The 61,895-nt window shown below is 38.0% G+C and overlaps 5 protein-coding genes across 6 annotated transcripts; 2 read left to right on the forward strand and 3 right to left on the reverse strand.

Moving 5' to 3' along the window:
• Window positions 1-2,267: 2,267 nt before the first annotated feature.
• mfsd4ab (major facilitator superfamily domain containing 4Ab) lies at window positions 2,268-10,948 on the reverse strand. Its single transcript, XM_053643629.1, is given in 10 exon segments — window positions 2,268-2,966; window positions 3,062-3,182; window positions 3,264-3,334; window positions 4,032-4,179; window positions 4,437-4,610; window positions 5,060-5,202; window positions 5,258-5,408; window positions 5,975-6,211; window positions 7,085-7,283; window positions 10,172-10,948. Coding segments are annotated over 10 exon segments (1,635 nt in total). The 5' UTR covers window positions 10,402-10,948; the 3' UTR covers window positions 2,268-2,805.
• A 2,905-nt stretch (window positions 10,949-13,853) lies between these two features.
• nucks1b (nuclear casein kinase and cyclin-dependent kinase substrate 1b) lies at window positions 13,854-20,425 on the reverse strand. Its single transcript, XM_053643631.1, has 8 exons — window positions 20,031-20,425; window positions 18,594-18,643; window positions 17,428-17,479; window positions 17,155-17,183; window positions 16,933-17,061; window positions 16,587-16,757; window positions 15,902-16,042; window positions 13,854-15,717 (listed from the first exon to the last, which is right to left on the reverse strand). The coding sequence occupies exons 1-8, from the start codon at window positions 20,045-20,047 to the stop codon at window positions 15,380-15,382; spliced, it is 927 nt and encodes a 308-aa protein (XP_053499606.1). The 5' UTR covers window positions 20,048-20,425; the 3' UTR covers window positions 13,854-15,379.
• A 787-nt stretch (window positions 20,426-21,212) lies between these two features.
• On the reverse strand, window positions 21,213-24,597 carry LOC128619448 (acidic mammalian chitinase). The gene is made up of 11 exons (XM_053643630.1): window positions 24,357-24,597; window positions 24,212-24,241; window positions 23,905-24,109; window positions 23,721-23,777; window positions 23,471-23,636; window positions 23,145-23,269; window positions 22,933-23,056; window positions 22,416-22,601; window positions 22,165-22,284; window positions 21,901-22,042; window positions 21,213-21,776 (listed from the first exon to the last, which is right to left on the reverse strand). Exons 1-11 carry the CDS (start codon window positions 24,379-24,381, stop codon window positions 21,448-21,450), a joined length of 1,509 nt encoding a protein of 502 aa, XP_053499605.1. The 5' UTR covers window positions 24,382-24,597; the 3' UTR covers window positions 21,213-21,447.
• Window positions 24,598-28,867: 4,270 nt separating this feature from the next.
• On the forward strand, window positions 28,868-44,202 carry uba3 (ubiquitin-like modifier activating enzyme 3). 2 transcript variants are annotated; one of them, XM_053643425.1, is made up of 18 exons: window positions 28,868-29,330; window positions 29,442-29,480; window positions 31,189-31,303; window positions 31,395-31,475; window positions 31,634-31,716; window positions 31,815-31,895; window positions 32,011-32,054; window positions 32,169-32,233; window positions 32,508-32,663; window positions 35,086-35,188; window positions 36,559-36,672; window positions 36,817-36,870; window positions 39,573-39,609; window positions 39,704-39,785; window positions 41,030-41,130; window positions 41,222-41,285; window positions 41,423-41,477; window positions 42,834-44,202. In XM_053643425.1, the coding sequence occupies exons 1-18, from the start codon at window positions 29,311-29,313 to the stop codon at window positions 42,920-42,922; spliced, it is 1,383 nt and encodes a 460-aa protein (XP_053499400.1). In that variant the 5' UTR covers window positions 28,868-29,310; the 3' UTR covers window positions 42,923-44,202. The 2 variants fall into 2 exon arrangements, with proteins under 2 accessions (XP_053499400.1, XP_053499401.1); XM_053643426.1 differs by having other exon boundaries at window positions 29,290-29,330; window positions 29,442-29,512.
• A 3,761-nt stretch (window positions 44,203-47,963) lies between these two features.
• On the forward strand, window positions 47,964-51,768 carry LOC128619318 (chemokine-like protein TAFA-4). Its single transcript, XM_053643427.1, has 2 exons — window positions 47,964-48,241; window positions 51,075-51,768. Exons 1-2 carry the CDS (start codon window positions 48,136-48,138, stop codon window positions 51,281-51,283), a joined length of 315 nt encoding a protein of 104 aa, XP_053499402.1. The 5' UTR covers window positions 47,964-48,135; the 3' UTR covers window positions 51,284-51,768.
• Window positions 51,769-61,895: the final 10,127 nt, after the last annotated feature.

Raw genomic sequence — 61,895 nt, forward strand, 5'->3', positions numbered from 1 at the left:
TATCAGTGTCTCTTTATGTTCAATCATAATTATGGAATACTCTTCTTGTTAGTGTTCAGGGCTCAGTCTAGGTGAAGGTTTGGTTGAAAGCCTATTTGTTTAGTCAGACATTTTGTTAAATAGCTTATCTCTGGTGTTTTGTGAGCATAGAGAGTCTAGTGTGATTACTCAGGTTTGTTTACAATTACAAGTTGGGGCACGTTATGTCCCAAGGTGCCCTCATATCTGTGCTCTCCCTTTTAGTTATGCTGTCATAACTAATAGTCCATGCTTTCACTCTGATCACAATATGCATCCTTTTTAACACAGAGTGCACTCCTGTTGCCTGATGATACGCTGGTTGCTGTGATGCTGTAATATGGTGCCACCAAATGTCTGGATTTGCCCGGTTGAGTGTCATTAGTTTGCTCCCGCTTCTGCTGCTACTGGTTCTTCATCTCGGAGATCATGACTTATGATTAGCCTTCCTGCTGTAACAGATAATCACACCTGGATACTACAGAGACATGCACGTTCCCAAATTTCTCTGTCTGGGGATTAATAATGTTATCTTATCTTACTTTCCAACAGCTTCTGTACTGATGACTCACCTTCCTGCTGAAGTTGATAACCTTAGCTGTGTATAGTAGAGACGCACTTCGCACAGACATTCCCCTGGGCCAATCATTTGGCTGCAATTACAACGGCAAGTCTTCTGGGAAATGTCTCTGCCAGCTTTGCACATCTGGATCCAGATATTTTTGCTCATCCTTCTTGGAAAAATTGCTCAAACCTTGTCAGATTGGATGGAAACCATTGTGTATCAGCAATTTGCCATAGATTCTCAGTCAGTCTTGAGAATCTTTGACTTGGCCATTCTAACCCACTCCAGTGAAGCTTGGCAGTATGCTTAGGGTTGTTGTGCTGTTGGAAGGTGACTCTTGAATGAAGTTTCTTTTTGGATTGGCCTGTTATTGACTCCATCCATTTTTCCCTCAGCCCCAATTAGTTTCCCAGTCCTGTTGATGGAACACATCCCCACAACATGATGCTGCCAGCACCATACTTAAATGTGGGGTTGGTTTTCTCAGCCTGATGAGCAGTGTTGGGATTTCTGCCAAACCTATTGCTTTGTGCCAAAGCCTCAAAGGTCTCATTGGGGGGCAAGGTGGATAAGGGGCTAGCACATTTGCCTCGCACCTCCAGAGTTGGGGGCTTGAATCCTGCCTACACCGTGTGCATGCAGAGTTTGCATATTCTCCGTGTGCTTCTGGGGTTTCCTCAGGGTACTCTGGTTTCCTCCCCCAGTCCAAAAACATGCCTTGTAGGCTGATTGGCATTTCCAAATTGTCCATAGGGTGTGTGAATGTGTGTGTGATTGTGCCCTACAATGGGTACCTTCCAGGGTGTCCCCCACCTTGTGCCCCAAGTTCCCTGGGATAGGCTCCAGGCTCCCCGGTGACCCTGTGCAGGATAGTTGGTATGGAAAATGGATGGATGGATGGTCTCATCAGACCAGAAAACTTTTTTCATGAAGTGTTTTTTTTTTTTTTAAATAATGGCTTTCTTCTTACCATGTCATTCTTTTAATACATTTAATACTATTTCCCTTCCTTTTCTGTATACTGTAATGATTTTTAATCCCACTATCTGGCATCACCTAGAATAGGATGAGCTCATTTTTGAGTCTGGTTCGGTTCCTCTAAAGGTTTCTTCCTCATGTCACTTCACAGAGTATTTCCTTGCTACTTTAACCTCTAGCTTGCCCATTAAATATCAACATCTACACCTGTATTCCCATAAACATCCTATGTGAAAAGATCTATTGTTAAAATCATTATACAAATAAAATTTAATTGAACTGAAATCAGAAACTAGTGAACTTCCTACTACATTTGGATTGTGAATTGATTGGGTCATATTAAGAATATTTTAATTATTGTTTCATAATTAATGCACAACTGTGTGCTGGGATAAGCTCATTGTTTTAACATAAATAAGTGGAATCCTGCCCTCTAAATCTAATTAAAGTATTCAACATGTTTATGTATCTGTTAACAGTAGTTGAAGAAAAAAAAACATCTCTGTAATTGTGAATGACATACATGTCAGTCAAATCTTTTTAAAATAATTTATTACAGTAAAACCATTGTAATGTATCTACGTACCAACAAAAGGATAATGCAACAATTTCTCAAGTGGCTGCAATGGAATAACAGGCACACATTCATCAAGCTTTTAGAGACAATATGCAGGCACATTCACTACCAAGAAAAATACTACAAAAAAATACATTTCACGATAATAGATAAGATAAATAATTGTGAAAGAACAGTGGACTGGGTGATGCAATATGACTACACAGAACATACAATATAGTGAGAACATGATCCAACACTGTTGACTTTTGTATAGTCTATTACCCCAGTACAATTTAGATTTGCATCATAAGATACTCCTGCTTATTTACTGAACAAAAATCTCTGAGCATGCTCTGTGGTCACTATAATTGTTTATTTCATCTCTTCCAGGTGTTTTCCAGTAATACTTACCAGAATGAGATTTCCTGAAAACAAGTTTACCTTTTAGCTTCTCACTGAGAAGACTATGTTTTTATTATTACGCAGGTGTATGAGCTTTGATGCCATGTCACAAGAAACTCCAGGATCATAACATTATGTTTGCAGATATTACTCTGACCTGGGTCAGGGTCAGTTCTTGCTCTGAACCACTACTAGATAATGAGAAGTACTGTATATTCCCAGTAGTTTCAGTATGTTTATGGAAGAGTTTGGGTCTGGTTACTAAAATATACAATAATAGAGACTATTTATTTTCTTCATTTTTCTCCTCTGTTTTCATTTCTATTTTCTCCCTTATTTTCTCATCTGTTTTCTGTTCTGCTTTCTCCTCTTCTCTCTCTGGAGCTTCACATGGAGCCACCACTGATTCTGGTTTCTCCACCATAGGTGTCTTTTTAGATGTTCCTGTTTGCAGAGGAAGACGATATGTACCATAGATATAGAATTTATTTTCTAAATCACTTTTGATACCTGTAGAGGTCAGAAGATAGCCATTTTACCTCTGAGGTAGCTTCTGTGGAAGTAGTGACACAGCATGAGGCCAAAGAAGAGAGCAAATCCACTGCAGCCAGCGATCATGCCACAGAGGAGGAAACTATAGCTGCCTTTTGTCTGAATGATCTAAAGCCAATATCATAGACATAATTAGTCTACATGACTCTCAAAACTTGAAAAAAGCTGGAAAAAAACCAAATTTCATACCGATCCAATCACGACCTGGAGGACCATTTCTCCCATTCCAGCACAGGTCACTACAACAGTGGTGGCACATCCTGACAAAATAGAGTGATGAGACGTGTGTGAGGGTTTGCTGCCCGAAATGTGCAATGTATTAAAAAAGATTGAGTGTTTTGCATAAGTATTCACCCCCTTTAACTTCATCCCCATTTTGTAGTGTTACAACCTGGAACTTAAATGGACTTAATTGGGATTTTTGCCATGCAATTTACACAATATGTCTAATATTTGAGGGTGCCATTTTTTATTGAGACAAAAATATGAATTAAAAAAAAAAGCAGTTAGTTGTTTGGTGCAGTAAGGTCTTCTGGATATGCTGCTATCTGCCTTAGCCTTCCAGGTTATGCCATATTCTATATTTGTGATCTATAATCCCAATTAAGTACATTTTAGTTCCAGGTTGTAAAATTACAAAAATGTGGAAATGTTCAAGGGGGTGAATATGTTTCCATGGCACTGTAAGAGGTATTTTAGAAACCAAAAGCCAAAATATATAAATAAATATTACATTAAATAAATAATACAAAATATATATTTTTTAAAACTACTGAGGTTACTGAACTACAGTACCTTATGGCATTATATATAGCTAGAACTTTGAACACTTTAGGACTTTACACTTTGAAGATTAGTCTTATGATTAATAAGCTGTAGTTTATACACTAATTCCAGCCCTCAAAAGTAAAAAAAAGAAAGTGACTTGTAGTCTACATATGGATATGTTTGACGTACCCTGGTAGTTTAGAATGTCCTCAGTGTAAGCAAGCATGCATGGAAAGATGCTGCTGAGGAAAAGACCGAGTAAACATGTCCCTACGAACAGGAATATGCTACTAGTGTAGAAAATCAGCAGTAGAGATACTGTCACTATTACACCAGCCTGAGGAACACATCCAGATACAGAAACAGGGTTTAGTAGAAAGTGTGTACATACACTGTAAAACATTCAGGTGGTTAAAAACGTGAGTAAACATAACTTGAGGATAAGCGTTGTTTCAACTCAAAAAGTTACATTTTACAAGTTTTACAAGTCAAGACAATGAATTACTTTAAGTTAAAAATTTTAAAACTTATAAACTTGAGTTCAAGTTTTACAGTGTAGTAACTGAAATCATAGAACTATATCAAGACCTTTACCAGGCTAAACATGAGCAGGTACACTGGTCTGAAGCAATAGGAAAGTGGAATGGACATCAACCTTCCTCCGGTGATAGCAGCCCAAAAGATGCAGGGTAAATAGCCAGCTGTTTTAGCATGTAGTGACATTGGAGCCGACACAGCGTATGTATACGCAAAACCAGCATAGGCGCCCTATAACCAAGAGTCAGTGTCTGTTACACATGATTCATAAAGCTATATACAATATGTATACACTATATGGTCAAAGGTTTGTGGACACCTCACCATCACACCCATTTGTGGTTCTTCCCCAAACTGCTGCCACAAAGTCCCGACCTCAACCCCACTAAACACTTTTGGGATGAACTGGAACACTGAGACCTCCTCACCCAACACTAATGCTCTTGTGGCTGAATTGGCAAATCCCAACAGCTGCATTCCAAAGTCTAGTGGAAAAGCCTCCTCATAAGTTGTTATAATATATATAACCATAAGAGGTTATTACAACAGCAAAGGGGAACTAAATCTGTAATGGGATGTTCAGAAAGCACATATTGGTGTGATGGACAGGTGTCCACAAACCTTTGGCCATATATCGTATATATCTATATACAGCAGCTACAGTAATGACTGCTGCTCACCACAATGCCATCAGTCATGAAGAGGACCAGTCCTCCCAGAATATGGACTCCAAAGAATGAGGCAGGAAGTTCATGCAGGTTACCATTCATACAGCAGCTGAGAAGGTCTCCATGGCCTGGAGAAATGGAGAAAATAGGTCAGAAACTCCAAAACATCAAAATGTCAGGACAACCTGCTCTGTTCTTTATCTGTACCTCCAGATTCCTGATCTTGTGCCTCTGGGCATTCAGCTGTGTTGGTCTCCATGGCCAGCTCATCTTTGTCCATAAGATGTGGAGGGCTATTCGGGCAGCATAGGATCACTTTCTCGTAGTACATTAGCACAAGTACTGCAATTGGTACTGGCAACTGGAACAGAAATGACTTGATTTTAGGACCCAAACAGCACTGTTCCACTTTCCTGCCTGGTTCCTATTTTCTTTCATCCATCTATACTCTAATAATGTCAGATGATTATTGTTCTCAAATGGGTTTAGTTTGTTTCAGCTATCTTGTCTTGCAATGTCTGTCTGTGTACTATACATAGACGTCTTCGTTTGTCTTGTGTCTCTGTGAAGTGTTTGTAGCATTGCAGCATTCTGAACTCACAGGCTACTTAGTTCCATAGGTCCCTCATTTGAAAATGGTAATATGTTACACCAGAATTTCCCTGCACCATCCACAGGGAGGGCAGCTGGTGTTTGTAAAAGCTATGAAGCAGGTAATCACAGACAGAACTCTCACCCTCTCTAAGGTTTCTTGAGAGTCATAATATTAATTGTAATCCTTACTGTTAAATAAATGATGATTCAATCTATACATGATTTTCCATTCAAGGCTTAATTTAAACCCTAACATGAATATCTTGTCAGTGTCCAAAATTTCCCCTAAAGCTTTTTGAAGCAAGAGTAGCAGGAGATTGCTCAATATCTTACATTAATCAGGGCCATGATCCAAAAAGCATAGGACACATTGGACTGCTCCATGATTCCTTCAATGTGCTCTGAGTGGTTGCGAAGCATTGGACTCCTGAGGCCTGCCAGACTGTGTCTGAAGTGGTGCATTATTGCCTCATCCTCTGTGCTGTTCATACTGGGACAGTGCTCCGAAAGAAAAGGATCTGCGATCAGGGGACTTACCAGAGCACCAAAGCCAATGAAGAAGTGCAATGCCTAGGAAAAAGGAAGACACAGAGAGGCAAAATTTACTGTGTCTATCCAATTTTTGCCCACCTGGAGAATGCTCACGAAGCTCTGTCACTATTTAAACAGTTGTTTAAAGCATTAATTATTATTATTATTATTATTATTTATTTAATTATTCTTATTAACAGGCCAAAAATGTATCAGTTACAGATGTCACACTATCTATCTATCTATCTATCTATCGATACTGTATATATGTACAGTGCCCTCCACTAATATTGGCACCCTTGGTAAATATGAACAAAGAAGGCTGTGAAAAAATTGTCTTTATTGTTTAACATTTTGATCTTTTGTTCAAAATATTCACAAAAATACTCTGCTCACATGGATATCAAACAATTGCAAACAAATCATAGGTTTATAAAACAATATATATTTGTTAAATATATGTGTGCAACAATAATTTCTCAAACAGATCAAATAGATTTGTCTCAGTTTTAAGGGATGTAATTGTTTTTAGTAAATAAATTTTTTTTACTGTATACAGTATACTGTATACACCAGATACTGAAAGCAAAGGTTCACATACTTTTGCCACTGTAATATTGGATCATTTCCCTCAATAAATAAATGACCAAGTATAATATTTTTGTCTCATTTGTTTAATTGGGTTCTCTTTATGTACTTGTAGGGCTTGTGAGAAAATCTGATGATGTTTTAGGTCATATTTATGCAAAAATATAGAAACTTCTAAAGGGTTCACAAACTTTCAAGCATTACTGTATCATCTATTGAATTAATGCAGTATTTATTCAAGCAATGTAGTGAATCTACTTAATGTTTAAAATGACTATTTCTATCTCAGAGGTACAATAGATATGTGTGTATTCACTCAGTCACCTGTAGGAAGATTGCAGAGTCTTTCCGGTAAAGCACCACCAGCTGAATATTTGCAATTGTATCAATGATACCCATCGCCAGTCCTGACACAGCCATGGCTATGGCTAATTGTAGCACATTGTAGCAGAGAGGAATGATGGCAAAGATCAGAGAAATGAGGAGAGTGGACAGGAGGAGAGCAGAGAGGGCACTGAACAACCTGAGAATCAGACAGAGAGGGGGGGAGCACAGGTTCTTAATGAGTTTAATATATGTCCATAGTACTGTTACGTCTGTATTGTTTGTATTCATCTAGTCAAGAGATCATCATGTAAGTAATAGGTTTCAAATTAGGTACACTCTTAGAAGAGATTGAACCTTTGGAGTTCACGAAACGATTTTACTACTATTTTGTTATTAGCTGTGGCCCGTGCTTTGCTTTTAGCCCTGAAACATATTGTACATGCACTTATTGAACGATGTGTGTGTGTGTGTGTGTGTGTGTGTGTGTGTGTGTGTGAGAGAGAGAGAGAGAGTATACAATGTTTAATCTCACATTGTTTTCTAAATTGTAACACTTCTCTGTATACTTCTCATAATACCAAAACCAAAATGCCACCCACAGTAATTAAAATGGCCATTTTTTTGTTTTTTTTTGTTTTTTTTTTTTGTTTTGTTTAACTTAATGTACAGTCCCCTTCAAAATTTTTCCAACAGCAAGCAAGGCTGCTTTTTTTTCACTATACATTTGTGTTTGAGATAAAATAAATAAATAAATAAATAAATAAAATGAATATGAGACGATATATCAGAATTTTAGCTTTCATTTCCTCAAATTTACATCTACAGTCCCCGCCAAAACTATTGGAATGGCAAGGCCAATTAAATATGTTAGTGCTAAACACCAAAGACATTTGGGTTTGAGATCAAAAGATGGATATGAGCTGAGAGTTGAGGATTTCAGCTTTTATTTCCTGGTATTTACATCTAGATGTCTTAAACAACATAAAACATTTTTTATGTTTTATGAATCAGACCACCCAATTTATAGGTGAGCAAAAGTATAACAACAGATAAGTCTTGAAGTAAAGAAATTTTCAGCAGAAATGTTCAATAAAAATTAAACTGGAAAAAAAAGTCTTGAAGTAAATTAAATTAAATAACACTTAATATTTGGTTGCATGTCCCTTGCTTACAATAGCTGCATTAAGTCTGCGACTCATTAACATTATCAGATTGTTGGTTTCTTCTTTTGTGATGCCAGTCTAAAAACTTCCACTTTTCCCTCTGATAAAGTCCTTTGTTGAGTTGGCAGTGTGTTTTGGGTCATTGTCTTGCTGCATGATAAAGTTCCTCCCAATAAGATTAGATGCATTTCAATGTAAATTGGCAGACATATTGTTACTGTAAATTTCTGAATTCATTCTGCTGCTACCATCATGAGATGTCACTAATAAAGATTAGTGAGCCTGTTCCAGAAACAGCCATGCAAACCCAAGCCATGACACTACCTCCACCATGTTAAAAAGATGAGCTTGTATGTTTAGGATCAGGAGCAGATCCTGTTTTTTCTGAATAGACATTCAGCGATATTAATTCTTTAAACATTCAATCTAACATGGCATACATGGGCAGTAAGAAACTCCTGTTAGGCACATGTTCCAATACTTTTGATCACTTTTAAAAAATCAGTGGGTTCAAACAAAAGGTGTCATGTTCTAATTTGTTTAACACTCTAGGTGAAAATATGAGGAAGTGAAAGCTAAAATCCTGATCTGTTGTTTTATATTCATCTTTTGATCTCAAACACAAAGGTCTTCAATGTATAGCAAAAACAATAAAATTGCCCTTGTTGTTCCAATACTTTCAGAGGGGCTGTAAATATATGATGTGGAATGGGTTGGTATCTTGTTTTAAACATTATCTTATTTTCTAAATATTATAAATATTCAGTTACATTCTGTTATATGTTGAATGAAATTGATGATTCATAAACGACAATATTCCTTTATTTCAAATAATTCTATTTGTTCAGTGGTGTTGTGCACAAATTATATATTTATGTATGAAACATTTTATGGACAATCAGTGTATTGTGTTGTGAAATGGGTTTAAAATAGTAATAATAATAATAATAATAATAATAATAATAATAATAATAATAATAAGGTAAGGATGTCTAAGCAGGTTAAAAAAGGATATGTACCTTTAAGAGAGGGTTCCAATTAGAACCTTTTCAAAAGTGTTAAAAAATGAACCTTTAAGGTTTCCCCACATCTCCAGGAACCTCAGAAGGTTCATTTTTTAACCTTTTCTTCTTAGAGTGCATAAAATCCCATTGATTATTAAAAATAGTAAGGACTCTTTAGCACTGGAAGAATTACACAGGTCCTTACAAAGAGAAATACCTACATTTACCTTGTCAAAAGTAAAAGTAATTAAAGTATTAATGTACAAAAGATTTGAAGTTTAGCCTTCACACTTTGCATTATACTTCCACAAATTGAATGTCTATACATAATGGACATTCACATGGATGTGAACTTCAAAGCTCTATTATACAAAAAGCATGAGCATAATGGAAATGCTGAGTGGGTTACTCTACATCAATAAAACGGTGATACAGTTAAATTTTTCAGTGTGTAGGTCTAAAACATTTGTCTTTGTAATAAAAAAAAAAATACACAAAAGTTTTACCAATAAGAAGACCCACATTGAATAACACCAAATAACTCCATAGTGGATCAGATGCATAATACACTAAGGAATCTATACAGGAGTATTGCCTCAGTACCACTGTTTTATTTGATCATGTGAGAGTAAATTTTATTTATATATATATATATATATATATATATATATATATATATATATATATATATATATATATATATAATAGAGTGGCGATTGGGATTATGTGTCCAACTCCATAGTGGAGTTTCAAAATTGGTGACATTTTACTGTGAATACATACAATCAATCGAATGACTTGTACAGAATTTGATTTGTCTCTTCCTAAACTCTACATGCAAATGTTTTTAGAGGGGAAGAAAACCCCAGTTTCATTTTCTAGTGAATATACTGTATATAATGCAACAGCGAACTCACATTTTCTTGAAAACGCCGCCAATCGAACTGCCAATAAGTAGACAGACCTGCTGCGAGAAGAAAACCCAAGTGATCTCCTGTAGTGTTGAGTTGGTCTGACATTTCAGATCTAATATAGTCGGCCCCAGGAATGCTATACAGAGTCCAAAACTAAAGAACACACTCCAATATGTCAGTGTGTGCTGCCAGTTCTGTTTGAAAAGTGTAATAAGACGCTCCTCAATAAACATGCTGACCTCAGAATGAATGAATTATTGAATGTAAGGGTTCTTGAAGATTCTGAGGATTTCCTGCTCACTCTGTCTTTGCTCAGGTCTAGATAGTCAAAAAGTAGCAGATGATGTTCGATATTTATAGAGGCGTTGACGGTGTCACAGAAATACATTTCAGGTTAATACGTGAAAGGGAGGATGCAACAGAGCTTTGTCTAGAGCTGTCAATGATTTTCATGTATGGCATCATGTTGAAATCGGATTTCACTGGAAACTATAATTTTATGGTTCAGTCCCTTTATCCTGCCTCTTACGGGGTTAATTAGTGTGTGAGACTAGAAGGTCATGATGTCCGTCTTGTGGTCTACATAGCTTTTAAGCAACTGGAGCATTTATTCTTCTCAATTAGTAAATAAAATTCATTTATCCTAAAAGGTGACATACTGGTTCTGGCTTTTATAAAAAATAATTTAATTTTTAATCCCTGTCCACTGCTGAAAGCACCTACAATGAGCATCAGTGAGCACTGACGAGCATCAGAACTGGACCATGGAGCAATGGAAGAAGGTGGCCTGGTCTGAGGAATCATGTTTTCTTTGACGTCATTTGGACAGGTGCATGTGTGTCGCTTACCTGGGAAAAGAGATGGCACCAGGATTAACTACGGAAAGAAGGCAAGCCATCAGAGGCAGTGTGATACTCTGGGCACTATTATGCTAGGAAACCATGGGTCCTGCCATTCATGTGGATGGTTATTTGAGACTTACCATCTACCTAAACATTGTTGCAGACCAATTACACCCCTTCATGGCAACGTATTCCCTAATGGCAGTGTCCTCTTTCAGCAGGATAATGCGCCCTGCAATAAAAATTGTTCAGGAATGGTTTGAGGAGCATGACAAAGAGTTCAAGGTGTTGACTTGGCCTCCAAATTCCCCAGATCTCAATCCGATTGAGCATCTGTGGGATGTGCTGGATGCTGGACAAACAAGTCCGATCCATAGAGGCCTACCTCGCAACTTACAGGACTTTAAGGATCTGTTGCTAACGTCTTGGTGCCAGATACCACAGCACACCTTCAGAGGTCTTGTGGAGTTCATGCCTTGATGGGTCAGAGCTGTTTTGAAGGCACAAGAGGGACCTACACAATATTAGGCAAGTGGATTTAATCTTATGGCTGATCTGTGTATATGGTGTGCCTAAGGTCTCTTAATAAAACGATAAATATTTTGGCCTTTTTTTTTTATTAAATTACATCAAGATTCATTCATTCATCATCAATAACCACTTTATACTGGGAAGTCTGAGCATGAAGAGACTATATACATGCACATTTGTACAATTATTCACACCTAGGGGCAATTTAGCATAACCAATTCCCCTAATGGCATGTTTCTGGGAGGTGAGAGGAAACCTGGAGGAACCCCGTGCAGACTCATGAGAACATTTAAAACTCCACACAGACAGTAACCACAGGATCACACCAGAGATCCTGGAGCTGTGAGTCGCTACCCACTGCATCAGCATGCCACATAGTTCTAGGTTGTTGCAATAAAATACAATAATTTCTCACATTTCTCAATTCACTTTTTTAATCTGATAATCTTTTCAGATAGAAGCAGAGGTAAGTCTTAGAGTGCAGACATATCCATTGACGGGGGAAAATGAAGCCTTCTACAGATGAGTGTTTTTATTATTGACACACATTAACAACAGTAACTCATCTCACTTCCTCTTCATGAGTTACACTGACACAGAGGGTCTTAATGAAACACGCTTTTAACTGAGAACTCAAATGTTTCTTAGTGCTTCAACTTGTCAGTGTTAAACTTTAACAACACATTTCCTGTCAGAGTTACACAAAGGGATTCAGAAGTAGATGGCAGATGAGTTACATATGGATTGGAGAATGTTCACAAATGCTCATTGTGTAATGCTGATGTGTTAAATGGCCAATCAGGTGCACATGTTATACAACAGGATTTGGTGTAGTTCAGATGTAATAGTTATTTTGCACTAGTGGCTTTCTACAACAGTTTGGAATTCTCTTTTCTTCTTTCTTTTCCCGCATGTAACATGCTAGATTTCATGTATAAATATATATTGGCACCCTTGGTAAATATGAGCAAAGAAGACTGTGAAAACTTGCCTTTATTTTTTAACCTTTTGATCTTTTGTTTAAAAAAAAAAATTCACAAAAATACTCTAATCTCATGGATATGAAACAATTGCAAACAAAACAGGTTTATCAAAAGAAAATATCTTTGTTAAATATAGGTATTCAACAATTATTGGCACCCTTTTAATCAATACTTTGTGCTACTACCCTTTACCAAGATAACATCTCTGAGTCTTCTCCTATAATGCCTGATGAGGTTGGAGAATACATGGCAAGGGATCTGAGACCATTCCTCCATACAGAATCTCTCCAGATCCTACAAATTTCGAGGTCTATGCTGGTGGACTCTCCTGTTCAGTTCACCACACAGGTTTTCTATGGGTATTAAATTTTGTGGTCAGTAAACCATTGTGTTGGTTTTGATGTATGTTTTGGATCATTTATCCTGCTGGAAGATCCAGCCACGACGCATTTTAGTCTTTCTGGCAGAGGCAGCCAGGTTTTCATTAATGTCATTCTGTTGATATTTGATAGTCTGTGATGCCATGTATCTTAACAAAATGTTCAGGTCCTCTGGCAGAAAAACAGCCCCAAAACATTAAAGAGCCACCACCATATTTAACCGTGGGCATGAGGTACTTTTCCATATGGCTACCTCTCTGTGTGCGCCAAAACCACCTCTGGTGTTTATTACCAAAAAGCTCAATTTTGGTTTCATCTGACAACAGAACCCGATCCCATTTGACGTTCCAGTAGTGTCTGGCAAACTGAAGATGCTCGAGTTTGTTTTTTGATGAGAGTAGAGGGTTTTTTTTCTTGAAACCCTTCCAAACAAATTGTGGTGATGTAGGTGACTTCAGATTGTAGTTTTGGAGACTTTCTGACCCCAAGACACAACTAACTTCTGCAATTCCCCTTGGAGATTTTTTGGCCACCCGAACCGTCCTCTTCACAGTACGTTGAAACAATATAGACACAAGTCCTCTTCCAGGTTGATTTATAACATTTATAGTTGACTGGAACTTCTTAATTATTGCCCTGATGGTCGAAATGGGCATCTTCAATGCTTTTTTCTTATAGCCACCATATATAAATTTTTTTTGATAAACTTGTTTTGTTTGCAATTGTTTCATATCCATGAGAGCAGAGTATTTTTGTGATTTTTTTAAAAAACAAAATATCAAAAGGTTCAACAATAAAGACAATTTTTCACAGCCTTCTCATTTACCAAGGGTGCCAATATCAGTAGAGGGCACTGTATGCCTCGTATTCTCTCATTCAATAGTATATACACTGGACCAGACTTCTTGTTTCTTCAGATACTGTATCAGGACTCATACAACACTTTAAATGCAAGATACATTTTATTTTTCTTTGTAAAACAAATATTCCAAAAAATCAGATCAGCTCAATTAAAACTTTTTTTTTTCAATTTTAGTTGTATTTTAGATAAATTATCATAGATTGAAAGGCTACATAAATGGACAAAGATAGAAGTCATGGAAATAGACAAAAGAAGCAGAGAAAGCTCAGGATGGTGATGAACTGAATTACATTCTGCTTCACCACCCAACTGGCTCCACAGATAATTTATCTGAAAGGCATCTATAAGCATCAAAATACTTAAAAAATACACATATGAAGCATCACAAAGTCAATAATAAGGTTGTTACTAGCTCGCTTCTGACAGTCTCTCTGACTTTTCATACATCCAAATCATCGTACACTTTCCTGTCACACCATCTAAACATTACTCACGACACGTAATGCCACTCCATGAACTGCGGTACTACAATGCAATTATAGGCTACATTTAAACTGCAGAAATCTTCAAAGCAAAACTGTTTTAAAAGCATTATAAATGTTAACATCTTTTAATGTCATCATTTTTTTTCAACTGTTGAGAGAGTACAAGGTGATAACCAAGGTATAACCTTTCACTCTTTTCCAGCACACAAGCTTTCTGCAAAACTGGTTTGAAATTAGTTTGAAAATATGCTTCTATTTGGAATTGAAAAGATCCAATTTCTTTATATATAAATATTTAAAAAATTATGTTTACACACAACTTGCTGAGTGAAGCCTGAATTAAAAACTGATGGCAGAGAAAGTGGTGGTCTGTGTTTAAAGACAATGAAACTTGCCGAAACTGAACTGATATTGTGGCTAATTTGGCGCTCTACAAATCCACAGAGCACCTCGATGACAGGAAATCTAACACATTCACTTAACAATAAAACGAACCAGCCCACAGCTATGAAAAGCATTTAACAGAGTGAGATCATACAAGCTTTGCTTATGTGGTGAACTAGCATAAGGTTTCCCTTCAAAAACCAAATATCTTTACGGCAGTAATTTTGTATTTCACTTCAGGAGGTTACACCATTAATTCACATAGCTAACACTCCAAGCATTAGAGCAAATCATTGATCTAATATTCTAGATTTAAATCTGCAATAACAATTTTGAGAGGTTGTGACTTTGGAGCTTTAACAAAACAAATCTGTCATAAATGTTCATCAGTGAGCACTATCAAACATATCTTGATGGTATGATAAGGTTTCCACCACTTTCTTTCATTTGTAATTGAATAAAGATTAAATTAGCAAAAAGGTCATCAAGCAATGCTCAATATTAATATAGATTACTGTAAGTTGGATATAGAGAAAGTGGTGTGGGTACTTCAGCGATACTGTTTGCAAATAGTGTGGATGATACTTCACAGAGAGTTCATCTGAAATATTGTATTTACAGGATGAAAGAAATAAACAAACATCCAAAACACCCAGAGCAGTGTGGAAAGTAAACTCCACTGTTCCACAATAAGAAAAGACAAAAACGGGTAAAACAATTTTTCTGCCATCAGAAAGAAGACGATCAGTCTTCGCCTGATGGAGCATCCTCCTCAGAGGCATCGTCCTTTTCCCCTTTCTCCTTCTCACTCTCTCGCCCTTCCTTCTCCTCACCGTCGTTGTCCTCCCCTTCTCCGGCGCTCTCTTCAGCCTTCTCAACTGGGGGTGATTTTTTCTTCTCCCCTTTTCTCTCTCCTTTCTTCTTGTCCTTCCCATCCTTCTCCTTCTCCTCCTCCTCCTCCTCCTCTCCCTCCCTGGGGCTCTCGATGTCTTCGTCCTCGTCTTTAGGGATAACTTTTTTGGTTACAACCTTCTTTGCCTTAGTCTGACGCTTTCCTCTCTTCTTTTTAGGCCCCCTGCTCACTAAAATAAAATATATATATATATATATATATATATATATATATATATATATATATATATATATATATATATATATATATATATTTTTTTTATATATATGTGGGTTAACACAGAACACATGCATGTGGCTTTGTAAAGTTGGTGCTGTGTAATATAACACAACCTTTATCCTAGTAGCCAGTACCTGAAGTTCTTATTCTGGATTTTGGGGACTTCTTGTCTTTGCTCCTCCTGCTGACTTTCGCGTTCTTCCTCTTGGGCCGCCCATAGTCGCTGTCATCATCGTCATCTTCCACCATAAAATCTTCATCGCTGCCTGAATCCTCTATGGGAGCAAAAACATTCAGAAGTGCTCCAATTAGGATCCTATCAACTTATTAACAGTCCATACAATATTTTGAGATTTTTTGTGATTGTTGCAGCAAAAATGCTTGATTTTGCTGTGGCTTTAAAAAAAATTGTGATGTGCGGAGGTTTTTTCTTTCTTTCTGAAAACTACCTGAATCTGCTAAATTGCAATCGCATGATATTGTTTTGCACGGTCTTTCTCAGTGATGTTTGTTGGTAAATGAACCTTTTTGCTGTACTCATGTTAGACGCACATGAATCGAAGAGGGCTTTGGCTGAATGCGTGTTGTGATGACGTCACACGGCGCGTTGTGATGATGTCACATGACACGTCTTGGCGAAAATCTGCGGTAATTTAGAACAATTGCAATCTCCTCCAAATATTGCGGAGTTTTATTGATTTTACATTCATTTCTGCGATCGCAAAATGCTGGAGAGACTGACGTTACATATCCTTGCTCTGCAATATATAATGTCAGACACATTTATTTTGTGGTATAATGCATGAAAAATATTGGCACCTCCTGTATAAACATCACTGTCGTCTTCGTCTCCCTCTTCCTCCCCCTCTTCTTCTTCACTGCCTCCGTCCCCAAGAAGAATCTCCCTCTGTTTGGAGGCTGCTTTACTAGCAGCCTGCCGCACCTGCCGACCCTTCTTCTTCACAACCTTCTCTTCATCATCGCTGTCATCTGAAAATATACAATAAAGACAGTCCTCACTTACATGTACATGGAATTAACTCCTAATAATATACTATTTAGCATGTCTTCTTACCAGATTCATTAACTGTACTGGTAAGATGAACGTTTATTTTATTTTCAGAAAGGAGTCTGTAAATTAAGCAAGAAAAGTTGTAGGTGATACCTGCAGCTCTTTTCCTTTTAGCGGTCGCCTGCCTTCCCTTGCTAACCTTTTTAGTCTTGTAGTCACTGTCACCGCCGTCGTCATCCTCTTCCTCCTCACCATAGTCATTATCGTCATCACTAAAGTCCTCTGGAACAGAAGAAAACAAGGTTCATTATGAAAGACCAATGGGCTCTTCATTAAATATGCTTGGAAACTAGTAGCAACAGAATCTTGACTTACTCTTATGGTCTTTAACTCGAGACTCATCACTGCAAAAGACAAGACACTGGTTATTTGGACAGATGATGTAAAAACATTTGAAGAGTGTCCTAAGTAATATGCTGAAGTGTTTGTTACCAACGGTTCACTCATTCAAAATAATTGCCAACATTATCAACGTCCACACAGAACAGTCACATGTGTATGTCTCTTAAATCAAGCATGCAGCACATAAGTGAAGCAGTATATTTACATTATCATGACTGAAAATGAACTCTTATTTAAGAAACCAACCTCTGTTTCACTGCCTTCTTGGGTTTGTCGGACTCTCCTTCATATTCCTCATCTACATTCATTCAAACAATTCAGGTTAATCAGACATAATAATAATAATAATAATAATGATAATGATAATAACAACAACAACAACATCATACCAGTTACTAGGTGAAATGTAACTATGTAATCATCCCTGGCCAGTCGCGCACAGCGTGTGTGTTCAGTGGTGTTTATTATGTCTCTTATTGTTAAGCATGCAAATTTGGCAATTAATTTCATTTTTGCTCTTTTTAAAGGGGCAGAAATACACAAAAATTTCTATTAAGTTTGTAATTCTGCAATCATTATTGACTTTTGTCAATAATTATTGAGTGATGTGCCAGGCACGTGCCTTGTCTCCACCATCTCTTGAGGAGGTTTGCAGCTTGGAAACCACAGGAAATGATCTGGCCTTTTATAGCACAGGAATACCTGTGTGTGTGTGTGTGTGTGTGTGTGTGTGTGTGTGTACTACTTGCCCACTTGCACAGAAGGTTATATTCTTAACCCTTAACCTCCGCATAACTTTCTTAATTACCAAGACTTTAGTAGTCATTTGTACTGCATGCCAGATTATAGTATTAACAGCCTATTATTTGGGTTCATTTTTGGTCATTTAAGGCAGGGGTTCCAAAACTTTTCCAGGGTAAGGCCCCCCAAATGGCATTAACATTTGACCGAGGCGCCCCTTTTGCAAGATGTCTTTAAAACACATTAAAAATTCAGACTTCTGAATATATCCCCCTTTTTTTTTTATTAATAATTACATCTTACATCTTTACATTACATTAGGAATTGATTGTGTGAGTGTGGTTGTCTGAGTTTGAGAATTTTTTTTCACACCAAATTGTTGAGGCCCCCTGGGCGCCCCCTGGCGGCCCCCACTTTGAAAACCACTGATTTAAGGTATGTTGGCCTATTAAGGACCATGCCATGTGCTGTTCAAAATTAAACCAAATAAATAGAACAAATGGCAGAACAAACCGCATCATGGATTTTAGGTCCACTTTTATTAGTTCTTGAATGTTCTAGACCATTAACATTCTGATCTGCATGCTTTTCAATAAAGCTAATCTAATCAGTTACTGAATATTAAATCCGAGCTATGCATAAATGTTTCGATATGTAAGAGGAACACTCACCAGCATCATCAGACTCTTGAAACTGGGCGTAATCAACTACCCTCTTATTCCTGTAGGGACAAATTGAAACATTTAAGTAATTCACAATGACACAAACTACTGAAAACGTATACGCCTGTCCTTTCTCAGATAGAGTTCTCACGGTTCGGAGTTAGTCATGGTGTTCGATCGGATGGTTACCTCACCAGTGACGTTTTCAAAACACGGGAATGAATTTTCGTCCATCGCTGTTTACACGCCTACCGTGCTACTTAGACCTGTTTTGTTTTTTTTTTTACTTGGTGTGGCGCCTTTCCTCACAGGCATGCCCTCTCAGCTTATAATAACAATGTGATAAACTAATAACAACAATGTGAGACACCTCCTTGTAAGGGGGTTTATCGAAAAAGTTATTCTCAAAAATAAGAAAGAAGAACAATTAAGCGATTCTTTTGTCCAGCAAAGAATTTATAATATTTCTGTCACCCCAAGCTTTGTGTTCTTAAACGGTCGATTAATATTGTGATACAGTGATATTTTTAGACTGCTTTATCATACCGTGAGAGTGTAAAACCGCAACCCCCCTAATTCGTTAGCTATATTTAGAAAAACAAAAACAAACAAACAAACAACAATGTTTGGTAGACTGTTTATTCCTATTACTACGAGTTCCTCCATAGTCCACTCATTTATAACCACGTATCCGTGTGTTAATAACGCTGCTATAGCCTAGCTGTTACAAAGTTTAATAAACAGCTATGAACTGCAGCTAACAGTCAGCAACAGATGATGTTTTATGAACGTGTTAATAACGCAGCCATACTCTCAGCACTGGAGTAGGCGGGGAGCTAACAGGCTAGCAGCGCTTCATGTTCACACACGGAGCTAGCGACGCAAAGCACGGACAAAACTTAGCTAGGCCGTTAAAGTCTCTACATAGCTTGACTCGTCCAATTAGTATACTATTATATCAAATAAAATAAACCACACTTTATTTAGTGCGCTTAGTTGACACTGTTTAGGCAATTAGGCAGTTTTTTGTGTTATTCAGAAGCTAACTGGCAGCTGCCCAGATAGGAAGCCAATTACAGTCATGTATTTTGTTCATGAGGACAGCTTGCGTGTGCGTAATGTTGGCTTTAAATACGCGACACTGGTGATACTATTTTTTGGGTGGGTAAATATGTTTTCACTGTTGTTTTTTTTTTGTTTGTTTGTTTGTTTTTTTGGCACAAAAGTAAACCCAATAATCCACTTAAGTAAATGAGCTAACCAGCTCGCAGTGGCCGATTGAGTTAACTGGTGCTGGTTAGCATCCGTGCTGCTAGCAAACATGCAGAGGTGCGAACTGTCCACTCCGCCAGCTAACGCAGTCGCATTACTAAACATTTACAACCGCAACAACCACAAAGCTTCGTACTAACTGCTTAAAACACGCAACACAAAACATGAACGTACCTCGAAGGCCTCGCCATTCTGCAGATCTGAGTCCGTAACGTTACTTTTCAATGTCCCAATAATGTTGGAGGAATATTTGGCGGCAGGTTTGGTTACACAGAGCAACCACTAGCGTGCTAAGGTACAAGCCAGGTAGTTTTCAGCAGGCTAAGCTAACTCGCTTGCCTAACGTTATCGGAATAATAGTGCGATACAGGAAATCGCGAAACTTAAAACGTATGACTTTCTTACGGTATAATTGCGTTTTGGTTGGAAAAAATGATCTGGTTTGGCTAAGCACAGACTGGATTGACCTGGTTCTGCCTATCGATGAATGGTAGCTAACTCGCTAGCCAGCTACTATTGAGAGCATTGCGCCTGGCCTGTTGCAGCCAGGAGGCGTTTAGTGTGAGTAAAAAGTGGGATGGGACTGAGAGGCTTAGACGCCCGTAAAATGAGGATTGGACGACCAAACTGTTCTGTAGGACAGTGGTTCCCAAACTTTTCCAGGGCAAGGTCCCCCAAATGGCATTAAAATTTGACCGAGGCCCCCCTTTTACAAGATGTCTTTAAAACACATTAAAAATACAGACTTCTGAATATCCCCCCCCCTTTTTTTTAAATTAATAATTACATCTTACATCTTTACATTACATTAGGAATTGATTGTGTGTATGTGTGTGTGTGTGTGTCTGAGAGTGAGTGAGAAAGAGAAAACATACATTTATTTATTTTTCACACCAAATTGCTGAGGCCCCCCGGGCGCCCCCTGGCGGCCCCCACTTTGAAAACCACTGCTGTAGGAGATCCCAAACTGAGACCATAAGATATTGTCACTGAAAGGAGTGAAAAGGAGTACTAAACTGTACTTTCATGGTAGCTGGGTAGTATCCTCCAGGATGCATGTTTTGTACATGTGGCATGTATAGTTTACTTATCAAGGTGTATGTTGTGTATCTTTAAAGCTAGCTACTTTAAAAATGGCCCATTTATGTACCTTAAATAATTTTATCCAGTATCCACCTTTCCAGGTGAAAGATCGATGTTAAAGGTGCCACTAGCTACAAGGAAATATACAGTTTAGCGCTGTTTGTTTTTCTTCTTCTGAGAGTGTATTAGGCATGCATTTAAGCGCTTAAGACCTTCTTCGAAGGAACCTTCAGGGAGGAAACTGAAGTAAAAAAAAAAGAAAAAAAAAGCAGAACCATTTCATAAGCTTTATTACAGATGATTAAACAATCCTGAGCACAAAGGAAGTGAACAGTGTTGATTCATAAACCTAAGCAGCTTTTGGGCTATGAATACCCACCACACAACGAACATCTAACGGCTAATCAATGAGATAGTATTATTCTTTTATTAAGATGGAACCCTTGCAGAAAATAGAGTAATCAAAACAGCAGGGTAAAGTCAGCAATTTAATAAATGTGTTGTGCCTTTAGCTCCAGTTGCAGCATGAGCAGCTTGTGTCAAACACCAGGCCAGTTGCACATTGCTGGAAATAAGTCTGGCCTCGACTACACTCGTAGAACTTGTTGCTGTTGGTGGCACATGGGTACAGACCATTGGTTTTGCCAACACAGAAGGAGCTGTTCATACCACTGGTGCTGCTGGAGCTTCCACTGCCGGAGCTTCCACCGCTAGAGCTTCCACTGCTGGAACTTCCTCCACCGGAGCTTCCTCCATTAGAACTTCCTCCACTGGCACTAGGGGTTGTGGTGCTCACTCCTGGTATTGGGGGAAGAGGAGTTGCAGGAGGACTGCAGGCTTAAAAGAGAACAAACGATCATGTTAATAGCCCCGTATTTGACACTAAATGCTTTACCAAAAGCATTTAAGAAAGGAGAGGATCTATACTGCTGTTATCAATCCTGTAGAATGTAATTCTTACATTGTTGGTCCAGGTTAAAGGCCTTGTGGAGCACATTAATTAGAGGGTATTTGCCCTGATTACAGAAAGTGCCCAAATAGTCATCCATGTCAATGGTCCACACCATAGCACCTCCAAAATTGCTTTTCATCAGCCACTGAACCTACAGAGACATTTAAAAAAAAAAAAAAACTTTGCTTTGTTCTTTTAACGGTTTGTTAACTAAACATTTGCATAGGCATCTACACATGGGATTGAGGTTAAACTAAACATTATTATGTTTACCTTGATCTGGAAACTCTTGATATTGTCATAGCCAACCCACTGGTTTCCCTGATAGGCATAGGGCACATCTTGTTGAGCGTTCCACACCTCAGTTGCGCCCCCTTGCAGGAAGGTACAGATCTACCCAGGCATAAAAGATTAAAACCAATGAATGCAACTATGGAATGGAAGAAAAGTCCTCTGGTACACAGAATAAGCAATTTATACATAGGAAACATAATACACATAACCTGCCTGAGGGATCAAGGTACCTCAAAATAAGCCAGTTCCCCAGCTTCCTGAGTGTATTTTCCTGGTGTTCCTGCTCCAGAAATTGGAGCTCCAATTCCATGGTTTGCAGGGTTTGTCAAAGTAAAGGTGTTTCCATAGGTGGGGAACCCAACAAGAAGTTTCTCTGCAGGAGCACCATTGTTCCTCCAGTAATTCATGGCATAGTCCTTAAGAGCACCATCAGATTAGCATCAGAGGCATTTAGTGTCATATCGAACTCAAACATAGCAATACTAATGCATACAAACATAGCCAAAAGATATTGATTAGCCGATGTCTTGTAGTGGTATGTAAAGGCAGTACTAATTAGAGGTGCTTCAACAGTTTGCATTTAAAGAACACGAACAGATGAGTAGCAAAATGTCCATTTTTCAACAAAAAAATATTTGTTAAATATGTCCATATGGCTGAGACTTAGTACCACTATGACTGAAGTTTTCACTGGCACATTGATTGGCTTATTAACATACCTTACAAATACAGATATGACAAACATACCACATTAAAATAGATGTAGTTTCCACTGTCAAAAGAATCCCTGTACAGGGGGCTGCACTCTCCTGTGAAAGGATCCCATGATCCATGCATGTCATAGCTCATAACATTAATCATGTCCAGTGATCTGGGTGAGAAGAGGATCATTAATAATATCAAACCCATCAGCTACCAACAGCTCAATATATATTGTGGGGAAAATGGCCTTGACTTACTGTCCAAGCTGAGGAATCTGGTAAGCTGTCTCGATGGTGCCTAGACCTGATGAGACAGCAGCAGACATCAGCAATCGGGCTCTGCTGGTCTGCTTGGCCTCTGCCTCAAATGCAGCTCTCATTTCCTATTCACAGATGCATAAAGGAATACAGAATTCTTAGAGAAGTTATACTTTTTTTTGTTGTTGCATATTTATATTGCAATTAACAGTACTAACCACAATGCCTCAAGAATGATATGTGCATTTTATGAGCAACTGTATATCAAATACAGCATTACTGATATCTACAGTATGAATTTCAATGTTGAAAAATCAGATACCCACAGCTAACAGAACAGAGTACAGTTGCTGATCTTGTGGTGGGCTTCCCCTGTTGGCTGGGTACTCCCAGTCAATGTCCAATCCATCAAATTCATACTTCCTCAGAAAAGCAATTACAGAATTGATGAAAGTCTGGCGGTTGGCTGCACTGGCTACCATGGCAGAAAATCTAGTAGGAAGATGGAGAACCTAGTTCAGTACGACCTGCCACTTGATTTGTGCTTTTGTAAGTAATTAATGTTCAGGTTCTTACCCCGAGGAGCCAAAGTTCCACCCACCAACTGACAGCAGGGTTTTCAAGTTGCCGTTCCTGTAAATATGTTTGAAAGAGAAAGACACAAAGGAGGAGAGAGATGCAACATAGTTATACAGTTCAGTTTATCACTTTGAGCCTATGTGAACAAAAGGTTGAGATGGTAACAGCAGAACACACTCACTTGTCCTTCAGGGCATTGAATTGGCTGTAGAGCTCCACATCATTCCACTCAAATGTAGCAATTTTGTAGTCTTTGGTCATGGTGGCGAAGGCGTAGAGGAGATGGGTACACAGGCAAGGGTCGATGTCAGTGGGCATGTAGATAGTGGGTGGGGGGCGATACTGTGCCCAATTGGTGAAGTAGCATGATAAAATGTAGGCTGAGCCTGTACAAAGCAGCAGTGTATTTAAGTCAGTTAGTGTTGTTGTTGCATGTTAATTCCTGATTTAAAAAAAGAACAACTCAGGAATCACATCAACATACTTACCAAGCTGCATATGAAGCAGCAGGGCCAATGCTGGGTATACAATGGATGAAAGAAAAAGACATATTGTGAGAGTTTTAAATGACTTACCACTCAGAGACTATTATGCATTTGTCTAAATCAAAGGTTGTTTATTTTAGTCACTTACCCGAAACCAGGACTACCTTGCCCATTGTTGCTGTGTACAGAGAATGTAACACAGGGCCTGCTCTTTTAAATACCCACAGTTGCCCCTCAAACTCTCAAAACCTGGCAGAGGTAATGTTTACAGTAGATAGCAGATAGTAAATGGTGCTTAAGATTACCTAAATGCCTGCCAACAAATGAAAACACAATAATTTATCATAATTCCTGTGTACTTATACCAATGCAATAATGGATTGTAGACCTGATGCAGACATTTAAAGAACACTAGGCTAAAGAAACATATTGGTGAAATGCATTCTTTCAAAAATCAAGTTCTGAGTCAACACCTTAGCAAAGAATTATTGCTGAAAGTCAAGTGCAAATGCTTGTATATCCTTAGGACAAAATGAAGAAGACAAAGAAATATGGTGTGTTAGATTTCATGGACGTTCCTTTAGTGTCATATATGTACATTATCATATATACATTCAGATATTACTAGGAACTAATAATGAGCAAGTAATACTGTGCATAGAGCTACAGTTCTCTGTGGAGCTCTCCACAAAAATAATCATTTAACACATTCATAAAAAAAATAATATTGTAAATCTTTATTGTAAAAATCATAAGCTTGTTGCATGTGTTTTTCATTGTTCTTAAATTATCCTTCTCCAAAATGTTGCAAAAATGTTCTCCAAAGATCATGTGGCCATTATAATGAAATGCCACTTAAAGAATCCAATTTTGACTCGCAGCAGTGCTATTAGTGCATCCCAGATTCAGAACAGATTCTGAGAAACATTTCTCATCTTTCTGGAATGTAACAAACCCAAAAACTAAAGAATATCTGATTAAATATTATTAGATGGTGATCGTTGCCAGCTGTAGCCTACTATATAACAGCTTCTTCATTTGGGAATGACATTGTTTTGAAACATAGTTAGCTTGCTTATTCAGTCATGCTAGATAGACGATAGAAAGTTTTCCAGAAAGGTCCACAGGGCGTCTGGTTGAGGAGTTGAATGAAGTTCTGCAAATTTATATTTGTAGTTATAATTTGTGAATTAATAGACACTTCTTTTTCTGGTAGCTCTGGGCAGCTCCCCCAGTGTTTTCCAGTGTTTCTAGGGCATAGTGTTAGGGTTAACATAAAAAAAAAACTTTCCGGTATACACCAAGCCCACTTCCAGCTTAAATCCAAATATGAAAGCACAGATGATTATTTTGAGCACAGATGCAGACACAAATACAGATAACGGCACTGTGTTACACATTATTAACATATATGACACATTTTCACATATCACAAATTTTGGTATATTTTGTTCTTCCACTTATTTATAAGGTTTTAACAAGTTAAACATACTACACTTTAATATATCAGGTTCATTCAATATAGAACTATATACAACTTCCAGAAAACTCAAACAGACCACAAGGACAAGGAGCAAAGTGGAATTCCTTATCTGTTATCAGAATATGAAGTATGGTTAAAAATAGGGTACAACTCTTTTAAGAACTAAAAGAACAATGTAGTAATGATATTGTTATCTAAAGTAAACAAAGTCTGGTTGACTCGACTAATATAGTCACACATGAGTCAGCATGTGTCATATATTTAATTCAGTCAGATTTAATATTTCCACAGATAATCAAGTTTTCCATGCTCTCATCACGGGAATTTTGAGTATTGGAGCTCTTTTACACTTCTCATTTATTAATATGCAAATTTACAGAAATTATATTTTTGGTATATATATATATATATATATATATATATATATATATATATATATATATATATATATTGCATGGCATCTAAGCTACAATTGGTGTGTGAATGTGAATGAAAACCGGTGTAAAGCACTTTGTACAACCACTAAGGTTAAAAAGAAGCTCTATATAAGCGCAGACCATAAGTGAGGAGTAAGTGTTTATAGGGGGTTAAATTCATACCAATTTAAGAAGGTTATCAACAAAGTCATTACAAGGAAGGTCACCACTGGTTTTAATAGTTGTGTAAAACACACAACATAGTCAGAAATACTGCAAATAAAATTAATGATAAGACAAACCTCGAAAGACTATTTAACTGTGCCAAATAGCCATTTGTACCTTTGTATATTTGTAATCGACTAATGATGAATAACACAAACCTTTATTGTAACCTAAATAGGATAGCATTATACAACATGAGCAAGATATATAAACATACACATATATAAAAAATAGTCCGTGTTCTTTATTTTCATGGTTATATTCAGTTTTCATGTCTCCCACTCTTACTGAGGCAAAGACGTGTGTGTCTCTGTTGCAGTGTTTGGGGTTCAGATACAATCTGTTAGCCCACTTCTGAAAGTCTCTTACTTTCAACAGGCCCAAGGGAATTACTGCTGCAGCTGCAGTTAGAATTCCTAGCATCCTCAGCAGGAGTCAGTATCACACATAGCCACCTGCCAGTTGGCCAGGTGTGTTTATGGTTACAGGATGGATAGTATTCTGTTTGTAAGAAGTATCTTGAAACCAGCTATGATAGGCATACACTATATAAACAACTCCAGAATTTTTGGGACATGTCAATAAAATAAAAATAGACAGGGATGCATCAGTATTGATACCAGTATCGGGAATCAGTCAGATGCCTTACTCATTTACTCATACTTGTAAAAATACTCTGATACCAACATAAGATGTCTTATGATACTATATTAAGTATTGTAAGTGTTTAAATAGTATCTGTAATAGAGATCAGAAGGGTGGCAGACCTGAGTGTGCAGTGTATCATATGCAAGGTACAGTGAATTGCGGACACACTGAGTATTTGGGAGCATGGAGCAGTGAAGTGAGCATGCAGAGAAACTGTTGCACATGAAAGAACCTCAGTTCTATGAGCACTGGGACATACACACTTACCTTACCCAGGGTCTACACTTTGCTTGCTGGTCATAGTGCGATTCAGAGCACTGAGCATGCTGAATGATATTGCTTAAACTACATAGCATTTAAGGTAGCGATGCATCCCCAATTAATACAGTATGTACTGCATATACTGTACACATAGGTTTCCTGGAGCCTTTATGCCAAGTTTCCACTGGATTAGTGTGGTTTTCCTCTCAGTTTACATCCATCCATCTATCAATTTTCTACACCGCTTATCCTACAGGGTCACGGGGAACCTGGAGCCTATCCCAGGGAACATCGGGCACAAGGCGGGTAAACCCTGGCCGGAGTGCCAATCCATCACAAGGCACAATCACACATACATTCACACACCCATTCCTCTCAGTTTACAGAATGACATTTACATATATATTTAGTGTTCTATTCAGTCCATACAGGATTTTGTGGAGTTTTTTTTTTTGTGTGTGTGATTGTTGCAGCCAAAAATGTGTGATTTTGCTGAGTTGTGCTTTTTTTGCAGAAAACTACTTAAATTTGCAAAATTGCAATTGTACGAAATTGTTTTGCAGTGATGTTTGTTGGTAAATGAGACCTTTTAGCTGTACTCATGTTCAACGCATGTGAATCAAAGAGGGCTTTGGCTGAATTCGCATTGTGATGACATCACATGACATGTCTTGTCAATTTTGAAAAATTGCAAGCTCCTCTGAATGTTGCGGAGCTTGCATTAATTTCTGTGATTGCAAAATCGCTAAATCCTGGAGGAACTCTCTTCCCCCCCTCCTAACCACCAGGGCAGTGAATATGTCCTGAGGAACTGACCCAGCTTAGGACTGACTGGAAAGATGGCCGTAGATGACCACCACCCTTACGCCACTGGGAGAGGGCAATGTTAACCCTGGAAAACCTGGAGAAGGTAATACCCAGGTAGTAACAGCATAGATTTCCTGGAGCAAAAGTATATATATTTTTGTCTTATTTGTTTAATTGGGTTCTCTTAATCTGCATTTAGGACTGGTGATGTTTTAGGTAATATTTATGGAGAAATATAGAAAATTCTAAAGGGTTCACAAATTTTCAAGCACCATGGTACCTGTGCATTCTCAAACTTTGCCCAGATTTGTGACACCACTAATTGGTGCAGACGCTACTCTTCTGGGCATATCTGCTGCCTTGATGGCACATCTGCTACAGTGCACTATTGTGAGCCCTTGAGGACCACTCAACTATGCTAGCAGTACGTATTTACAGGCCCACAGGTCACTAGATTTCAGGTTATGTGGTAAAACGTATTGCAGTCAAGAAAAGATGATCAGAAATGACAGGAGTCTCCAGCTTTGGAGGACAGGGTACCTGAAGCTATAAACAGATAGCTCCAAGAAGAGGTCCCATGAAAAAAAGAAAGGGAAATCATATACTAGGCAAAGGTTTTCATAGGACATTTTAGGATTTATATCCAGATGGCCACTGCGAAACATCCATTTTGTTCATGCAACCATTTCTGTGTTGAATTGGATGCATTAAACGTGCATCAATGGCCACCAGGTCTTGGGCTAAAATACATGCCATGTTGTTATATACTGTATTTTTCTTCTATCCATTTGGACTATTCATTATTATTGTTATTATTATTATTATTATTATTAGTAGTAGTAGTAGTAGTAGTAGTAGTAGTAGTAGTAGCTTATATATGTATTTATTTATTTACTACTACTATTATCTATTATTTATTATTTTAATTATATCCATTACTATCCAGTATTGGTAGACAAAAAGTAAGTAGTTTCACCAGTTGTTCGAGTGGCATCTGTTATTATTATTATTATTATTATTATTATTATTATTATTGTTAATATTTTTAATAATTTATTTTATTTTATTTTATTTTATTTGTATTTTTCAACCCCATCAGAGAATCTCAATTACTGTTTTATCACATAATATTTAATATTAGCTATCTCTTTATTATTATTATTATTATTATTATTTCAAGTCTGGGCTTTTGTATTCAACCTTGAAGTTCGTCCCAGCAGCAAAGCATTGTGGGAAGGCATGGAACCGTGAAACCCTAAAGTATGGCGGATGGGGAAGAGCCGTAAGTAGCGTTGAATGAACGAAGTGTTTTAGGAACAGATATTGTTGATATTTTGACCAGTAGCCGGTGTAACAAGGACGTGCTTGTTCCTCTTTCATTCTCTCATTTTAGGGCGAAGAAAAGACAGAGAATAGAGGAGCAGCCTGAGAAGTTAGTGATGAAATGCTAAGCGCTGGCTGCAGGTTTGAGTATTGCACAGCATAGGGAGTGTGAAAATTCATCCTTTTTTCAGCCAAGTTCAGTATACCCAGATAGCTACAAATGGACGGATATAGTTTGGGAAAGTAGAAACGTAAACCCCAAGGTGGAATATAACGGCTGGGTTATTTTTGTTCCGGTTTGTGCTTCATTTTAAGACGTGAACTGGCTAAAGGCTAACTCACGTTAGCTTCCCAGCTGTCAACACAAACAAGGCCTGTGAACGGATCAGAGAGAAATGATGATCTGTGAAGTGGTGATGAATTTTCACATAATGCACTGTGGCCAATGTTAGCTATCATGTCTTATTCTATCAAATCAGTCTCGACTCTTGCCTGTGTTTTGCTCTAATTGTTTGTGGTGGTGGGGGATGACACGAAACAAGCTTTAAAAGGGGGTTTTTAGTTAAAATAACATGTCCTGAATAAGCCAGACAGGCCATAACACACTCAGCTAATAATGCCAAGGGCTCTTCTCTTGGGAAACAGACTCTTAAAAAAATATATTGTTTTCAAATTTTCATGGACAAAACTAATAATATATCCTAAAGCATAATAAAAGTCAACTATTTTATTAGGTCTAAGTTGGCAGCAGTTTTGTTGGATGATGATAAGCCATGATGTCATGTGGTTCTTCCAGAATTGCTCAAATAAGCTTAAGCTTTTGGACTGAGCAGATTTGTCCAAAAGCATCGGAATGGCTTTAGGTTTAGCATCCTTCATGCAACCATACCTTAAAATGCTACCTAAACGAAACTACCTTGAACATATCGTAAAGTACAAACGATCCTCTTAACAAGTACAATGTTAAAGAAACATAGAAGTTTCCTTTATTAAACAACATGCTTGCACTGAACCCCAAGGTGTCCTTGGGGTAGACCCGAATGCTCAAATGCTGCACACTTAAACATTCATTCAGTCATCTTCAGTTATCCTGGTCAGGGTCGTGGTGCAATTTAAGCTGCGTTCACGCCATGTCGTCATTACCGTAATTACAAGATTCCGGCTTGTAAAAAGCGTCCTCGTAGAACTCGTGATTACACCTTGTGCACTGGGAATGTTCTGAGAGATCCGATTTGTACCACCTGACCACTGCAACATCATGCGGAGACACTCAAAGTAGTTATCTCGTAATATTTCTGTTTAATAGTTTATGATTATTATTATTATTATTATTAATGTCTTAATAATGCAAGATTAATCTGCAGATAATCAAAAGACATACAGTACAGTTTAATGTAGCTCGCACAGAGTTGGGTAACCATCTGATGTCTATTGTCGCATAATTCCGACTCCGAGGACGCGAAGAGCTCCGAGCAGAACGTCCGGGTTTTCATCTAGTAACTACAGTAATTCCGACATGGTTTGAACGCGGCTGTATACTGGATGGGCTGCCCGTCCATCGCAGAGCAGCATGCAGATATACATTCACACCTAGGGGCAGTTTAGCCAATTCCACATGGGGTGAACATGCTGTTAATTCTTAAGTAGAGAAAAATGAATGTTTACTATATATATATGGATTTGTATCTGGTCAGGCCAGTGTTGATTTTTGGTGCAGGCTAGATGATGATGATGATGATGATTTTTTTTTTTTTTAAGTAAGATTTATTTCCTGGTTGAAAATCATTTCAATTTTTGAAAATGATTTTGCTCTCCAGAATGGCAGTAGATGTTAGCAGCAGCAGTGATTGGGATGGCCGATGGAGCCATGTGCAGAAGTTTCTGGAGAGGTCTGGACCCTTCACGCACCCTGACTTTGAACCAAGCGAGGAGGTAAATAATTAATAGATTTTGACAATGAATTACATATGGTTCACTTTTTTGCATATAAGCTTTATTTTTTTGTCTTTTTTTTTTTTTCCAGACACTCCAGTTTTTATTGGAAACATGCAAAATTCTCGTGATTGGAGCAGGTGGTCTCGGCTGTGAGCTACTTAAAAACCTGGTAATGTTCACATACATTTAAAAAGATGGGTTAGGCAATCAAATACACCATTTGATTTTGTGAACTACAGCTATTTACTTTTGCTAACCAGGGTATACAGAGAATACACTGCTCATCATTAGCGTGAGTTGTTTTTTTGTTTTTTTCTCCTACTTTAGGCACTGTCAGGGTTTCGGAACATCCACGTCGTGGATATGGACACTATCGACGTGTCGAATCTGAACAGACAGTTCCTCTTCAGGCAAGGATTCAGTTTATTCAGCTGAATCATTACTACACTACATTTCCAATCAAAGTTGTTGTTAAGCAGGTTTCATTGTGAGCTTTTTGTGTTTAAAGGACTAAGGATGTTGGGCGTCCCAAGGCTGAGGTGGCAGCTGACTTCATCAACAGTCGAGTTCCAGGATGTCACGTTGTACCGTATCTTTCATCGCATTAACAAGACGTTTATGTATTCTGTTGTGACGCAATATGTATGATAAATCCCCTGTTCTTCTGTACTTTGGTACTTGCGTCCTTAACTGGTGTAATTTAGACACTTTAAGAAAATTCAAGATTTTGATGAATCTTTTTACAGACGTAAGTTCCATATCCAAACAGGGTCTGGCTTGTAATTGGGCAGTTATATATTGTTATGAAGAAATTGTTGCTTCATCTTCTTTTTTTTTCTTGTCCCCTGGGGTTCTTTTGCAGAATTTCACATAATTGTGTGCGGGCTGGACTCTATCATTGCTCGCCGCTGGATGAATGGAATGCTGGTGAGAAGTGCTTCAAAGCTCCTATAATTCCACCATCATCTACATATTCACAAATATTTAAAATGTTCCAGCTACAATGTCAGTGTTAATTCAAACTCAATAGCTGATCAGGATTAAATAAGAATACATTAAGAATGATCTTATGAGTGTAAATCGATAGCAAGTGTCTGGTTTAATGCCAGATCACCTCTTTCTCTATTGAAAATGTGGAATTAGATGATGAAATGTCAGTAGCATGATCTTGCTAAACACTTGATGTGTGTCCTCCCCTCAGTTGTCATTGCTCATCTATGAAGATGGGGTTTTGGATCCTAGCTCCATAATTCCACTAATAGATGGAGGTACAGAAGGCTTTAAAGGGAACCTGAGGGTCATCATGCCTGGAATGACAGCCTGTATAGACTGCACACTGGAGCTGTATCCTCCACAGGTAGTCTGGTTTCTAGAATAAACTGGTAGAGTGCTGTGGAAAAGCATTTCTTGATTATTATTTCTTCTTTTTCTTCTTCTTCTTTATTTATTTATTTTGTTGCATATTTGTCTCACATACTAGTTTCAGATCCTCAAGCTAAATTTAATACAAGACAAGCTCAACCTGTGAAAACACAAAGTACAGTTTTTAAACGATCATTTAATTTATTGAAGGACAAAAGTTATCCAACACCAACTGGCCCTGTATGGGGAAAAAAATGATTGCCTCCAAAATGATGAAATCAACCAAATTTAACTGACAAAAGTAGGGCTGCAACTAATGATTATTTTGATAATCGATTAATCTGTGTATTATTTCTTCGATTAATCTATTAGTTGGATTAAACGGCCGATTTTAATTTTCTGTATGTTTTCGAAAGAACATGTTATTTCACATTCTGCCCAATGTTGTCTATCAAACATTGTGCAAATTGAAGGCTATGAAAAACGTATTAAATGTGCCTATGGGCTATGCTATACATCCTTTGCTGTGCAAAGGATTTAAAAAAGAAATATTAACATTATATTTTGAAGCAAAAAAAAAACTGATTGTCCACTAACTTTAAAGCACAAACTAAGTGTTACCTGGTAAGAGGTTGAATGTTCTGCAGTAACACACACATTCACTCATCTGAACACCTTAACGTTACTTTATACTGTAAATGTATGACACTTCTTACATTTCTATACAATTACATGTTCTAACCCCATTATAGCTCTCATAAAAAAAAACACAATTACTTTTGTTTCTGAATATAGCATCGAACAACATATTTGATCAAAATGATTATTTAATGAGTTATTGCGCGCTGTTTGATTGACACGCATGTGTGGACTTGCACTCATTCAATGAAGTTTAATGGAGGCTCACTTGCTGTCAGGACGAGGTTTTATGTAAAATGGAAATACTGGTGTGAATTTCTAACATTTACACATAAGGATATAAATGAGAAAATGTCGTTTCTGTGCTGAAGAAAACATGTCTGGAACACATTAAACAGCACACGCATCTGTCGCAGCATCTGACACGACAAGCCACTTTAATACACTTATCAGTTTGTTTGAAGCATTTAATATAAAACACTCATGTTTTGGATGACCTGAATCGTTCACTTTTCCCGCAGCAGCTCACTGTGTGACCTCCGCTGTTTTTCAGATGTATTTTATTAATAGAAATGCATTTTTCACCATTGTGAAGTGACGCAATGATGGGGTTATCCATGGTGACGTCAGAGTCCCAACTAAAAGATAAAGAAATTCGTTGTCGATTATTTTAATTATCGATTTTATCAATTAGTTGTTGCAGCCCTAAATAATAGGGTTCGATTTTAATTGACCCACCCAGGTTTGATTACTGACAGCACTGTTGAATATAAACATTACTTAAATAGTATACTTTCAAGCAGTTTGAAGTCTCAAAGCTGTCACGATGCACAGCACTCTATTCCACGATGTATTAGAAATTCTGGAACAAAGGGACAGAATGTTCTTGAAATATATCCATCTGAAAAGGGTTTCAACGCTGTTTCTAAAGCTATGGGACTCCAGCAACCTACAGTGGGAGCCATTATCTCCAAGTGGAGAAAACTTGGAACAGTAGTGATTCTTCCCAGAAGTGATTGGTCTGCCAAAATTCCTCATATCAACTCCTCTAGGAAGTCTCAAAAGAACCCATATGAACATCTGGGGAACTGCAGTCCTTGATCACCTCAGATAAGCTCAGTATTCATGGCTCCACCATCAGAATGAAACTGGGGAAAAAATGGTATCCATGGAAGAGTTGCAACCACTTAAAGGCTCATCTTACATGTGCCAAAAAACACTTTGATGACCTCCAAATTTTGAAATAATGGTATGTGGAGCTATTTGTAAGACACGAGTCCCATTGCATCAGGCGTAAAGCTAAGAGCTTTCCATAAGAACATCATATCAACAATCAAACATGGTGGTGGTATTATGATGCTTTGTTCTTTCAGGGCCTGGGCGATTTTGCATAATTGACGGAACTATGAATTCTGATCTCTGTCAGACAATCTTGAAGAAGAATATTCAGTCATCTGTCCCTGATCTGGGTTCCAGTGTTGTTGCTGGTAAAGCACAACCAGTTATTACCTTTAGGGAGGAAGTGAATTTTTTTTATATGGGTGATATAGGCCTTACATTTTCATTCCATAAATGAAATGATCATTTAAAATAAAAATAAGAAGCTTAATGTAGAACATTTAAGCTGGTTTATATTAATATATGAGTTTTATCATAGCACCCGGTAATCATGTATTGATTAAAGTATGAATAATTCTTGGTCAGATGGAATGTGTAGTTATGTATGATTCGGTGCATTGAGACTAAGGGTTGTCTGTGGTTCTGTTGTGTGTTTCCAGGTTAATTTCCCAATGTGCACTATTGCATCGATGCCACGGCTGCCTGAACACTGCATCGAGTATGTGAGAATACTGCAGTGGCCCAAAGAGAAACCATTTGGAGGTAGTAACTTTCTTCTTTATCTCTGGCACATGCTACATTTTGCCACAATTATTCTTATGCATAGATCATGTGAAAGAGTTTACAGTATGTCAGCCTGGTACATACACTATATGGACAAACATACATTCACCATCCACTTTATTAGGAACACCTGCTCATTCATGCAGCTATCTAATCAGCCAATCATGCGGCAGCAGCGCAATGCATAAAGTCATGCGGATACAGGTCAAGAGTTTCAGTTAAGGAACCACCAGTGGCCAGATATTATATAGTCAATGGTAGTGGACTGTAGTCAGAATAATAGTGATACTGGTATGGTAGTATGTAAGACATTGGTGCAGATATCAGGCACAGCAGCATTGCTTAGGTTTTTTTTTAACTTCAATGTCACTGCTGGGTTCAGAAAAGTCAGATCGAGAAATAACTGGCCAACAGCAGTCCAGAGACTGGCAACTGAACAAGATGATTACCATAGACTTTGCATAGAAGAAGCGGACATCTCAAACTGTACACCTAAACACGGTAGGCATGTCTGGTTTGGGATGCATATGACCACGTAATATTTGTAGTGTAAAAACAAAAAGTGTCTTGATGTGTACCATCTAGATGTGTACTGTCATTGCCTTAACCGGAAAATCATTGTGAGACCGTTTGGAAATCACGCTCAATAGTAGAGTTGTCCATCGTTGGTAGAGTTGTCCATCATTATGCTAATGGATAAAGGCAGTGTTATAACAGCAGATACAAAACCAGCTGTAGCATTTATAAGTTCCATTAGAAGAAGAATATTGATGTTATAAAGTGAGTAACAGTCTTCCTTCAGTAAAATGATGTAAAATCAGATTACAAGTGGTCACTGGAGATGCATTCATTAACCAGGGTGTAAACGGCTGTGGGGGTTTTTGTTTGTTTGTTTTTGGCTGTCCACTTGTGATCAGATCATTCAAGATACTAGGTGTGAAGAGCGCCCAACTGTATGACGATAAAGTGCACTCAAGTGACAGGTTTATGCACTATATTAACAAAATGGCCTATCTGGTAGGTGTACCTAATTCATCAGCCAATGGGTTTAGGTACAAGTTAGGTATAACGAACACTCGGTAGTGCTTACAGCTGTGGACTACTGTTCTGAAGGTTGTGAGTTCAAACTGCCAGTATTGGGCCCTTAAATAAACCCTCTCTGCTCTTGGTGTCCTTGGCTTTATAACAATTTCACTGTAATGTACTTGTTTATGTAACAGTATAGGCTATCGTCTTTAAAAATGTCCATTCAATGTCCAGGATAATGTATTAAGAAGCATACATAGTGAAAAAAGCACTCAGATATAGAGAGATATACTGAAATGAAGGCATCTCCCAATTCTGTGCAGATGGTGTAGCTTTGGATGGTGATAATCCTGAACACATTCAGTGGGTGTTCCAGAAGTCTCTGGAGAGAGCAGCTGAGTTCAACATCACTGGAGTCACTTACAGACTCACACAAGGTAACTGCATGAGTGGAGTGCATGGGGTGGGGGTTGAGTTCTGTAATATCTTTAAATAGTTTATGAGCACATCATGTACACCATAAGTACTCTGCTCCAAGGTTCCATTTCTGATCTATTGGCTTTGTCGCACTGATCTTTCAGGTGTGGTTAAACGAATCATCCCTGCTGTCGCATCCACCAATGCAGTCATTGCCGGTATGTCCAGACCAGGAAGCACACATTGTTCCTCTTTGTTTCTCTGTACTTGCTTTAATTCTAAAATGCGAAGAGAGTGTAAACACCTAATCCAACGAACATACTTTGCAGCCATTTTGCACTCAGTATTCTCGGCTTTCATAACTCAGCAAAATCATTTGAAACAGCAGGACTGATCTTTTCCAAACATTGTGGTGGATCTTTTTTTGGTTATTTTGGCAAAGGTGTGAATATGTAATATCATTGAAAACCTCATAACGTTATGCACACACTAACTAGCTCTGCTAACTTTAATAGTAGGAGACTTCAGTTGGTCACCTGCATGAGACACACAGCTTTCCAGAGGATAGAAGTAGATTAAACAAATATTTCTTAAGGTGCTGACAGTGTAATATCACCCCAAACTGAACCACTGAACCCAATAATACTCCGATTTATCTTCCAAATTCTTTTGCTTTTAAGTTTTAATAACAGGTGATGTAAGGGTGAGTCAAATTAAGAACTTTTTTTTCTTCAATTTTGCATTGTTTATTGCAAATAGGTATCACAAAAGTTTATCTTTATTTATTTATTTTTTTAACTTAATATCCATTTTGTTCACTGTGAAGTGTTCCACAGAACAAGGGTCCTCATTCCTCTAGGAATTTGATTCAATTTAATTTATTCCACACTTTTTTTCTTTTTTTTTTTTTTGACTCACGTGAGAACTCAAGACAATATAATTTTTTTAAAAATAGCAATATAACTAGATAATGTTCCATCAAATTAATATATTTCAAGATCACATGGCATGTGTGTAGCCTATGATTTCCTGAGAAAAAAAATCAGGTAAGGCATGTATGAATTCCTGTAGTGATTGCAATGTTGGGAGCATAATATATGTTTGAAAATAGGCTCTAAATGTTAATACGCTAGCTGTTAAATCTTTATTGCTTAAACTGCAAATCTAGCAAAGCAAAAGTGCTTCATAAAAGCATGATGCTTTTTGGACCATCAAAGTGATCTCATTTTAAAATAGTGGAGTTTTCCCCGTGATCGATTTTGAGTACACGTAGCAACGTTGTTGTCGCATGGCTGTAACCGCATCTGGTAACCTCGAAAAGGTCCCTGCTACATCACTCTTGTCTTACGGCCATTCTTGTCGAACTGAGCTCCCAGGTGGCCCTGGTGGTTACATATGTAAACTTCTGTTGTACTTTATTTCTGCCACCATGGAGACTTCCTTCAGCACTATTTGTGGCCATGTATCATCGTTGTCATGAGGGTTTGTGATGCGTCCTGGTGCTGTACATCCCCAGCAATAGCAGACACTGCTCATAAACCCAACAAACACTTTATTGCAAATGTGAACCACTCTACATTTTCCTTCCTGTTGAGGAAGTGAATCTTTTAAGGTGTTGATGCTGTTCTTTAGGCTATTTAGAATGACAATCACTTTGCTAATAAGTAAGCAATATTGCAGGAGCAAGAGTGCTGTTAACAGCATGACGGCGATGGGCTATTTTGCGCTGTCAACAAGAATAGTTCCCAGAGAGGTGACCGCTAGATAGAGCGCTGTGAACTACTGCTGGAATTTTATGTAGCGAACAGACAAGTGGAGTGCTAAACAGTGAAATGTTCCACTGCTGTTATACTAAATATCAGAACTCAGCACAACGCTGCTTGTCCAATCTTTAAGTAGTGGGGGAAATAACGACTAATATTCATTATTGAGGATAGTCACTTAGCAATCTGATATTGTACTCTGAGGATAATAATTGCTCAGTCTTAATGCTATGTTTTATTAAGGGTGAGGATTGTACAAACACAAAACACATGGGGTTGCGATGAAGCAACGTGTTGAGGGTGAGAACGAAGACGATGAGGGCCCATGTGAACAGCAGGTGGAACTATGGACTGGCTGGCCTGCAGGGACATGCATACCAGTGACAGTGATGGGAAGGCATAGTCATAGATTTGGCCAATCATTTGCGAGTGCATCCTGGTCCAAAGCCTCTGTCTCTGCCTGTCCATGAACCACAGTAAGCAACGAGTTCTCTCTCTGTTTACAAACAACCTGAATTCCACTCTGCTTTAGATGTTCAAAGTAAACTGTACCACCTTGTGGATTTGCAATTCTCTGAGTGCAGAGATGCAACATTTCCACTTTTATCTCTGGGGTCACTGCTGTCAATATCCATGCCAGAAGGATACGGTTAGTATATGGCCAGCGAATTCATTCAAAAGTATATCAGTATATCATCATTTTCTGTCCGCCTGTCCAGTCGAGACAACTGTTTTCTGTCAAAAAGACATGTATGGCCTTCATGCCTATGAACTGCACAGTCTGCTCAGGTGTCAAATGGCTCTTACTGTAATTGACTTTCAATCCTAGAGCTGTCTGTGTGAGATTAGTAGCCCTGTCAGGTTTGTCACTTGCTGTTGGCACTGTCCAGACAGCAGTCAGTTGTCCAGATACACCCTGAGGTACTCTAGGGCAATTCTCACACATTTTGTAAACACCCAGGGCCAGGGTGCTAAAGCTACTGGAAACAAGCAAACAGGAAAACTCCACTATAATAGACGAAAGCCACCCTGGTGGTCTGGGACAAAGTAATCTTACTTTGAAACAGATGTGAACCAGTAACTGTAGAACTAGATGTGTAAACCAGAACTGTGAAATGTAAAATTATTGTTATATCTGATCTGTTTTGTTTTTGCAGCTGCTTGCGCTACAGAGGTTTTTAAGATTGCTACAAGGTGACATATTTAAAGCATATCATAATATTTGAACACAACATTCAGTGAAATTTTATGAGACTGTATGTATGAGACACTGAGTTTTGTTTTTCAGCGCTTATATTCCTTTGAATAATTATCTGGTGTTTAATGATGTGGACGGCTTGTACACCTACACCTTTGAGGCAGAGCGAAAGGTAAGCTTGCTGTTTTCATTCACAAATGATCCTTGTACATTACAGTTGAGTCAACTTCAGGGTTCGTACAAGGTGCTTGAATTTGGCTTTTTGAAATGTAAGTATTGGAAAACCTTGAAAATAGCCATGTTTTTAATCTAATGGTGTTTAAAAAGCTCTTGAATGATAAAAAGTCAATAAATGCGAAATCGCTAAATAACTTGAAAGTGTTTGTATTCATGTTCTATCAAAAATAATCATTTCACTGTTCCACTATTCAGGCCCCTTTAGTGGCTTTTTTCCACCAAAAAAGCACCTAGTGACAAATCTAGCGACTTTTTAGACAAACCTTTCCATAGGAGAGCGTGGCCAGTACTGGTCCGCGAGTGTGAGGTCCTGCCGCAGGTGCACCTCTCTCTGCGGCTACTCTGTTCACTGAGGGGCGGAGAGGAGCAGCACATTCAGTGTGAGAGACAGCAAAAGAAAGACATTGTCACTTCTAACTTTCTCACTGAGTGAACATTTTACATGTAAATATCGCCAAGATCACAGCACAGCCATTGTCTTTAACTTATGTGTCTGGTGATTTTGTCAGACAACGTCGTGGTTATAAATCAGGATTTTTGCAGTGTAGAGTAGCAGCATGGAAATGGCTTGGAAGTGACTGCTGGTTAACATGGAGCCTTAATGGCCGTGTTTCGGTCACCGTTTCATACTCGTTCCATTGTCTGACTACAGAAACAGAAAAATATGTAAATGAGAACAGCTTTACTGGGAATTCAGCTGTATAAAAATACAGTATGTGAGCACAGAGAGTAGGAGAGAGGTAAAAAGATGTAAAGGGACGACACTAGGCAGAATGCAAATATGTGACGACGTAATGAATATGTTAATTAGTGCGTGACATCATCCAACGATATTTAGAGACTTTCCATTGAAAGTTGTTGGAAACAGTGCACCTGTCACTCACCTGGAGTATATAGACGTTATGGTGAAGACGAAGCAATGTCTGGGAAATGCAAATGTAGTCCAGCATGGCTGGAAAAGGCACCATATTAAAATTGGTTGTTGTTTTTTTATTATAATATATAAGAATATGTTTGACATCTCTTGTATAGTCCTTGAAAACAAAAAATAGTGCTTGGAAAGTCCTGGAATTTCATTATGAATCATCTGTACGGACCCTGCAAATTATAGTTGCAGATTCTTTCGGTCCCAGAAAAAGTATGGTATTTTTGTGTCTTTGGCCATTGTCCATCAAACAGGAGAATTGCACGGCATGTAGTCAAGTTCCTCAGAAGCTACAATTCCCACCGTCTGCTAAACTACAGGAAGTGCTGGAGTATCTGACTGAGAATGCCTCCTTGTGAGTATTGCAGAATGTCTTCTACCATATCAGCATCTTTCGCTGAGGAATGGGAGCATATGTTAATTGATGGGTGTTTTAATATTTTCAGACAAATGAAATCTCCAGCGATCACCGCAACACTTGAAGGCAAAAACAAAACTCTTTACTTACAGGTAAGACTTTGTAAAACTGTAAAAATAAATAAATAAATAAATAAAATTACATAAAATTAAATAAATAATAATAAATAGTCTGAAATGGTTTTGAAAGATCATTAAGATACTTGCATGTTGTGTGTGTGCTTGTCTAGACTGTAGCTTCAATTGAAGAAAGAACAAGGCCCAATCTCTGCAAAACTTTAAAAGGTGAGATATACAGGCAGCTCCAGAATTATTGCCACCCTTGGTAATGATGATGGGTTGGATTACAAATAGCTTATGACAAATAGCTGTGTTTTCATCCACGTGTTTTTAATATGACTTTTGGGATATCGTATTAAAAAAACGCTGGATGGAAACACCAGATGCGAATAAAATCTCCAAAATGTGTACAAAAAACCCTATATGCTCAATTCAGATGGATGATTTTTTTTATTCGATAAGACGACATGCACATAACCTATGATGGGATCACATCTATCCAATAAATTCCTCGATGCGCATCAAATAATTCACGTGACGTTGCGTCAACAAATCGTGCTGTTTGATAATCGATTGAAATGCGTTTTTTCTGTCAGAACTGGGCAAATCTGGACAAATCTCGTCTAACAGCATCTCAAATGTTGATTTGTCATTCTGAAATGCCTGAGCCAAAGTCTGTTGTCCAAATGATTTGGTATAATTACCTCCCTGAACTGTCTCACATGCTTCCGTTCCCAAATATCAGGCATCCGTTTCCGATCGCAAGATAGCATGAGGTTTGTGATAGTGTTTTGTCTCACCCTCTGAAGCACAAGTCATTTATTATATTGGGGGGAAAAAGAGCCACAGCGGCTTCTCCGGTTGCAACAACTTCCATTTGTGTTGATACTTTGCGCCAGTTTCCCCAGTAGTGACGATTTTGTTCTCTTGAACACACGGGATGGAAACGGTGCTTTGTTCGCGAATGTTTTATGCAATATTCCAATTTTTCTTCCAAGTTAATTTCGCAAACTTGGGTGGAAACATAATTAATTCGACTGTGGTTAAGTAGCTTAACACGAGAGAAATCAAACCTTTAATTGAATACATTTCAATTAGGAAAAGGAAATGTTTATCAAAAAAAAAAAAAAATGTGCAAATTATTGTCATACCTAGAAATGCGTACTAACAAAATGTAAATGAAGTATGTTCCCTTTTTACTTTTCCCTAAAAACCTTTTTTTCTTTTTTTTTTTTGGGAGAGATTCTCTATTGAAGAGTGTTCTTAGATTCCTCCATGAATTTCCATGAGACATCAAGCATTATAGGTGAAGACTTAGTGTTTGCAAAGTGTGGTTGCACAAAGTACTACGTTCAGGGGTAGCAATAACTGCAACATGTTTTTGTCAAAATAAATATCTTTTGACATTTTTTATTTTTAGTGTGTGGAAGCCATTTTAATTAGAAAAATTTCACCATAACTTTTTTTTTTTAAATCTATACCAAGGGTGGCAGTAATTCTGTATACATTAAAATGATTGATTATTCAAATTATTGAACCTGAACATTTTTTTTATGCATTTGTTTGTTTGGGTTGATCCAGAGCTGGGATTGGCTGATGGACAGGAGTTAGCTGTGGCTGATGTCACCACTCCTCAAACAGTCCTCTTCAAGCTTAATTTCACATCCTGAACACAACTAGTATACAACTGGACACTATATAGAGACCCCTTTAGTTAATAGAATACTGCACTGAAGGTGTCATCTACATGGCTGCCTCTCATTTACAAGAAAAGATGTATCGGAACCTATTAGATGAAACGGAGTATTTAAGAATATGTTTCATTGTGTAAATAAGGCACTTCGCAGTGTATGAATGAAGCAGTTTTGCTTTTTTTGCGTTCTAATCATCTACAAAGCTCCTGAAAAGCTTTCTCACTTCAAGAGTCACTTGAAGATTCATTTTAAAACCAGCTTCACAAGCCATGAGAAAGTGAAGGAGAGATTACTAGCACATATGCCATTGTACACTGGGGATGAAGATCTATTTTGAGCATTTAATGGTGGTTAATGTTTTTATTAAAAAAAGATTTTTGTGTGTGTGTGTGTCCATCTGCTTAAATGTAAATATCGCTGGTTACTTGTATGCTTGTCAGTCAAAATGCTCTGTAATAAAAGGAAGTCTTTTGCAGGGGTTTTTGAAGGTTTTCCCATTTTAGTAACTGTATATCACACCATCAAAAGTTTGTGGTATGTTTATCTCTTCATGCAAGTATATTAACACGTGCTAAAGGCACAGGTCGAAAAGGAGCAGTCTGGTCACTCATCACTTGTCATGCATCACCGCAGTAGTTGATTATTGTATCTTTTGCAAGAGACGCTGTTATATTGTTAGAAGAATTTTTCCAGGTTAATATCTTTCCTCCACATCTGTGGAATCCTCAAAACTCAGTTATAATGGAAATGTATGGGTAATTTGTTAAATTCTGTCAAATCTATAAAATACATAACTATAGAATGCAAATTCATAACTATAATTAACAATAACGGTAAAAGTCTTAGGATGACACCGACATTAGATCTTACCTAAAGACATGTATTTCTTTTTTTTTTTCTTTTTTTTAATATTGTGTAAATGTGCAAATCAGCAAAAATGAACACATGGTTTCCATTGTTGTATCCATGCATTAGGTATTTCCAGCTTTAAGTACTAATGCATACCAACAAATTCATCCTTCTGAATAATTCATTCTAAGAAATAATACCTTTTGTACATTTTTGTCCCACAATAATGTTTCACATAAGCACTTATTAACTGTTCAAACAAGTTTTGAGTAAACAGGTTTTACTTTTTTTTTCCCCTCAGTACGAGGAAATGTTAAAATTCTTTGTTATAATGGTAGCACAGAATAAATAGCAGATAAATAGTGATAAATGGAAGTTTGACAAAACAATAAACATTGGAGTATTCATTTGAAAGTCTGATTTTCTGTCCCATTTCCAGGATACTGCAACAGTAGTGTTGATAATTGTTATGTCGGCAATCATGTGAGGGAACAAAGAGGATCTATATGTATATGTGGTCAAAATGTACATGATCCTTTGATTGTTTATGTGGACAATCACTTTACATTAGCATAGTCCTAATAAGAGGCATTAGTAAGTAACTGAGTGTTCAGATTACTATTTGATGAATGCTTCTTCAGCAGTGTGCCAAGTGAGGGCAGTGAATAACTCACTCATGGCTCTGTGATTAATGATGGTCATGTAGTGTAACTGTATTAATTCCAATCTGTTTCCGGAGCTCATGACTCAGAGCTAAATGTTCGGTCACTTTGAACTGACAAACTATAGAACAGGATTCATTTTGTATTCATGAAATTTCAAAATATCTTTACTACTTATGGTAATGTCAATGTGACACAAATAGTTTGTGAACCCATTTATTTGACTGACAGCTTTTGACCTATGGAGCCTTAATATTTAAAATGTTAGAATGACATGAATTTTATATATTCTACACAATTATACTGTATATATTGTCCATATGTGTGTAAGAAATATAGCACTGTGGAAAAATGTTGATTAAAGTACAAAAAGTATTCAACTATATTTAGATTTTATTGGTTAAAAGTATTGTATGCCCTTTATAAAAGACCATTTCTCATTAACGTTCTCCACATAATAAGGCGGACTTAGAAAACGCCTAATGAAATTAAATTTAAAGGTTCACATGTGGGCAGATTTAGGCCGAACGACAATGTGAAGATTGATTTGTCTGCATCCTTAAACAAGCACATTATCTTCTATTATCAGTCTGTGATCACAGTGTCTTTTAAGTGGCTCCTGTTGTTTACACTCTCCATGGTGCTGAATTATAGGCGGAAGAGGACGTCATCTAAAATCTGAACACTCTGTGTTCACAGTAGGGGAGGATGTGGATATGTGAAAATAAAAAATTGTACATCACTCAATACCGCATAGTTATGTATAACAGTGTCTCTGCTTAGAGCTTGATTGGATTTTCTAAGTGGACAACATAAAATAACACAAAATGTACCCAAAGTGAATGACTGGCTTTTGGGTCAGTTTTTTTGTTTCTGTAACTTGTTCAGAGGATGAGACACGCCCCTGCTGAACCCCCCCAACCCCCCCCCCCCCCAATAGAAACCATCATGGAAATTCTAATGGTTTCCACTACAAATATAATTAAAACCATTACCAAATGGTTTCCATTACATAGTATTAAGGACATACAATCATGTGAAAAAATAAGTACACCCCATGGAAATAATTATTGGGTTTTTTTTTGTTGTTTTTTTTGTTTTTTTACATATTTGCACAAGCAAACATTTGATCATCTTTGAAACGGTGCCTATTAATAAAGGTGTTACACTCTATCAAATGGCACATAAAATTGACATTTTGTAGTAATTTTCACAATTTAAACAGATCAATCACACGGAAAAAGTAAGTACACCCCTACATTTATCACACCTTCAAATCCATATAATTAGAATCAGGTGTTCAAGATTTGGTGCCAGTGATTAGAAGTTGCTTAGGGAGTGCAGGTGGAACCTCTTATTTATACCTATCTCATCTAGTGTCTGATGTTCCCTTTGCTATTGAGGTGTGTGGTGTCATCATGCCAAGATACAAAATTTAAATTATAAGCACATTAAAGTGTTTTTTTTTTTTTTTGGATATTTTTTTATTTATTTGGAGACATGTAAATCTATTGTATGAGACCTTTAAAACAAAACGATGCACGTTTCAACCCCATAATAGGTGCGCTTTAATACAGAACTTAAAGCATTTAAGTCATTCTAAGAATTTTGGTTTTTCTGTGTAAAAAAATCACAGCTTTGATTTTGTCGTATTTACTGAAACACTGAATCGTTTGTTTTTTTCTCTCAGTGAAGTATGAGGGTTCTTCAACAGCCATTTTATTCTTTCTTTAAGTTAAGTTTAATAAACAAGAATATCATTAGAATAATGAACTGCTTTGGTAGGCTACGCATGCAGTGTTTACTTACATGGTTTACTTACAGCTCCATATAAACAACTTAATGTGCATCATATATCAATAATAATTCAAAAAGAACTTTATTGAAATAAACTTTAACCTAGCTACAAAGTCAACCCACCAGCAGCTGAAACGTTTTGCTTTAAATCTGTCTTTAACAAGCCTTCACTTCATACCAGTTAGTAGTCATTTCACTCTATGAAGCATAATCCAGTCATAACTCCGACTATAGTTCCTCAGTGATGTCCAAACACTAGCAGAATGAAGCAGAGAAGTAAACCACTAAATCCTCGCCCACTGATCATCAACACGAAACTAATCTGCTTTAGAGTAATAACGGGAGAGGTCTGCTGAAGCAGATGGTCATTTGATTAAGTTTGTAGCGATGGATAAAGGCTCATCCTGCCTTGTGTACAGCATGGCTTTGAGTGAACTTGTTCTCTTTCTCGCCCACACACACGACCGAGAAGCAATGAAGACATCTGTAGTCTAGGCATTATATACTGCAAAATACATGCACAGCAAGACCTCAAGCTCAAGGCAACTGTTATTTGCTTTCTTCTTCTTTTGCCGGTCGGGTCTGGTGGTGGATGCAGAACTGACTCATTCTGTTCTGTCAGAATTGGATAGCATTTGGAAGACACACACATGCCTGTAGAGTACATGAACACAACGGGGTGGGACTGAGAGAAGCGCGCGCGAGATAACAACAAGCGCGAGACACTGCACGAGCTCATTTCCACAAGCTCAGCTAACTTAGGAATCACTTTCATTCACTTTTTAGGTCACGTGATTGCGATTTTACGTGCGTTGTGCACTTAATATATATTATTTATTTATTTATTCGTAACATTTATTTTTTATTTATTTATTTTTATTTTTTTTTACCGTGAACGAAAACTTCCACGATGCAGAAATGTGTTTGTGCTTTTCCTCAGCATCAGACATCCGACTGATTTCTAACTCCACAACAGGGATTCAGTTTGATGTTGAACTAAAAGTGGAACACACAGCTCTCTCTATCTATCTATCTATCTACCTACCTATCCTTCTTTCCCCCCCTTCAAACTGCTACAGGAGTTTAGAAGGTAAGATCCATGGCTATCTTTGCTTATCAAGTTTGTATTATTTTGACATACATTGCTGTTTAGTACAACACTAGTGTGTATACTGTGCTGTTAAAAGAATTGAGGAGGCATAATATACATCTGAGCACTGAGTCTAAGTTTGAATAAAAGTTTAAAGTTGGGATAAAGTTAAAATCTCTCTGTAATTATTGATACGAGACATACAAGACTCATAGTCTATAAACCATGCCTACAATGTATGTACTAAAGCAGTTCATTATTCTAATGTAATTGCTTTACTTAAGGAATAAAATGCCTGCTTTGTATTTATTATTATTATTATTATTATTATTATTATTATTATTATTATTTAAGAACCCTCTTCTTTGCATGTTTGTACTGACTGCCAAGTTATGCGAAGCTGTGAGCTTAAAATTAGATCTCTATTTTTCTTAATTAACTATCCGGCCATATGAATAGGCAAGATATTTGAAGAAGCACGAAAGAAATGAATATACAGGATATTAGAGAGAGTCAAGATCAAGATCAGATTAACTCAAAGAACATTAATACTAACACTAATCTCTCTCTCTCTCTCTCTCTCTCTCTCTCTCTCTTTCTCATACAGAAGCAGTGTATGCCAGTATTTATTACATAGTTTATCCCTTTAACTCTTGGTATAGGTATTGTCAGTAATTTGAATATTAGGCTGAAATAAGAATATCCGTCGCAATGCATGCTCTGCTGGATAACAAACAAACTGAGCACTAAGTGTTCTCTTTCTCTCCTGGTCCCCTGTTTACCACCTGTAGATGTGTGAGAAGCTGTTTGTGATTGCATTGCTGCTGCTGGTGTGTGTGTGGCTGCTGTGCGCTCAGTCAGTGTCCAGCAGCAACCGAAGCTCTAGGGGGCATCCAGGTGAGCACTGTCGCTCTCTCTTTCTCTCTCTTTCTCTTCCGCTCTCTCTCTCAGGACTCATTACACCACTGGACACACACCAGTAGAGCTCCTTTGGGAGAACTTTCAGACCATCAATAATGACTAATAAAGATCTATTTGTGGCTCAACAACCTCATACCTCGTACACATGCAATTATACTACTGAACTCAAAGATCAGGCTGCCTGTCACCTTTGTCACAAGCGCACACATTCCTGTAAAAGAGTCAGGCAGTTACCAACATAGTTACGATGTTGGGTCATGTGTGGCACGCACTGACAATACATTAGCTGTCTTACTGTTAGCACTGGAGCACTAACTCAAGAGAAAGGAATGCCTATGTGAGGGAGCTGATCCACACGTTCCTTTTAGTGGTGGGACACCTAGGCTTGGATATAGGGTGACTCTGCCAACCTGGTACAGTATATGCACAACATCAGGAGTGGATAACACAGTCCAGCTTTGGCATGTACAAATCAACCCTGCATAATCTGCCCTGTGTACTGGGGTTGATCTTTGGGTCTGCTGTTAAAGAAGCCCTGGATTGGAAAGCATTTTTTTGAAATCTCAAAACCAGCACAGCCAGATCATTCATGTGGCATTTTTTAGGTCACCACAATCCAGTGAAATGTTCTGATAGGAGCAGACCATTTGAGACACATCATTTCCTTGCACACATTATGGTGTTCAGTGTCACAATGGTGCTCCCTTACAGGTCACAAAATTAATTGGTGTGAGACTACATTCACCCAGTCCAGTCACCCCATTACAATGATCTCCCATTGATGATGGCAGCTGCAGCAGTAGTTTAGTTGGTTTCCATTATTACTTTTAGGAGTGGTTTGAACACCCTGGTGGCTTTGCCCTCAGCAGATTTGGTGGCGAAAACAGAGAGATTTGACACCCTCAACCAGATCCACTGTCCCTTTGGGTTTAGCCCCTCAGAACTAATTGACAAATGGGTGCTGTGACCCAAACATCCAGGAAGCACTCCTCAATGCAGTCAAACAGCCCCTAGAAGACAGGTCTAGTAAGCTTTTAAAGCTACAGTATAGTTCACCCAAAATGAATATTCCGTCATCATTTACTCACCCTCATGTCATTCCAAACCCATAAAACTTTTGTTCAACTTCAATACACAGATGAAGACATTTTTAATGAAACCTGGAAGATTGATCTCCCTCCTTTTACAGTCCAAATATCCAAAAATGTAAAGCCCCAAAAAGATCATAAACGTATCGTAAAAGTAATCTATGTGACTCCAGTGGTTTAATCCCAATTTTATGAAGCGATACAAACACTTTGTGTGTGCAAAAAAACTAAAATCAAGTCTTTATTCACAAAATATATAGCAACATGAGGGTGAATAACTGATGACAGAATTTTCATTCTTGGGTGAACTACCCCTTTAAGTGGAAGCTGTTCCATGCACTGTTTAACCCCCTCCAGCTGAATTCAGTCCATTGAACAAGTCACAAAATACTAACTTGAAGTCCCCATGTATATTAAAGCAGAGGCTCGATCTCAGAAGATATCACCATGATTAAAAGATGGGCTAGATACTCAGAGTCTATCCTTCAGCATGTTTGTGCTGCTTCTAGCTAGGTGTCACCATGCACTTAACCTAGTGGTGTGAGTGTAGCGGTCATCACTGGTCACCTTTCTGGTTATGAGTCCATTGTTGGAATACCACACCTGGAGGTTAGGACGGGTGAAATGAAACACTTGTTATGTATTTTAACTGTGGTTCTATAAAACCCTGGATAACCGCCAGGGGGTTTCTATGTCTTTCCAAACCGACTCAGTAAGAACTTGACAAGAAGATTTCAGTGTTCCAGGGCTGTATGTTGGCACTATTTATTGCAAATGCTGAGTCCCATGTCAAGACACTTTGTGACATGTTGATGGTATCCAGCAGGTTCTCACTTCCCCTGGCATTTATCTGGGGTTCAAAGAACCACAGTTACATACCTAACTAGCGATCTGCAGTACATTACCTTGTCTAAAATATCTTTAATATTTATAACTAAATATTTGTTATTCTTCACCATAAATACTATAAAATACTATTTAAAAAGTAAAATGTTTTCGATTTTAAAAGTGCCAGTAGTTTGTCCTAAAACATCCACTTAACTGTGTCTAATTTGCAACTCTTTTTTTTACCAACATCATTTGAGAATACTGAATACTGAGTCACTGCTTATTTTTATGTGAATGTAAAAATACTTTTTTAATTTTTTTTTTTTTTTTTTTTACATAATTACACTGAATTATAAGCACATATACAATGATTTATGAATACAGGCTTCAAAGAATGTGTTACCACTTGTTTTTATAATGTGATGAACTGCCTTAGAAATGGGAAATATATTGAACAAAGGGAACGAGTTGCAGTGTGATGGTCTCTCATCATTCTTTGAAGTTTTCCTAAAGAAAAGTATCCTTAGAATTATGTTTAAATACTCAAAATTACTGTTCACTCAAATTATGTTTGACTGACAAACATATGAAAGCATAAAACGATATGGAAATATGAAATTATATGAAAATGATATTTAAATGATATAAGATTTGATTTGAGAAAAAAAAAATCCCATGAGTTACCTCAACAGGTGTAGATGAGAAAAAGTTTAAACTGTTCAGTTTGCATCTTCAATTCTTTATGCAGCATCTTGTGGAGTAATACACTTAATGTCCATGTGATGGCCCTAGAATACCAGAAAGTACTGCTCTAAATACATTTATACAAAAATCTGGACATTGTATGGCATGTATAAATTACTCATCGCTCTCTGTCTCCCTCTCCGCTTTAGGTGGAGTAAAACCTGGTGCGTGTGAGGTGGTGGCCGCCCATCGCTGTTGCAATAAGAATAAGATCGAGGAAAGATCTCAGACAGTCAAATGCTCATGCCTCACTGGACAGGTGGCAGGAACAACCCACGCACGGCCGTCATGTGTGGACGGTATGACACAGCTCGTAACGAAAGGACAATCAGTGCAGAACACCAGGCCAAGTCAATGAAAACTCTGAATATAGTGAAAGTGTAACTTCACTGACTCACAGTCATAAGGTCATTATAAATGTCAAAGAGAAGTTTAGAAACTATGATTTTAATGCTGTGATGCAGTAAAGCCAGATTATTTTTCTATTGTATATTCAATTGCTGTCTTGTACTATGAGAGTGGATGTCCATGAAGGGACAGTGTCAATTTAGTAGTGGATTATAGTGAAATTTACTGAACTGTTTTCTTACAAAGGAGCCGATTTTTAACAAGGTTTTATTGTTACTGAAATGCTGTACATTTTGGATATGGGGGATTATGAATTTACAACAAGCATTATTGTCTGTCTTTATAAAATAGGTTGTTAGCTGGTTTAGGGAATTTTCAATTTAGGCATCTGACACTTTCTTTCATTCAACCACAGTGGTGTGATTGGTGTGACCACTATTCTCATCACACCTTCTATCCAGTTTGAGATGCCTTTTGCTTTGTGACATGGTGCATTATGATGCTGGAAGTAGCCATTAGAAGATGGGTAAACTGTGGCCATGAAGAGATGCACATGGTCAGCAACAATACTCAAATAGTCTGTGGCATTCAAGCAATGATTGGTATTAACGAGCCTAATGTGTGCCAAGAACACTTTCCCCACACCATCAGACCACCTCTACCAGCCTGGACTGTTGACACAAGGCATGTTGGATCCATGGATTCATGATGTTGGTGCCAAATTCAGGCCCTATTATCGGTGTGCCTCAGCATTGAGAGTATCTAGAAGTTACACACAATGATGTGAAAAAAAAAAAAATCACTGTTTGAGCGACAGATCTGTGGGTGGTAATGCCTTGTTGATAAGACAGGTCAGAGGAAAATGGCCAGATTGGTTCGAGCTGCCAGTAAGGATATAGTAACTCAAGCAGAGCAGCATCTCAGCATGTACAAAACATTCAATCTTGATGTAGATGGGCTACAACAGCAGAAGGTTCCACTCCTGTGAGCTAAAAACAGGAGTATGAGGGTATCATGGGCACAGACACACCCAAACATTCTGAGATGCTTTTCTGCTCACCACAGTTGTAAAGAATGATTATTTGAGTTACTATAGACTTTCTGTCAGCTCACACCAGTCTGGTCATTCTCCTCTGATTTCTCATCAACAAGGTGTTTCAGCCTGCAGACCCCAAGCTCACAAGATATTTTTCCCCCACACCCACTCTAGAGACTGTAATGTGTGAAATTCCCAGGAGATCAGCAGTTTCTGAAATACTCAAACCAGCCACTCTGGCACCAACAACCATTCCATGGTTAAAGTCACAGCGATCACACTTTTCTTCATCTCTTCATAATGTGAACATTAACTGAAGCTCTTGACCATATATGCAGATTTTCTGCATTGTGCTGCTGCCACATGACTGGCTGATTAGATAACTGCATAAATGAGCAGGTGTACAGGTGTTCCTATTAAAGTGAACAATGCCTGAAGAACCAAAATTATATATATATATATATATATATATATATATATATATATATATATATATATATATATATATATATATATATATATATATATATTACACTGTATATTAATACTAATATGTAATTTTGACAGCGTTGTTGATTGTACCTGCTCCCGCCAGGTATGCTATTTCCAAACTTGAATCCTTTGCTATCTGAAACCTTTTTTTTTTTTTTTTTTTTTAAATAGAATCCACTTTGTTTTACTCAACAGATGAAGATAGCTTGGAGCTGAAGTTCATGACTCTCTCTAATTGTCTCTTTTTCTCTTTCTTTCTCTCTCTCTCTCTCTCTCTCTCTCTCACAGCTTCTATCGTGCATCTGAAGTGGTGGTGTCAGATGGAGCCGTGTTTGGATGGTGAGGAATGTAAAGTTCTTCCTGACCTCACTGGCTGGTCCTGCAGCTCTGGGAACAAAGTCAAAACCACCAAAGTGAGCAGACCACCGAGACTCGCAAAGTAGAATTAATTTCCATCATCTTGTTTCGCTGACCTTTTCAGAAGTAATATGCTGATCTCCAGCAGTAATGTACAACAATGTCTGGTGTCCTAGAAATCCAGCCTAGACTACGGCTGCTATGATTGCTGGATTCCTGCTCTTAGCCAGCCTGTAAATGTTAATGGCTGCAGGAGTAGAGATGGATATTATGCCCACGGCTGCTGGGATTCCACATAAATGCAGTTATTGGTACTACATTTGCAATAAACCTCTGACTCTTTCTTGCCCTTTCTTCTGTATCGCACAGGTGACACAATAGCGTGATACTGACTGCATACGCTTTGACATTACACTTTATGGAAACTGAAGAAACTCGCAATTATGTGTTACCGTAATCATCTACAGCTACAAGAGTTGAGAATACACAGATGTACACAAATGTGAGATTGTGTGAAGAGTATATACATACAGTGATGCTTGAAAATTTGCGAACCCCTTTTTTAAAAATATATATCTGCATAAATATGACCTTAAACATCATCAGTTTTTCACAGTAAAAAGTAGACAAAGAGAACCCATTTAAACAAATGAGGCAAAAACATTATACTTGGTCATATGTTTATTGAGGAAAATTATCTAACATTACAAATCTGAGAGTGGGTGGCAAAAGAACCTCTGTGAACCTCTAGGATTAGCAGTTTAATTTGAAGGTGAAATTAGAGTCAGATGTTTTCAATCAATGGGATTACAATCAGGTGTGTTCGGGCACTCTGTTTTATTTAAAGAGCAGGGATCTTTACAAAACCATCTCTAAAGGGTTTGGACTCCAACAATCCACAGTCAAATAGATTGTGGACAAATGGAGAAAATTTAAGACCATTGTTACCCTCCCCAGGAGTGGTTGACCAACAAAGATCACTCCAAGAGCAAGACATGTACTAGTCTGCGAGATCACAAAGGAGCCCAGGGTAACTTTTAAGCAACTAAAGGCTGATCTCACGTTGGCTAATGTTAATGTTCATGAGTCCACCATCAGGAGAGCACTGAACAATAATAGTGTGCATTGCAGGGTTGCAAGGAGAAAGTGACTGCTCTCCAAAAAGAACATTGCTGCCCTTCTGCAGTTTGCTAAAGATCACATGGACAAGCCAGAAGGCCACTGGAAAAAAATTTGTTAATGGATGAGACCAAAATAGAACTTTTTGGTTTAAATGAGAAGTGTTATGTTTGGAGAAAGGAAAACTGTGTTTCAGGATAAGAACCTTATCCCATCTGTGAAAGTTGTTTTGCTGCATCTGGCCCAGGATGACTTGCCATCATTGATAGAACAATGAATTCTGAAGTATACGAGCGAATTCTGGTCCTTTTGAAGGAAAATGTCACGGAATTTGTTCGTGAACTGAATCTCAAGAGAAAGTTTGGCATGCAAGCAAGACAATGACCCTAAGCAGTCGCTCTATCAAAGAATGGTTAAAGAAGAATAAAGTTAATGTTTTGGAATGGCCAAGTCTCTGTACTGAGGAACAGGCTAGAATTCCTCCAAGCTGATGTGCAGAACTGATCAACACTTACCAGAAACATTTAGTTGCAGTTATTGCTGCATAAGAGGGTCACACCAGATACTAAAAGCAAAGGTTCACATACTTTTGCCACTCACAGATGTATAACATTGGATCATTTTCCTCAATAAATAAAAGACCAAGTACAATATTTTTGTCTCATTTGTTTAACTGGGTTCTCTTTATCTACTTTTGGGACTTGTGTGAAAATCTGATGATGTTTTAGATCATATTCATGCAGAAACATAGATTCTGAAGGGCTCACAAACATTCAAGCAACACTCTCTCGCTCTCTCCATATATATATATATATATATATATATATATATATATATATATATATATACACACACACACACACACACACACACACACACACACACAGTGCATCCGGAAAGTATTCACAGCGCTTCACTTTTTCCACATTTTGTTATGTTACAGCCTTATTCCAAAATGGATTCAATTCATTATTTTCCTCAAAATTCTATAAACAATACCCCATAATGACAAAATGAAAGAAGTTTGTTTGAAATCTTTGCAAATTTATTAAAAATAAAAAACAAAAAAAGCACATGTACATAAATATTCACAGCCTTTGCCATGACACCCAAAATTGAGCTCAGGTGCATCCTGTTTCCACTGATCATCCTTGAGATGTTTCTACAACTTGATTGGAGTCCACCAGTGGTAAATTCAGTTGATTGGACATGATTTGGAAAGGCACACACCTGTCTATATAAGGTCCCACAGTTAACAATGCATGTCAGAGCACAAACCAAGCCATGAAGTCCAAGGAACTGTCTGTAGACCTCCAAGACAGGATTGTATCGAGGCACAGATCTGGGGAAGGGTACAGAAACATTTCTGCAGCATTGAAGGTCCCAATGAGCACAGTGGCCTCCATCATCCATAAATGGAAGAAGTCTGGAACCAGCAGGACTCTTCCTATAGCTGGTCGCCCGGCCAAACTGAGCGATCGGGGGAGAAGGGAGGTGACCAAAAACCCGATGGTCACTCGGACAGAGCTCCAGCGTGTCTCTGTGGAGAGAGGAGAACCTTCCAGAAGAACAACCATCTCTGCAGCACTCCACCAATCAGGCCTGTATGGTAGAGTGGCCAGACGGAAGCCACTCCTCAGTAAAAGGCACATGACATCCCGCCTGGAGGACTCTCAGACCGTGAGAAACAAAATTCTCTGGTCTGATGACACAAAGATTGAACTCTTTTGCCTGAATGGCAAGCATCATGTCTGGAGGAAACCAGGCACCACTCATCACCTGGTCAATACCATCCCTACAGTGAAGCATGGTGGTGGCAGCATCATGCTGTGGGGAAGTTTCTCAGTGGCAGGAACTGGGAGACTAGTCAGGATCGAGGGAAAGATGAATGCAGCAATGTACAGAGACATCCTTGATGAAAACCTGCTCCAGAGTGCTCTGGACCTCAGACTGGGGTGAAGGTTCATCTTCCAACAGGACAACGACCCTAAGCACACAGCCAAGATAACAAAGGAGTGGCTACAGGACAACTCTGTGAATGTCCTTGAGTGGCCCAGCCAGAGCCCAGACTTGAACCCGATTGAACATCTCTGGAGAGATCTTGGCTGTGCACCGATGCTCCCCATCCAACATGATGGAGCTTCAGAGGTCCTGCAAAGAAGAATGGGAGAAACTTCCCAAAAATAGGTGTGCCAAGCTTGTAGCATCATACTCAAAGACTTGAGGCTGTAATTGGTGCCAAAGGTGCTTCAACAAAGTATTGAGCAAAGGCTGTGAATACTTATGTACATGTGCTTTTGTTGTTTTTTTATTCTTAATAAATTTGCAAAGATTTCAAACAAACTTCTTTTACGTTGTCATTATGGGGTATTGTTTGTAGAATTTTGAGGAAAATAATTAATTGAATCCATTTTGGAATAAGGCTGTAACATAAAAAAATGTGGGAAAAGTGAAGCGCTGTGAATACTTTCCGGATGCACTGTATACACACAGTATGTAGTCACTTTCTATCTGTGGGTGATGAACCTGTTCATTTTTTTTGATCTTTGAGCAATTATGAGAATGGGTTTTTAGTTTATCACCTTAAAAATGTTTCCACCATTCACATAACTCCTACAGACTTAATACTGAATAAAGACATTTTTCTGTACATTAACTTTATATGACATTCACTGCTGAGTATTACAGAGTTACTACACTTCCTGTGGAGCTCAGGCCATTGAGTCATTTATGTTGTCATATCTCAAAGTTACATGATTGTATTATTCTCGCTTGCTGCCATAAGCATAGTAATACTATTCTTGCAGTTGACATTTCAGATCATACTGAAATTGACATACACACACAGACACACACACACAATCTGCTGGAGTCTGAATTATGTCCACTCTGACACTGGTGTAAAGTTCCAGCAAAGCTCCCTGCCTCTGACAGCCTGACTATGAGAAACATGGAAATATTCAAATAATGCCCTAACACACACACACATTCACCCACTTGCCGGCCCCATTTATTTTCCATCTGACTGGTTTGACACACCACCTGCAAGCCTGTGGAGACAACTATGGAGGTCTGTATGGCAGAGAGAGAGAGAGATTTATAATGTTACACTTTTCTTAGATTTTTTATGTTGTCATATTATACATGTTTGTTTAACCTGATTTGGATGACTGTTAAGAATAGCCATGATGAATGAACATCCCATCTGTGGTCTTATGAATATTGCAAGTTGCTTGTTGCTGATGGTTGAGATTATTTCCAGAGTTCTAGAATAAAGTTTTTTTTCCCCACCATTAATTGCCTCCCTGAGCTGCCTTTCAATCAAAAAGAAAAAAAAAAAACAAAACAAAAAAAAAAAACAACCAAAAAAACGATAAATTCAAATCAAAGATTTTATGAAATATTCACATACACCATGTAACCTCCATCAAATTAAGTCTGACAGGCTAAGAGCTGTCCATTAAAAGATACATTTGGAAATGTTTTAAACAAATACAATTTAGTCTTAATGATATACAGTCAAACTCTCTTCGAGAGTCATTGTGCTGACTGGAAATGCAGGAAGCTGGATATTAATGTTATTAATGCACGCTGTGTGTGCTGAAGGCCTCTGGGGAGGTCCAACTCACCTCTGCATGGTTTTTGGCAGAGATTAAGAGAACGCAGCATCTGCATGGTGAGGAGAATAAATTTAAATATTGTTGACATTTGTAATGACGTTAATAGCTGCCTGATAGAGCACTTACGCTTTCCAGTGTGAACTGTAATGTTAATTCGCGTCACGCTAGAGGACTAGATGTGTCACTACTTGTTGAAAATTCAATTAAGAGACCCAATTATTACTTACAATAATTTTTGAATTTTTTTCCCATAGTTAAACATAATACTTCAGAGTGATGAGCACTGACATGTTTAACCGCACTCAAGCCAACCAGGACAGCCTTGGAGTGACTTTTGATGGCAGCTTGACCTTTACAGACCACATTTCAACAACTGAACAGTCCTGTAGGTTCGTTCTGTATAACATCAAGAAAATCAGACCCTATCTCACTGAACAGGCTACACAGCTACTAGTCCAGGCTCTTGTCATCTCAAAACTGTATTACTGAACGCACTACTCTTGGGCCTCCCAGCCAGCTCCATCAAACCCCTTCAGATGATTCAGAATGCAGCAGCACATACAAGAACTTGTCTGGACTCTCCTGAAAGCTTACGTTCCCTCACGCAATCTGCAATCGATTAACGACCGATGCTTAGTAGTGCCTACTCAGCGTGGCTCAAGGTCCCTTTCCAGAACCTTCACACTAACTGCCCCTCAGTAGTGGAATGAACTTCCAACCTCAATCCGGACCACAGAATCTGTCACTATCTTTAAAAAACAGCTAAAGACCCACCTCTTCCGTGAGCACTTAACTAACTCCTAAAATGCCAAATCCACATTATCCTTTAAAAAAAACAAAAAACTTACTCTGGCTCTTACACCTCTACTCTGCGCATTTGATTTTCTAGAACTTAATTATAAATCTTTCATGGTAGCACTACTTGTATTGTTCTCCGCTTGATATATCGCTTTGCTTGTATTTCCTCATTTGTGAGTCACTTTGGATAAAAGCGTCTGCTAAATGAATACATGGAAATGTTTCAGTGCTGATTTCAAGATTTCAGCTTCCTCCAGGAAAATCTGACCAGGACGCTCGCCTTGTGTGCAAATACTATGAGTTAAAGATGCCATGTCTCCAATAATGGCATGAACCTCTACTGGTAATTTCTGGTCTCTCCACTGGTTAGCTAATTCGAGATGCTGTGAGCTTCAAGTTGGAGCTTGTGCATTTTTGTTGTGCTTGAGTGCAACATAATTGCTTTGGTTAATAGGAAAGTACCAGTGTGATCTAAGAAGTTGTAAATTTGAAATCCAGAGCACAGGATTTTAAAGCAGCAAGGCGACAAACACAGCTTTGAATATTTCAAAACACAACAGGAAGGGGACTAGTCACCGTACTAAACTAAAAAAAAAGGGAAAGAGAGAGAGAGAGAGAGAGAGAGAACTGAAAAATAGAGTTCAATTTAGTCAGATCAATCAACAGCTCTGTGTGGTATGACTTAAAAACTATTTCATCTCACAATAATATTATAGCATGTTCTCTAAAAGCTATTTCCTTGATGAGAGCAAACAGACCATAATTTTAATACTACTGCAAAAGGTCTACAGGTTCTTAATAATGGTGCAATTTTGAAGTTTTAAGATATTTGCAGAAAATAATTGCTAGGAGATTAACAGGTCACTCCAAAATCTCCTCTAGGTGTTCAGTTGGACGAGATCTAATGACTGTGAAAGCCATAGTATGATTTTCTAAATTTTCATGCTCATTAAACCATTCAGTGCCCCCTCATGAAGTGAGGATGGAGATATGGTCATCCTGGAAGAGACTACTACAATTAGGAAAGAACTGTCTCATCACAGGATAAAGGTGATCAGTCATGATAACTTTCTGTTCATTTGTGACTCTAAGAGTACAAGTGGACCTAGACCATGCCAGCAAAATTTCCCCACAACATATCAGAGCCACCAGTTTTTTGTAACCCATCTATAGGTTCAAGCGATTTACATGTACATTCATTATTATAACCCAAACCAAGCTATTTTAAAATAGAAATATTGAGAATTAACTGGACAGTGAAATCATCAAGTTCATCAAATGGGTGAATGTCTAAGTTTTACGTGTTGGTGTGCATCAGATGAAGAATGTCATTATATCCCATGGAATCCTTAAAACAGTCTCAGCCACACCGTGACCCACCAGCTGCTAAAAAAACACATTCACACCTTAATAAGAAACATATTCATAATGTTAATGGGTTTATGAATATGTGCAAGCAGGTGCAAGTACAGTTGCAATCAAAATTATACAACCCCCACAGCAAACACACAGACTTTTCAAACTTACAGACTTTCAGCTGTTTGCAATGAATAAAATCAAACAAAAGCAAGTGAAATAGTTCAACACAATGAATGCTTCAAGTCGGTTCCCCAAAATTCAACTGAAATCTGTTGCCCTCAGGGAGACGTTACAGGTGCATCAAAACAAGGACTAATAGATTTAAGAATAGTTTTTTTCCCAAAAGCTATTACCATTCTAAACACATACATGTACTGAGTTCACAGCATATGTATATAGTGTCTCAAAACTGTGCATTTCATAGTACCTCCCCCATCCGCCCCAATATCTTGTTTATTTAGCTTGTTTATTTATCTGTTTATTTATCTTATTTATCTTGTTTATTCTTCTTGTTTATTTAATGTACATGTTGGCACGGAACAAAAAAGGAGTGGCTCTTAATTTCATTGTACATGTGTATAGTGACAATAAAAAGGCATTCATTCATTCATTCAAAATGCAACTAAAAATATTTTTTTCTGGCTCAGAGTTATTCATTGCTCCTGAATAGAAACCCTCACAACAGCATAAATATGCAAAACAGGTGTTGTCTCAAGCACACCTGATGCAACTAATCAAGGGCTTCATTAGTTGCACTGGGTGTGCTTGAGCTGGAACACATGAAATACCAGAACTGGCTAGGGATAGAAAATTGATGAAATACCTGGATGAGGCAGAAAAAGGAAGCGACGGCTACAACCAGATTTCTGAGAAGGCAGGTTTCGAAAAACCCTCGAGTGACTGCAAAAAACCTGCAGCAAGACTTGGTGGAAACAGGCACTGAGGTTTCAGTGAGCACAGTGAGGTGCATACTAAACACAGAAGGTTTCCATGCTAGAACTCCAAGACATACACCACTACTGACCCAAAAGCACAAGAAAAGTCGGCTTACAATCATATAAATAAGCCCCAGAAGTTTTGGGATTCTGTTCTGTGGAGCGATGAAGCAAAACTGGAAATTTTCGGCACGATGGATCAGCGGTATGTCTGGAGGAAGAAGAATGAAGAAAGAACACTCTGTCAACAGTCAAGCATGGTGGTGGCTCGGTGATGCTCTGGGGCTGCTTTGCATCCTCTCACACTGGAAATCTGCAGTGTGTGTAAGGCAAGATGGATTCATTATAGTATCAGGAAAGCCTAGGAGAAAACATCATGCCGTTTGTGAAGAAGCTGAAGCTTGGGCGTCATTGGACCTTCCAAGAGGATAATGATCCCAAGCATACCACAAATTCCACCAAGGCTTGGTTGCAGGAGTCCCGGAAGATTCTACAGGGCAATCAGAGTCACCTGACTTTGCAGTCATTTGCAGCATGCAAACCCAAGAATATTACTGAACTGGAGGCCATTGCTCATGAGGAATGGGCTAAGATTCCTCAGGAATGCTGTCAGAAGCTGGTGTCTGGCTATGCATCTTGTCTGCAGAAGTTCATAACAGTAAAAGGGTGCTCTAGTAAGTACTAAAAATGATTGCCATGAAGGGGTTGAATAATTTTGAAACTGGAGAAGTCATTATAAGTTGCATTTTCAGTTGAATTTGGGGAAACCACTTGAAGCATTCGTTGTGTTGAACTATTTCAATTGCTTTTGTTCAAAAGCAATTTGATTTGTTCATTGCAAACAGATGAAAGTCTGTAAATTTTCACAATGAACCTGATATGCAATGGGGGTTGAATATTTTTGAA

This window comes from Ictalurus furcatus, chromosome 15, assembly GCF_023375685.1.
Source record: "Ictalurus furcatus strain D&B chromosome 15, Billie_1.0, whole genome shotgun sequence".
NCBI classification, from domain to species: domain Eukaryota; kingdom Metazoa; phylum Chordata; class Actinopteri; order Siluriformes; family Ictaluridae; genus Ictalurus; species Ictalurus furcatus.

Excerpts from the sequence above, each read along its gene's own strand:
- nucks1b (XM_053643631.1), bottom strand. Across the intron at positions 17,184-17,427 it reads AAGAAGGCAGTGAAACAGAG|TGATGAGTCTCGAGTTAAAG; the intron begins GTTGGTTTCTTA and ends TGTCTTTTGCAG. Across the intron at positions 16,758-16,932 it reads TAAAAGGAAAAGAGCTGCAG|ATGACAGCGATGATGAAGAG; the intron begins GTATCACCTACA and ends GTATATTTTCAG.
- LOC128619448 (XM_053643630.1), bottom strand. The coding sequence starts at position 24,381 with ATGGGCAAGGTAGTCCTGGTTTCGG. Across the intron at positions 24,242-24,356 it reads CAAGGTAGTCCTGGTTTCGG|CATTGGCCCTGCTGCTTCAT; the intron begins GTAAGTGACTAA and ends TTGTATACCCAG. Across the intron at positions 24,110-24,211 it reads GCTGCTTCATATGCAGCTTG|GCTCAGCCTACATTTTATCA; the intron begins GTAAGTATGTTG and ends TGCTTTGTACAG.
- uba3 (XM_053643425.1), top strand. The coding sequence starts at position 29,311 with ATGGCGGATGGGGAAGAGCC. Across the intron at positions 35,189-36,558 it reads CAAAGAGAAACCATTTGGAG|ATGGTGTAGCTTTGGATGGT; the intron begins GTAGTAACTTTC and ends AATTCTGTGCAG. Across the intron at positions 41,478-42,833 it reads TCTCTGCAAAACTTTAAAAG|AGCTGGGATTGGCTGATGGA; the intron begins GTGAGATATACA and ends GGGTTGATCCAG.
- LOC128619318 (XM_053643427.1), top strand. The coding sequence starts at position 48,136 with ATGTGTGAGAAGCTGTTTGTGATTGCATTGCTGCTGCTGGTGTGTGTG. Across the intron at positions 48,242-51,074 it reads AAGCTCTAGGGGGCATCCAG|GTGGAGTAAAACCTGGTGCG; the intron begins GTGAGCACTGTC and ends TCTCCGCTTTAG.